The sequence below is a fragment of the Nelumbo lutea genome, chromosome 1, assembly GCF_056320005.1.
Source record: "Nelumbo lutea isolate HS-2025 chromosome 1, American lotus-T2T, whole genome shotgun sequence".
Lineage (NCBI taxonomy): Eukaryota > Viridiplantae > Streptophyta > Magnoliopsida > Proteales > Nelumbonaceae > Nelumbo > Nelumbo lutea.
This window is the reverse complement of record NC_142684.1, coordinates 131461521-131514798: the sequence shown is the minus strand read 5'-3', so window position 1 is coordinate 131514798 and position 53278 is coordinate 131461521. Positions and strand designations below refer to the sequence as shown.

At 39.2% G+C, this 53278-nt stretch overlaps 3 protein-coding genes across 4 annotated transcripts; all 3 read right to left on the bottom strand.

Annotated features, from left to right (window-relative positions):
• Positions 1-247: 247 nt before the first annotated feature.
• LOC148877603 (D-Tyr-tRNA(Tyr) deacylase family protein) lies at positions 248-2895 on the bottom strand. The gene is made up of 8 exons (XM_088942210.1): positions 2681-2895; positions 2510-2601; positions 2354-2420; positions 2156-2186; positions 1876-2016; positions 784-809; positions 648-706; positions 248-529 (listed from the first exon to the last, which is right to left on the bottom strand). Exons 1-8 carry the CDS (start codon positions 2720-2722, stop codon positions 499-501), a joined length of 489 nt encoding a protein of 162 aa, XP_088798336.1. The 5' UTR covers positions 2723-2895; the 3' UTR covers positions 248-498.
• Positions 2896-27220: 24325 nt separating this feature from the next.
• LOC148877602 (peroxidase 19-like) lies at positions 27221-29957 on the bottom strand. 2 transcript variants are annotated; one of them, XM_088942208.1, is made up of 3 exons: positions 29479-29957; positions 28922-29125; positions 27221-28025 (listed from the first exon to the last, which is right to left on the bottom strand). In XM_088942208.1, exons 1-3 carry the CDS (start codon positions 29893-29895, stop codon positions 27447-27449), a joined length of 1200 nt encoding a protein of 399 aa, XP_088798334.1. In that variant the 5' UTR covers positions 29896-29957; the 3' UTR covers positions 27221-27446. The 2 variants fall into 2 exon arrangements, with proteins under 2 accessions (XP_088798334.1, XP_088798335.1); XM_088942209.1 differs by lacking the exon at positions 29479-29957 and adding an exon at positions 29236-29432.
• A 14430-nt stretch (positions 29958-44387) lies between these two features.
• On the bottom strand, positions 44388-45919 carry LOC148877601 (Cysteine proteinases superfamily protein). The gene is made up of 2 exons (XM_088948589.1): positions 45380-45919; positions 44388-45125 (listed from the first exon to the last, which is right to left on the bottom strand). Exons 1-2 carry the CDS (start codon positions 45867-45869, stop codon positions 44527-44529), a joined length of 1089 nt encoding a protein of 362 aa, XP_088804715.1. The 5' UTR covers positions 45870-45919; the 3' UTR covers positions 44388-44526.
• Positions 45920-53278: the final 7359 nt, after the last annotated feature.

Sequence of the window (53278 nt, the reverse complement as noted above, 5' to 3'; positions counted from 1 at the left end):
TGTTTCTTTAGGTGCATTGACTGGATTCAATATCGGTCTTGTTCTGTGTCTGTTTCTGTGGTGTCTGTTATGATCTTTTCTATAAAAATAGTACTTAATCCAAACCGCCAATGCCTCTAACATATCCACCAAATACTTCCAAAACTAAATTGTACAGTGACTTTGAGTATCACTTCCGATTATAAATAACAGGAAATAATCAATGCTAGACAAGAAATACAATTACAAGAAAAGGCTCGAAAAAATATGAAGGTAAGAGATCGAAGGAAAATTTTTCATTAATGAACTGATCCAAACTTGGAAATCTGAAATAACTGTCCAATTTGCATCCCAAAATCAAATTGCTAAATGCAATCTGTTTGTCAATTCATATTTAGACATAAGATAGGCAATGCCAATAAAATTTTCATATCTGATTGTGCTGCACAGAATTTGCTCTTCAGACAAGGAATTTTGACTTTAGGTCTGAATCTGGATTTATATCAAGCTGATGACTGATTATGTTTCTCTTTCAGTATCGTTTTTGTTCCTGAACCCATTTAATATTCTCATTGTTAAATAAAGCTAAGGAACCTTAAAATGCTGATCTCTACAAATAAAATTGAGGAATCAACGGATGCAATCTCCTACTTCATTGGTATACTCACTTGGAAGACTGTGAAGAATCAAGTTGCATTGTTACAGGCCCATCATTAATCAAATTTACCTTCAAAAGTTCATAACAATTTCAAGTCAGAATACTTGTTGAAAGTTTCTTTCAGTTTACTGGCAGGGCAGGCTTACCTTCATCATTGCCCCGAATACACCGTCTGCAAGAAAACAGATTAGTGGGATATGGTTAGAAATAACAATTTTTAAGAACAATATAACAATTGATGGCATGGGATATACTAACATGTCCTACAACATAAACCCATTGTATAGCAGATGGAGATAATTTCAGAAAATTTGTGTGGGAAGGCTAATGGAGCAGTAGATACATAAGACACAAGCTCTATTGAAGAACATCGGATATTCAGCTACATTAAGAATAGGCAAATAATTTATCCAAGGGGCAGTGACGTATGCAGTCATATAGTGAGGCTACACATAATTCATAGATTTGTTAAATCCAGAGCTGTATGAACAGAGAAAGGTTTTGTAAAACTTTTTCCATACTCCTTTTTTTTCTTTTGTAGCTGTTTTCTTCCCTGTCCAGTTAAGGTATTAAACTCTGGATGATTTTTTTATCGGCAAATTAAACTCTAAATGGTTCAAGGATATTTAACTTCACAGAAGCCTACTGGATACTGTTTATCCAAGTTATGGAGCACTTGGGGTTTTTTGATGGATGGTCTCTAAAAAGTAATCAAGTGATCATTTGAGCTCTATTTAGTGTATATAGACTTCTGGATCTTCAAAAAAAAACAAGATTCTAAAAAGATGAATTTTTTATATGCATATTGTGAATGAGTACTTTTTTTTGGAGTAAGAAAGTAGCTGGTAAACAAATGGGAAAAGGGTCGATCCAGAAATTCTGAACCTATATACTGAAGATGGTTTAGCAAGAAAACAAAAACACGCAATGCACATTTGCAAGAATCACCATTGGTATGCTTTTGGATTGTTCAGGGAATGGGTAGAAAAAGGAAAAACAAGATTAGAAGGAAGAACAAAGAATTTATCATTGGGAAAATGAATATGGGAACAACTAAGTTTCACACATTTAAAATAAGTAACTATCGTTTAGCTCTCTAGCTTAATAAAACTCTGTAGTGAAAAAAAAATGTTGCCATTCTTTACCATGAAAATAATATCAATAGACTAAGCACCCAAGTAACCAAAGATACACAGAAGAGAACCTTGAAAGGGAAAAAAAGATGATGGTATGCCTACCCTTTACCAGCTCTGGATTGTAGGCTTTTCGGAACCTTTCAACAAGAGAAGCATAGAAAGGTTTTGCTCTTTCAGGCGGCATTGCCACATGGAAATCTGGCTTATTACCCTTCAGAATTCCATACAATGTAAATTGACTCACTGAAAAACAAAAGAAACAATATTAGCAATTTACATAGTCGATACAAAAAAAAAAGAAAACAAGGAAATAACAATAACAGCAACAACCAGCAAATAAGGAAGATTCTTTACAGAAAGATCTGGTGTTAATTTAAAGTACCCAATAGAACTCCGTAATTCCTCTGCATAACCTGTGAATTGCATGAAATTTAGAATTTTAGAGGGCTTAGGCTATTTGCTATAGGGGTTCTCAAATATAAAGGACCGACATAAACTGTAATAACTGTCCAAGATTACTTATCAATACCACCCCATAAATATTCTTAACTGAAAATTAATGGGGTTGAGAAGTGCTTACGTTCTGATTCCAAGCTTTTCCAGTCTTGTCATTTGGAAACAATCTCATGTTCAATACCTTCCGGCATCTGCAGAGTGAAGAGTCAGTTTTTCTTAATCCACTTGATTTAATTCTTTTTAGGAATAAAGCGAATAAGAATTAAAGAAAAACAGTTACATGTAATCAGCATCGGTATCAGCATCGGATTCGTGAACGCCGACGAGAACGAGGAGACCTGGTCCAATCTCTGACACTGTGCTCCCTTCCACCTACAATTAGCTATCTTGCACCACTGAAGAAGGATGGACAGAGAAAAGAAAAAAAGGGGGCTTTGTTAGAAAAGCTAACCTCGACGCTCGCAGAAGCGACTCGCTGAACTATGGTCCTCATTCTTCCTCCCTCTTTCACCCACTCCAACTTGTGTTGTGCAGGGTGCTTAGTGCTGAGTGCTGACTGCGTTCTGCAGAGGAAAAGCCGGAAGGATTACGGCTTTACGGGAGGCGCGTCGAAAAGAGACCGAACGCAACCAAAACCAAAATCGCCCCTTCCCCACACGCTCGCCCACGCACACACGAGAACAGTAATACGGTAATAGGATGCATACGGATCCGATCGGATCAAATTCACCTAGATCCATATTCGATAACATCAATAGTCGGACTTCAATCAAATCTTATCCGTCGGGTTCTGATCGGATCTGGAGCATGGCTCCGAGCGAATGGGACTGCAAATGATATCTATTTATACAAATTCGGACTCGGTTCAGTTAGATCCGAATATGAATCCGCCCCAATCTACTAAATTACAGACCCTTGTGACATCTCTTGTATTATGACCGTGAGATAAAGCCCCCTACAGTTATCTTTTTATTGAAATCCACTGTTGCAATATTTTTTAATTCCCATACTACCCTTGTAATAAAGACAATTGGATGAAAAAACACTGTTCATCTTCTCTGACCTCAGGATACATGAACAGTAGTGGTGATAATCCCTTCTACCTTAGATTCCTTCATATTTTTCTCTCTTTCTCTCTCCCCTAATTTATCTTCTTCCCCTTCCCCTTTCTTCTTCTAGTTTTTCTCTCTTCCTCCCCTTCCCCTTTCTAAATGTATCTGTATTAAACTGTTATTTATTTCAGGGAATAAATCACCAAAATCCATGCATAAAGGGAAAGAACACAAGGAGAGGACGAAATCTTCGGAGAATCTGCTGAATCCAACGATTTTGTCCACCCCCCAATTAATACGGCATCCGTACGTCAGACTTAAAACTGTGAAGCATAAAAAAAAAAGAGTAAAAATAATAAGGGATTTTTGGACTGCAATCCCCTCAAAAATCTGAATTGCACCCCCTTCCCTTTTCTTTAACTAAAGAAAAGCTTAGAAAAATTAGGAGAGAATTCGAGTCTGGTGGCAAAGAGCTTCAGGCATCATCTTTCCCTACTATTTTTGCTATTCGTTTGGTTGCGTTCTTGTTTTTCTATGTTTCTGCAAACACCCTTAGAAGAGCCAAATCTTGGGTTTCGACTAATCCATCTGTAAGCTCTCCCCATATTAAGCTTTCTATCATTTTCTTTGTTTGGTTGCTTGGAGTGTTTACTCTCTCTTCCTCTTCTCGTCTATGCCTTTTTCATGATTCTATTGCATTAAACCATACCGTGAGGGAACCATCTCTCTCTCTAGATTTCATTGTTTTCTCATACAATCTCAATGCTTGTATTGATTTCAAGGATCTTGAGCCAACAACCTTACAGCTGTTGGCTCCACCACAAAGTAATTCTTACTCGTGACGGTTCTAAGCATATGCTCCATGTTACGTATAGAACCGAGAATATAAAGAGATTCTCAGTGTGTTAAGAAGCGCGTCCATGGTAGACAGGACAGTCATATTGATGACCTTGAATGAAACATGGGCGGGTCCTGGCTCTGTCATCGACCTTTTCCTCCAGAGCTTCCGGCTTGGCGAAGGGACAAAATGCCTGTTGACCCATTTGGTGGTCGTCACTGTGGACCGCAACGCTTTTGATCGCTGCAAATCCATACATCCTCACTACCCCAGCCCTAAGCGTCGACTTTGCTGCTGAGAAACGGTTGGTGATAGTAGACCACTACCTCAACTTTAGTTGCAGGAGAATCGCCTTCTTGCTCATGGTCCTGGAATTGGGTTGCTGTCTTGAAAGTAGCCTGGGCATTAATGAAAGAGAAGAGAAAGGGGAGGGGGAAGAAGAGAAATCGGGGGGGGGGGGGAGAGGGAGAGAAAGAAATGTGAAGGAATATGAGGTAGCACTGTTGCTCATGTATGGTGAGGTCGGGGAAGATGAACAGTGTTTTTCTCTCAATTGTCTCACGGTCATAATACGGGGGGGGGGGGTCTTTGTCATAGATCCCATAGTACGGGGTGGTCTTTGTAATTTACCCTAATATATTTTATCAAAATAATTTTTAATCATTTTACAAAGACCCCCATATTATTGGTCAATGATAAAGACCCCTTATACTTTAATTTGCAATAAAAACTCCCTTGAACTTTAGCTATTAGACAAAGACCCCTTTGTTAGCATTTCACCAGTTAACTTAAAAAGGGATTTTCATCCTACTAAATGCTCAAATTACCATTTTCTCTCCCAATGAAACATCGGAGGGTTTTGATCTCATTAACATCAACAAGTCCAAGCTTGAAGAAGAATGCCCGACAACAATGTCTTGCATAGATATTCTCGTTTTGGCTGCAATAGATGGCATTGCTCTAGTCTTTCTCTTTCTCTTTATTGTTTTATCATCTAACTTTTTGGTCCTTTTATCCACTGTGTATGGGAAGGAGAGATAACATATTATCTTTCCGTCAGATGCTTGCCTCCGAACTTCCTTCACCTCATAACAAATTCGCCCAAATCTTTACGACCTTCACAACAAGGGGATTTGACGAAAGAGAGACAATCACTCTTTTAGGTAATCGTTGAAGAAATTTTTGCTGCCGATATATTTCAATGTTCTTGAGTTCTCATTGGAACAAGAAGATCGAGTTACATACTTAGATCTTGATGAGGTCAAAAGTTGGTGATGACCTTGGAGTAGCTTGGAGTTTTCTTGCAAGGGAAAGCAAGGTCAGAGGGCCTGGGGTGATATCTCAGGCTTTGGTCTCCGATGGTTAAGCTAGTAAGTCGAGCTATTCGGAGTTTGTTAGGTGAAAATTTAATGAAGCATAAAGTGTGAAATGAATACTAATCTACCCTTTATATAGGTTTTGGATACATGCCATATGAACACATGTCAGAGTGATGTGAGACACCTTTAGGTTCTGCAAGACACCTAGAGCCTAGTCCGAACACCTGGAATTCGGTTAGGCCACCCGGGATTTTAGCCAAGACACCTGGAGCTAGGGTGGAACACATTAAGGTGACTTGCCTGCCACGTTGTTGATGTGTAGAGAAGGCCCAGGGTCCATTGAATGATGGGACAACCACATGTGTTGATGACAATGTCAGACCTAGATAGTCACATCATGTATAAGTGGTGAATCTTGGGAGTGTCTCTTTAGGCACAACTCATCTCAGCAAGGAGTGCTCCCTCATGCCTATAAGTGGAGTGAGGTGACCTATAACCATTTGAGGTGGACCCCATTGCCCTAAGGTCGTTTAAACCCTTCGAGGTAAAGGTCATAGGTCAAGATATGGATGTCCTAGTAGTCGCCGTGTGTCCAATTACCTCGGGGGTCGGTTCTACCCCCATTAGATCTAAATGGTTACTACCTATAATATCATTGAATTTAAACGGTCCTTCAATTTTGTTCTTGCTCAGCTCTTGGCTCTAATTCTTTTCCACAACAAGTCGGTGCTCTAGCATTGGTATTGATCTCAAAGGCATTAAAGGGTTTGTAAAGTAGGTAAGCTTTATGAAGTTGGAGAACTGATAAGGTGTTTGGACTATATGAGTGCCTCGAGGTGAGAACTGAAGTCTTGGTCGGCCTTTGCTGGACTATCTTCAATTCTGCTTGAGGTCTTTTGAAAAGAACGAATCCGTCCTATTGGCGAGTGAATCCCGACTTGTTGTTCCTTTAGGTCCTGAGGTAGCCAAAGTGGCATTAGATATCCACTTGGCATTTGATGACTGGTGTGCCAATTTTTCCCATCATTAATTGCCCCCCACTCCTGAGTTCGAGGTGGAGAGCTCAGGCGAAGGGAGCAGGTCGAGGTAGTGTATTTCCATATATTCACGTATTGTCTTCTTCGGGTCGTTGACTGAGCTTGGATAGGATTTTTCGAACAGGTATTTCTGATCAATCGTGTGTGGACATGTGCGAACACAACTTCACATTATATTATAGTGAACACCAAAAAGACATTTAGTTGCATTCGATTTCTTGGAATTTGAAACAATGCATCGATCTAAATCGTTAGATCAAGTTGATCATAGCCGTTGACAGGTCAGACCCTCTGACAATAAATAGTCAACCTTGGGAGTCCGTTTCCTTTGTCTTTGAGTGAGAGCTGTGTAGCGAGAAGCTCAGTCATCTCAGTTTGGTCGATAAAACCTTGCGAGGTTGGTTGTTCTTAAGAGTTCTCGATAAGTTTCCATTTTTTTCATTTCAATGTCTGGTAGTGAGTTTAAGGCCTTGTTCGTTTGTAACAATGCAACTTACCTGGGTAAGTGCATTTACCCATGTTCTTTTGTACCCCCTCTTAAACCCCAAAAACTTAGAAACACAACCAGATTAACTTGACAGTCTCTAAAACCTGAAATACCTCACTTTTGATGCAATCCACAAGACAAATAACAACATCGATGTCAACATTAATGTCCAATCAGATACCATCCCTAGACTTGGAAAACTATAACTTAGTTGTACATCAGTTTTCATGACTAAACTCTAAAGATCCATTGTTCATCATGTCAACCCCTTTCTAACAGCCCCGATCTATACAACATTCAAACTCCAACTTCTCAAAATCAAATCTAACACACCCATCACCTCAAGATCACTAGGAAGCAATCAAATAGTGAATCCTACCACAAATCTATGATGATTAACTGCAAAAATGTTAATATCCCATTTTGATGGCTCTGAATGATTACCAAGATCAACCATATCTTTCTCATATCAGAACTATCCACTTGACTCCATGCCCTAATCCATACCTACTTACAAAATGGTAGTTCAAAATCTCCTCATTTGACTCATCATTAAGCCTAGATCCTATTTTAGCAAATCTCATTAATTAGAGCATACCATCTGTCATCCCAACCTTATATGACCAATCAAACCTTACCATTGTATTCGGAGACCCAAAAAACCCTAACACATCAAATTTCATGACCAAACACCTCCGTTTTAATGTTGAAAATGTAAGATTCTATTTTGGACCCTTTCGTTGAGTAGAAAACCATAAGCTAAGACCATGATCTGAACTAAAACAATCAATCTACACCTCTGATCAAAGATCCATAAATTCCATTAGATTCAAGACGTGCAAAAGTGCCAACCCACCAAATTGCATCCCAAAATTTTCATGTTTCATCCTTCGTCAAACAAAGATTTCATTTCAGCAAATATCATTGAGCCAAACTTGTCAGCCATAGATCTCAATCATCCCGACCCTATTTGACCAATCGGGTATCACCACTATGCTCAGGGACCCAAAAAAACCCCAATATGCCAAATTTCACATCTTAATTCATTCGTTTGACCATTAAAATAGAAAGATACCATTTTGATACACCATATTAAATTACCACGTCATCTGGCCCAACCTGAAGCCTTAAAAGGGTGATGGCTGATGTCAGACCCATTCTTAACCCATTAGAACACATGGACCAATGAAATAGAGCCTAATAGGATTAAAAACCTCAAAATACCAAATAAACCCTACTTGAGACCAAGAAAGACAAAATAACATTTAAAAGCTCATCAAATTTATATTTTTCTGTCACTGATAGCCCCAAATACGAGACTGTCATGACAAACATGCCCTTAGCTCCCATTGGCCACACAAAACCTATGAAAGCCACCCCCAAATAAAAGAAAACATTTCAACAAATAGGAAAGCTTGACTAGGCACCTATTTCTTTAAAGAATCTTTACTTATTTGTGGGAAAAATCTCTATTGAATCCCAGGCACTGTAGTTGAGCGAATTCAGACTTGACCCCCTCCCATTCTTTATAAATACTAATCTAATTCGAGCTCAAGGAGGGGGGACTAAAGGGAGGAAACCTGAGAGAGGTCCCTAGAGAAAGAAAGAGAGAGGGGGAGAGTAGTTTTTCCAACTTCTGTAATACACCAATCTTGCTTGAAATCTTGAAATCTTTGAAACCAAGCTCAAGCCTCATCCCCTGTTTTCCAACTTAACACCAGGAAGGTTCATCCCAGCTACCGCCTTTCTCAAGTTTCATTTCAAGTCCTTTTAGTTGCTGGAAAAGTTTCTTTCATGGTCGTACACGAGAGGTAGGACTCTCATTCCACTCTTTCTGCTTTCAGTTTAATTTCAGATTGCTTAAAGTCCTAAAATCCTAGGAAACTTGCATCCCCAACTTACTCCAGATTGAGAAAAAGAGGAAGAGAGGTGAGAGTCTTAGGGAAACCAGCTAAGACCTGATAATATCACCTCAAATCAATTATGGGCGAAGTTGGAAACATTTTTCCCGGATTTCAAGAGCTTTGAGCAATCCTGTTAATTTGTGTTTTTCCGGAATTTGAGCCTGAACTTCTCCCATTTTGGGTTGCTACAACAGCTTGGAGAGAGGGGTGCCTAACACCTTCTTCCAATCCTTCGAACCCAAAATCTCTTAGTTAACCACTTTCCTTGGTTAAGGACGAAGTCACTATCAAAGACTTAAATCGAGTTTTCAAATATGAAATTGAGGGCCCATTTCCTCTAAAAAATGGGTGGCAACTCTAACTCTTTGATTTGGCCATGAGCTTCCCGGAGCTTACATCGGTATAGGATCCCAGACAAGTATGATTTTATGCTTCCCGTCGGTGGCCAAATGCCATGGTAGCACGACAAAAACAAGGTTTGTATTTTTTAATAGACATGGCAAAAAGTTAACCCAATCCATGAATCCGACCCAATGGGTTGGGTCATGGGTCAACCTGGTGACCCGATTGTTAGGTCTAATTGAGATTATTTATGCATTGTTAGAAGTTTCCACTCTTTAATTTTTACTATTCACTCTTTACTCTTTATTGTTTACTTTTTGAATTGTTAAATGTTTAACCCAATTGCCATGTCTAGATCCTGGGGAGGCCACCTTGAGTGAGGCCCTACAAGAATGAGTGAAGGGCCTGATTGAGAGGAAAGCACAGGTCGGGGACTACTTCGTCGAGGAAGCACTAATCCGAGCTGGGTTGAGTCCTCAGGGTAGGTTGTCCATCGACACTTAAGTATTTTCTTTGGTTGTGCTTATTATTTGATCTTATGAGCTATTTGTGTGTGTACAAGAGAAATGGAAGGCGTCAACACCTTGGGGGCCTTGAATCGAGCCAAGAAGAGATCGAGAAAGAGGAAGGCCATAGACTCATCTTAGATTGTCTCAATTGTGCCTGAGGATTAGCAATCCACACCCGTGGTCAACCTCGATGAGCAAGAGGTGACCGAGCTAATGTAGACTGATCCCCCTAGCACCAAAGAGGTTGGACCGAGCTCTAGTGCAATGTGGTCGAGGAGATCCCGCATGCTACCGGTGCGCTGCTACCTTGATTGGCTCCAGAGTGGTCAAGGACTATTGTACACTGAAGCATTGGCCCCCATGTGGTGCTCAAGATGAGTAAGGGCATCCTCCTTCCTGAGGATGTTAAGGACTACAATGAACAAGCTACTCTGTTGCTCAGTGGTAAACTCTAACAAGCTATTCTAATGGTAATTTTTTTTAACAATCTTCTTTCCTTTGCTTGCTATGTGTTGATCCAAACTTTTTTACAAGCGAACGCTCTAGCTCAAGTCATCATGGGGAGATGTGAGACATCTCAATGTCGATTTTGGTTACAAGAGAAAGAGGTGGAGGATCTTCGAACTTAGCTTGCTAGATGCCATTGCAATGTTGAGCGATTGATGGAGCATGTGGCAGTGGTGGAATATGAGAAGATAGAGTTGTCAAAATGATTAATGGAGTGCGAGAAGAATGTGGACTCATTGATGATCAAGTTGAACGAGTGGTCCTCTGAACTGAAGGAACAACAAACCAAGTACGCCAAGGACATTCGTGCTATGAAAGAGAAAGTCATCACCGTGTTCTGAGCCTCGCGCTTATTCAAGAAGGAGAAGGACAAGTATGTCGCTTTTTCCATGAGAGAAGGTTTCAAATTATGTCGCAAGCTCGTCAAATCACTCACACTAGATTATGACGTTAGTCCTTTGGTGATTGATGTCATTACCGCCAGGATGGCAGTGGAGGTTCACAATGAACCAGACTCTGGGGGAGAGGAAGTTAGTGTAAAGGGTGACGACAAGGAGGGTGAAGACGAGGGTGATGATGATGTGGAAGGCAACAAAGACGATGAGAATGGTGAAGGTGGCAGGATGGTGAAGGTGCGAGGAACAAATATGCCCCTCGGCCAACAGTGGCATTTTGCCTCTTTTCTTGGACCCCCAGTATATATAGTGTAGCCTAAGCCTCCAAGCTTAGTTTTCTTTCCAAAGTACCCCCCTGCCCCCCCCTTGCCCCCCTTTAGCATCAATGTACTGAATTATCATTAAAACAGTTCCGACATGACAACAAATTGTTAGCCAAGGTGTTTTGATATAAAAAATTCATCTAAGTGTTGAAATGGTTTTAGAATGTTTCTGAGGTTCTAAAATTGTTAAGTATTAAAGACGTTTATGAGGTGTTAAACAATTAAGTATTAAAACTTTTCCAAGGTGTTAAAACGATTAAGTCTTAAAATGTTTCTGAGGTGTTAAAATGGTTAAGTATTAAAATGTTCTAAGGTGTTTTTATAATGTACCGGGGTGCATATTCACATAAATAGAGCTTAGTTTTGGTGTCGAGTTGTTTCTCAATGAAGTTAGTCATTATGACATGAATCGAAGAGGGTGATTAAACCGATGACTTAAATCCAAGTGAATTGAATCAAAGTGTTTACATTGATGATCACTTGAAGTGACGAGTTCGACATTCCATGTCTGGGGTATCGATCTCCTCTCCAAATTTCAAGCTCATATGTACTTGGCCCAATGACCTTGATCACTCTGAACGGCCCCTTCCTAGTTTGGGCCGACCTTTCCTGAGTCCGATTTGGGTACCATGACCTTGCGTAATACTAAGTCACCAACTCAAAACATTCATCTTTTTACCTGAGCATTGTGGTAACGAGATACTCTTTGTTGTAAGTGGTGTATCCGAAAGCGTGTCATTAAACACTTCGAAACACTAGTTCAAACATTTATAATTTTATTCCGATTCTCAAACAACTACTAACGCAATAAATGGGTGAGAACGGGTCGTATCCATAGGGAAGCAAGTGAAAAATTAATATATACTTAGATCTGGACAAGAGAATGCAATCCAGAATGGCAGAAAATACGAAAATAAAATCTATTATTGTTGAAATTAAATGTTTCAAATTTAAACAAGACAATAAATAAAAATAAGAATTTAATAAAGTATGGGAATGAACAAAGGAAATAAAAAGAAATAAATAAAAAAATGATCCAGAATCTGGATCCGATGGTGGTAGCTACAAATAGGTAAGACAGCTTGTAGAAACCCCTATTAACAAGAATTGGGCATCCATCCTTTCTATAACCCTCGAACCCCTCGAAACACGTTAGCCTTGAACCGGACGAATTTAGATCTGCAAAACAAAGAAACAAATAAGAATTAAATCTAAAAGATTGCAGAAATAAAAATAACAGAAAAGAAAATAAAGAAAAGAAAAGAATGGTTATTCAGATCCAATGGCGGTAGTTGCAGATTAGTTGGGCAGCTTGTAGAAACCCCTCCTGACAAGAACTGGGCATCCCCCCCTTCTACAACCCTTGAACTCCTCAAGAAACCTTAGCCTTGTGAACTAGGTGAATTGACCAACCCTTCTACAAGGCCCCTAAGACCTTTTTTTATAGAGAATGGTGGACACAACTGAAAATAGGGAGAAAGAGGGGGCAACAATTGGGTTTTAGCAAAAATATGGGTGCCTTAGGGTTTGGAATGAAGGGTTAGGATGGTTCTAGGGTGATCCTAAGGCTGAGAAGAAAAGGAAAAGGCACCCAATATTATGTAAGGCTGAGATTTAATGACTAAAGGCTGAATGGTGAAGATTAGAAGTTAGGTAGCTCTTAGGGTTAGAAGGCTGAAAAGAGAGTGCCCTAGAATGAATGGCGGAGATTAGAAGGGATGGAAGGTGGGGATTTAGCTGTTAGGGGTGGCTAGGGTTTGTTAAGAGTGAAAAGAATGGGTTAAAAGGCGCCCTAAGGTTTGCTAAGGCGTGGTGAGCATACTAATACAGTAGGAGGGGCGCCAAACTAGGTTTAACAGCTAGGAGGCGCCTTCGTGCTTTCAGTTTTTCACAAAAACACTCCCTTTCTCAGCTGGACTTCATACCAACTTCCCAAAAACTGTATTTCAGCCATAAAAACTTCCCAGTTTTCTACATAATTTGCATAGAGACCCTCAAAGGTCACATAATTGATTTTAACTGGGAAAATGGTGCACTTTGACTATTCTAATGCCAAAAATACCCCTGAATTGATGCCCTTAAGGCATCAAAATGTAGGGTTATCAATAAGCCATCATCTTGACTTGGGCTTCATCTCGTATTTCTTCTACGAGGTCAAGGTTTGTATGTAGCTCGTCATCATTATCATTCTCATTGTATGCTTCCATCCTCAACATTAGTGCTTCAATCTTGATTGGTGTTACAATTGTGGTTCCAAAGATGAGGTTGAAGGGTGTTTCTCTAGTGGTTGATTTGCATGTAGTGTGGTATGTCCAAAGGATGTTGGGTAGCTCGTCAACCCATAACCCCTTAGCTTGAGTGAGTTAAGCTTTCAAACCTCTTAGGATGGCTCAATTTGTCACATCAGTTTGCCTATACACTTGGGGGTGGATAGCGAACGTCAAGTGTTGCTTGGTCCTCTGCTCGCTGCACCAATTTAGGATCCCTATGTCTTCGAACTGTTTGCCATTGTCTGAGATTAGTGTACGAGGTAGTTCGTACTGATAGACAATATTTTTCCGGAAGAAACTTTGTATATTCCGTGTTGTGATGGTTGCTAATGGCTCGACTTCAACCCATTTGGTAAATAATCTACGACCATGACCAAGAACCTCCTTCACCCAATTGATGGAGGGAAAGGGCCAATGATGTCTATCCCCCACTGAGCAAAGGGCTATTGGCGAGTGAGTTGCTGTAGGTTGACAGTAGGTTACCAAGGTAGGTTGGCGTGAGGCTGGCATCTATCACATTGTTGCATAAGTTTGATCAAAGTATCGGTATCGGGTATCGTATCAGACACTTTGGATACAGATACAGATAGGGATACATTTAGGAAATGCATGGATATGGACGAAAAATATAGGAGCTCTTGGATACGCTAGGAAAATGCACAAAAATTCCATAAAGATATTAATAATATTAATTTTAATGTCAAAATAATTATAAATAATATATAAGTACATAGGAGCTTTATATTTTAATGGTATATATGAAAAAATATATTACAACTAATATAGAGAGATGCATAGATATTATACAATTTTATTGATAGTGCATCAATCAAGAATCTAAGACATATTATATATATGCTTAAAAATTAATACATGCACAAAGTCATTATTATTTTATTTTCTATTAAAGTCCAATGCACAAAACATATGCAACTATTCTATTTGAATTGCTATATCAATATATCTATTTTACTAATTTTATTTTTTAATATTAACAAAAAATAGTTCTCAAATAAATATGTTATTATAAAAAGTAAATATTTTATTTTCATTTTTTTTAAAATAAATATGTTATTATAAAATGTAAAGTAAAGTATTAATTAGTAATTTATAAAAATATATAATATTAACTTAAAATATACCAAATCTATTAAACTTTTAAAGATATATACCATATTAAAATTCATAAATTTTAATTACTAATATAATTATTCCATTATTAATATTTTATTTTATAAAATTTCTAAAATACAAAATTATTTTATTTTTATATAAATGTAGATTAGTGGAATTGAGCAATTCAATTTATGTTATATTCTCAAATATTTTGTAAATAATGTTTTTATTTTTTAAATAGTAAAGATATTATTATTTAATACAAATTAAAATATTAGTTAATAATTTATAAAAATTGAATATATATATATATATATATATATATATATATATATATATAATGTGCAAATTTTTAAATTTTAAGTATTAAAATAATTATTCTACTAATAATAATTTTATTTGTATATATTATTTATTTGGGTTGTATGTAGACTAATTTTAAAAACTATTCTTTTTAATTTATAGTTGGAATTGTTGATATATATTATTTATTTGGGTTGTATGTAGACTATTAGACATGTAATAAATATTAATATGTTTTTATCAAAAGGTTGTAAGTGGTTTGGTGGTTGAAGAGACATTCTCCTGGTTCATTTCGTAAGGTTAGTTCTATGTTCAGATCATGCGGGCCTCAACCTTTTTAACTGAGATGTTGTTTATATGATGGCATGGACGCGGACGCGCGATACGCTATTATATTGGTGCATATCGGATTGTATCACTCGATACTATACGATACGCACGATTGGCAAAGTATGCATCCAGTCGTGACATATCCTGTGCTAGTTAGGTCCGATACTGACACGATACACCTTGCATCGGGCATATCGTATCGATATTTTAATCACCGCCTGAGGGATTTTTGAGCTAGGGACTCCCCAAGTGTTCACTTTCTGTATAGTGAGCTAACTTACGATTCTCTGAGTTGCATTTCTATATGAGGATTCCACTCCATGCTATAGGAATTCGAAGATCGGATTTATCCAGTTCATATTGACAACTTGAATGAGGGTGACTTCTTCTGCTAATACCTCTATACTCGGGCGTATCAAATCTTTAACATACTCTATCCTACTCGTATTAGCTACAACATCGGCTAGCTTGAAAAGTGCGTCGGCCTATTCGTTCTCGGATCTCGGTAGGTGGTGAATGGAGAGAGGGTCAAATTGACAAATGAGTTTGCAAACGTTGGTTAGGTATTTGATCATGGCTAGTTCTCGAGCTTCGTAATGTCCATTCACTTTGTTGATGACAAGCTATGAGTCGCTACATACTTGTAAACCTTTTATGCCGACCTCCTTAGCAAGGGATAGGCCAATTATCAGTGCTTCATATTCAACTTCCTTATTAGATGCTTGGAATTCAAATCTTAAGGCATACTCAAGTTTCACTTCATCTAGTCCAAGCAGGATGATTCCGACCCTACTACCTCTTTGGTTTGATGGCTTGTGTAGGTGGAGTATCCAAGGTTCAACTTCCAACCGAGGAGGTGTCACATTGGTCAATGCCTCCAAAGTCGATAGCAGGCCATAGAGGTGCTGAATGTATACTCCGAGATGAAATCTACCAAGACTTGGGCTTTAATTGTTAGACGTAGTTCAAAAAACAGGTTGTATTCACTCATTTCAATAGCCCACTTGGTTAGCCTTCCTAACACTTTGGGCTTTTGTAAAACTCGATGTAGAGGTTGGTTAGTGAGCATAACTATGGTATGAACCTGAAAATATGGCCATAATTTTCGAGTTGAGGTAAAGAGCGCAAAATCAAGCTTCTCGATATTGGTGTACCTGGTCTCGGTTGCATGTAGGACCTTTCTCACATAGTAAACTGGTCATTGCACTTTGTCAATTGTCCAAACCAACATCAAGCTAACAACTTTGTCATCGACTAACAAATACGAGATGAGTTTGGCACCTAGCTCTAGCCTTGCCAATAACGGGGGTGAGCTCAGGTAATGCTTAAGTTCTTAGAACACAGACTATTACTCCTTGATCCATTGGAAGTCCTGGGCCTTTTTAATTGACTAGAAGAAGGGGAGACACCACTGTACCTAGACATAAAGTGACTGAAGGCAGCAATCTGGCCAATAAGCATCTGAACCTACTTAATGGGTCAAGGTGGTGATATGTCTAAAATTGTTTGGATCTTTTTGGGGTTAGCTTCAATGCCACGTCGGTGGTGACTCCGAAGATGTATTTATTTGGATTAAGTTTTAATTGGTATTTTCTTAGTACGTTAAAAACCTCGGTGAGGTCGAGAATAAGAGAGAAAAGTGACTTTTTGCTACCATGTCATCAACATACACCTCAACTTTATTTCTTACTAACTCAGAAAAAAGATCTTATTTACAAGTCTTTGATAGGTCAGTCCAGCATTTTTAAGACCAAAAGGCATGACTTTGTAACAATGTAGTCCTGTCTTACTTATAAATGTTATATTTTTTTAGTCGGTAGGGTCCATCTGAATCTGATTATAGCCCAAGTAGGTGTCCATGAAACTCAATAGTTTGAACCCCGAGGTGGCATCTACGAGTCAGTCTATCCGATGAAGTGGAAAGCTATCTTTGGGGCAAGATCTATTGAGGTTGGTGTAGGCTACGCACATACGCCATTTCCCATTCGCCTTTTTCACTAGTACCACATTGGCAATCCCGTCCGAGTACTTAACTTCTCTAATGAAGTTGGCGCCAAGGAGATTCCCAACCTCCTCATCAATGCTTCTCCACTGTTTTGCGATAAAGTTCCGTTTCCTCTATTTCACAGGTCTGACCAAAGGGTTCACATTTAGTTTATGGTTTATCACAAAGGGGTCTATGCCGAGAATGTCAGCGGCCGACCAAGCAAAAACATCAAAATTTAAAGTTAGAAATCTTATTAGTTCAATGCGTTGGGGCTCTTCAAGAACCGACCTAATCTACACTTTCTTCTCTAGCTCAATCTCAAAGAGAGGAATCAAGATTGCTTCCTCGGTAGGCTTGTTGTGCTCTTCACTAGGCTCTTCAAGCAGGTCGAGATCAACATCTACAACTAGTGATTGTTTAACCTTGTCCTTGAGGGTCGTCACATAACATTTATGGGACTCAAACTGGTCCCCTCTGACTATACCAACCCCATGCTCGATTGGAAATTTATCACGAGGTGGTATGTGGATATCACATCTCAAAGGGCATGGAGTAGTGGACGACCTACAATGGCATTGTAGTGTGATAGTGAGTCAACTATCAATAAATCGTGTGTCAACCTTTGCCTATTTGGCACAGTCCCTAATGAAACCAATAGGTTTGTTTTGCCCATAGGGTGCACAACGTCCCCACTAAAACCGACCAGAGGCAAGTCGGTTGGGGTAAGATTCTTCTGATCCAACTTCATCTTCTGAAAGGCATCCAAGAACAGGATGTTATCCAAACTCCCGCTATCTACGAGTATGTGTTTCACCTCGTATTTTGTGATGTTGAGTTTTACAACTAGTGCATCGTGATGCAGAAAGTGGACTCCTCGAAGATCATCTTTGGTGAAGGAAATGATCTTCTTGGATTTCGGTCTCTTGGGAGGATTCTCCTCTTCATGCTACAATTCTTTCACTGAATTTTTGTTGGCCAAAGTGCTACAATCGACAACAATTAATCCTCATGTAATTGTTGCTATCACTCCCGCAATTTGTTCATCATCCAACTCATTACGCTGGTTTCATTGCTAGTTGAGTGCATGGTCCTCCTTCTTAATGAACTACTTTAGGTACCCTCTTGTGATTAACTCCTCAATCTCATTTTAGGTTGCGACAGTATTTAGTGTCATGGCCTTTAGCTCGATGAAAATGGTAGTACCTGTCTTGTTTCTTGTTTTTTGGGTTTCCCTTCATGTGTGGTGTTCATTTCAAGTATTCCCCCTTCTTAATCTACATAAGGATCTGAAGGGATGAGAGATCCATCATATGAATAGCCGAACCCTACAGGTAGGTAGGGCAAAATTTCAAAAATTTCTCTCTCATATGGGAATCACATTCCCTGTTTTAGAAAACTGCATTTTCAATGATCAATCTTGAACCTAAACCGGACCAAATCTGAAACCAAAAGGTAGGAGATGGATGTACCTAATACGGAGTAACAGTAACTCCCAACGAAGGTATTCATGCCTAAGGAAAACGCCAAAGATTGCTCCCACTGAAGATGACACAGCGCAGGGTGGAGCAGAATCAGCAGGTGGTTCTTCAACAAGAACCAAACTCTTCAGCAAGAATTTGATGGAGGGTGTGAGAGCACGACGTCAGATAAGTTTTTCACCAAAAACTGATATCAATAACACTTCTTGATCACTCCTACTTGGTGGAGAACAAACTGGCAATGGTGGCAGCAATAGAGGGAGGCAAGAGCAGAAGCTAGCGCCAGTCTTACTGGAGCTGTCTTCTCTCTTGAATCTGTAATCAGCTTGGGTGAATTGGGGTTTGCCCTCCTCCTCTATTTATAACCGTAAAGAGAGTTCTTCTTAATCCTATTAGGAGTTTCTTAATCCAAATCTTATTTGGATCTGGCCTCTCCTTAAGAGATAAGGATATGCCCTTATTTTATCTGCAGATAAAGATCAACCCTCCTAATCTTATTAGGAGTTTCATAATCCAAATCTTTATTTGGATCTAGACTCTTTGAGTATCCCAGAACCACCCCTCTTTAATTAATCAAATTAAACCAGTTTGATTTGGGCTTTAGGCCCATTAAGTCCATGTGCTCACTTATCATCCAAACTGCTCCCCAGTTGGGTATCCTTGTATGACGTGGGACCCAAACATTGATGAACCACCCCTCTTTAATTAATCAAATTAAATCAGTTTGATTTGGGCTTTAGGCCCATTAAGTCCATGTGCTCACTTATCCTCCAAACTGCTCCCCAGTTGGGTATCCTTGTATGGCGTGGGACCCAAACATTGATCTACACATCAACCACATGGGTTTAGCCCAACCTCTATTACAAGGCCTTGCTGAATTTACTGTAGGAGACAGTGAACCCCTGAGTCCATCACCATGGGCTCTTAATGGACCCAACATTTACATTAAATGGTCACTGGGTCAAGCCACCTTATAAAAACCCAAGGACTGTGGGCAGATGCAAGATTTGCCCATCAGGTATTACCCTCAATCGTCTTACACTTAACCTCTCAGCCCATAATGATCAAACACTGCCCGACAAGAGAGGACCTCTCCCTTGGCAGCAAGGAACAGTGTTGCACTCTCTACTCACATGGATCCCGGGAATTAAAATCTTTTACAAACATTTTGAAACCGTAATATATATGTATATTTCTATATAAATAGATTTTGTAAAACAAATTTCAATGTTTGAAATCGGCTACCAGCAGCTTTGGTTTCCATCAGAGAGAGTGCATCCCCGATCATTCACTTTGTCCGACAAAGGGCCTGATCCTGTCACTATGATCACCCACTCAGATGAATTCTCGGACTGTCCCAACATACCTAGTCTTTGACTCCCTCTAAGGATCTCACTGATTGACATATCAAATACAATCCAATCTGACACCTAGTGCAATATCATAATCGAGTCTAGGGGTCAGGTGTAACATTCTAGTTTTGCCCATCAATCTCCAAGGTCCAGGGCAATATTGGAATTCTGGTCCAGTTAATGGTTTCAAGAAAACCCACATTGCATGTACCTCAGGTCTCACCCTAGCAGCTGAGACAATCCATTCCAACCAACTTGGCGGCACATCAATGTCAGCCTTGGCAGGATAAATCTCCCTAGATTTATCCAACGACTGTGAAGATTCTAAACTAACACGAGTCTCATATATGTCCAGTTTAAGGGTATTACACATAAACACACCATAATAACATGAATCAAATATGTACTTTATTCATTTACAATAAATGTCATAATGTACATCATTCTGATTGGAGCTAAGGGCATACACTGTCTAACAAAATCTCCCTTCTCTTTGCATTGAGTGGTGTAAAACTACGGTACTTAGCTGGGGGAGTCTGGGAGTGTTTGGCCGATGACTTAGATCTTCTAGACAACCTGTGATCTCGTCATCATCGTTTACTATTTTCCCATCAATCTTCATCACAATCTTTCCTCTTCTTATCTCCCTGATCACCTCGGTCTGCTATCAATTCTTCCGCGTTCATGTATTTTTTAGTGCGATCAAGGAAGCTCTTCATGTTTTACAAGTGGTTCTTGGCTAGGGAAACTCAGAGAAAATGGCCCCACACTTTGCAAGTAGCAGCGACGACCTGCATTGTTGGGTCCAAGTCTTTTACCTGCATGCACTCTAGGTTAAACTTTCAGACATACTCTCAAATGCTCTCCCCAAAACGTTGGCAGATGGGCATCAGGCTAGCCGTGGTCTTGGTGTGTCTTTGGTTGGTGGCATACTGAGTGATGAAGAGTTCAGGAAATTGTTTCTAGCTGGTGATGGAGCCTGGTGCGAGCCTCAAGTACCACATCCAAGTTGTTTGACGGAAGGTGGTGGGGAAAGCCACACATATTGGCCTCCGATACCCCTTGGAGAAGCATAAGGGCTTGGAAGCTCTCCAAGTGGTCCAACAAGTCAGCAGTACCGTCATAGTTTTCTAGGTTTGGTGTCTTGAAATCCTTTGGATGTGGTTTGACGAGGATCTCGATGGACAATGGGGAAGGGCGGGCAAGCTTAGGGATGCCAAACGTTTCACCGCGGCTAGCCGCGTAGTCTTCGACCGAGCTGGCCTACTGTTCAACCCTTGGTCCGAGGTACACACCTCTTGCACCTATCTTGACGTGAATTGGTCGCGGAGGGTGATGTCTCAATTCCATGCGAAGTGTTGAATGTCTCTCCGAGGTGATTGTTCGTGCAAGGTTCCCTAGGGAGCGAGCTTGTGAAGGTTGTCGGTCTTTATTGGTGGCGACCTGCTTGCCATGGTCACTTGCAGTAGCAACCTGTTTGTCACAATTCTGAGGCTGGTCCTTGCCGTGAAGCGGTGGACGGTTGGTGTCCTATGAAGGATCTTGCATGGGTGCTTGGGTGGAGGGTTGTCCCATGGCAGCCATTCGTTGCTCCCATGTCTGCATCCGAAGATCAATTCCCTGGATGTAGGTCATTAATTTTTAAAACTATTGGGCATCAACTCCAACAGGGATGATCAACATATTGACATTTTGCAGTTGTTGGTGTGTGGTGTCGCTCCCACGACGTTGGATTGAGTTTCCTTTCCATTGTATGAAGTCATATTGATAATGGTGTGGAGAATAGAGTGGATATGACTTTTCAATCGTTTCTCATAAAAGACACCAATTGATGTCACTCAATCTGCCTAGGTCCTTGTTGGAGAGGCGAATTGGGTGAAAACGTTATACCTAACCTTGCAAAGGAATCAACGTCATATTGCCTGGGTTATGAACCCAAGCGAGGAAGCTATGACGATCAAGTTAATTCCAAGGAGCTGAAAGTGGACTTAGAGCGGAGAAAGCTTGATGAGAAGTTTTGTCCTAGAAAAAGCTAAAGTTATGCGCCTCCCAAATTCTCGGAGGTAACATGCCTCGACCACCGGGTTCTTATGATCCTTGGGAGTGTTTATCGAATAGGCTGCTCGCCGTTTCCCCAAGAGACGGGAGAGGCCTCCGCCATTACCGCTAAGTGGTCTATAAAGAATCCCGACGGTCGAGTGAAGCAGGTCAGCTTTATGAAGTCGGACAACTGATCTGGTGCCTGGAATGAATGAGTGCCCCGACGTGAGGACTGAAGTCTTGATCGGCCTTTCCCGGACTGTTCAATTCTGTTTGATATCTTTTGAAAAGACGCGAATCCATCCTGTTGGCGAGTGAATCTCGACCTTATGTTACTTCAGATCCCAAGGTAGTTGAGGTGGCATTAAATATTCATGTGGCATTAAATGACTGGTGTGCCAGTTTTGCCCATCATCAGATCCATCATCTGTTCAACTACAAAGGCAATGACAGCCCTGACCCAACTCTGGAACCGGAATTCCTCAACTTCATGAGGTGGAATTGCAACAACTCCGGCAGCTCATAACTGCCTTCTTCCACGACGCCATCAGAAGAGGACTGGTGCAGAGGAGGGGGGTTCTTCATGCTGATCAGCAACTGATGACCGGTGATGGAACCAGATGGTGGATTCATGCCTATGCGGCCAATAGCACCTTGTTCCGCCAGGACTTTGCCATGGCAATGGTCTGCAGTCTTCAGGTTCTAATAGGCCGATTTGGGTAAGTTTGACTCAACTGTTCGAAGATCGTATGAGAAAAGGGGGAAGACAAACTGCCGAACTTTGTTTTTTACATGTATTTCTCAGTTTTGTTTATTGTCTAATAATCCTTTAAATGCACCAGTGAGACGATAGAATGAACTGTTGAACTCTGTTAGAAGATCGTGTGAGAGAAGGGGGAAAACGAATTGTCAAACTCTGTTTTTTTATATGTATATCTCAGTTTTATTTATTATCTAATAATCCTTTAAATGCACAAATGAGATGATACAAATATTTTTCAGTGAGAAGCAATAAAGATATTTTTTTCAGTTAGGTTTTAATAGAGAATGAAAAAAAAAAAAAGAAAATACAGAAGGTTAATGGAATATTTTGATAATTTAATGTTTTCCGTCATCTGATTTAATGGTTAAAGGGGTCTTTGTCTAAAGTTCAGGGGCCTTTGTCACTGATCCCATAATACTGAGGGGGTGTTCTTTGTAATTTACCCTATTTAAATTTAATTTGGATCTTACCTTATATCCAATTTAAAAATACCCGTTGGCAGCCCTAGAAGTGAATCCCACTCCCACCTGAACAGCTTATAGCAATGTTTGGTAAAAAAAATGAAAATTCCAAATTTACTTTCAACTAAAATGATGATTTCTTTTGAAGCTTTCTTCAGTGACTTTTTCAAAGTAAAGCAGCGCAGTGAAAGCAATTCAACAATCTTGAGCCATATCAAATGGGCCCAAAGCCATTTTAAGAAAATCATTCTTGAGAAACACCTTCCATTTTTTTTTTTCAAGTTAAGAAAGCTTTCAGTAAAAGTAAAAACTAAAAAGAGGTCTTCTTCAATACGGATAGTCAGATACTGACCTGACAATGAATTTTAAGTTGGAAAAAAATCAACTTAAAATATAATTCCAATTATATTATAGGATTTTATTGGAAAAAAATAAACAATGGAGAAAAGTTGCATTAGAACCTTGGAGAGCTTTTTGAAATAATAAATGAAGCTGTATAGTTCAATGTCAGTGGTCTTTTTAATTTCTTGTTTAGTCTTTGGTAAACCTATGCAATTGTGGGTCATGTTCCCCTAAATGAATCCAGAAATTAGTCCCATAATCTAATAATAAAATTATAAAAATTTAATATTATATATTCATCATATTAAATAGAAATGAATGTAAAAAATAGAAATAGATTGTCATCATCATCATCATCATCCAAGCTTTATCTCTAATTATATGAATTGGCTATATAAATCCTGTTTCACCATTTCCTTTTGTTCAATCTCATATCCATTATCAAATTATTAGCACTTGAATCATTTCTTACTAATTTACCCATGTCTTTGTCTTTTTTAATCTAACTCCTACCCTACTAGCCCCTTCAGCTTGCTATTATGTTCTAATTCATAATCCACTAATCAGATCAAACGGTTTAGTTGTTCAAGTAACTGAGGTATCAGATTGTTGACCGAATCAACATTATTTTGCAAATAATTATTTTTAGGGGGCATTCTTTTTTTGGATTTGGAGAGGGGGGAACTTGGTCAATGGGATTTTGGTTTCCATTGACCAAGAATTCCATGTTCATTTTTTAGATTAACATGGAGACCAGGGAAAGTTTAATTTACTGGGTAAGTGATACCCATCTCTCACCTAGGAAGAAAGTTGCTAACACTTGAATGGAACAAAAATGTCATTTTTATTAATGGATTTTTATGACTAAAATGGTCATTACCTTATTTACTTGAGAAATAAAAGAATATAGGTAAATGCACTTACCCGGGTATAAGTGTTTCCCAAGAAAAACTTATCCAAGTAATTTCATTTACTTGGGTAAATAACTTAACGAAAAGCAAACGAGGCCTTAAGGTTAAATGAACCTAAAACCTAACTAGCTAATAAGTTTACCTATTTGACTGGCTAGTTCACTGTAGGTTAAAAACATTGGCCATAAGAGCCCTTAAATGGCAGCTATCAGTTGTGTGACCACAAACACAAGAAAACCCAATTCTCATTCCCTTATTTTTCAGGTTAGCACCTATTTTGATTATTCTTAGAATAAGCTTCAGAATTTGTACTTTTAGGTAAGGGTGTCAATGGACCGGTTTTGGATTGGACCCCATTCAGTCCATAATCAATTTGGACGGACCAACAAGATATATTGGATTGGCCTTGGTCCATTTGTAACAAATTTATATTGGACTGGGTTGGATTAAGCCAATATCTGATCCATTGATATAACATAAGAGTATATGTGTCAATGGACTGGGTTTGGGTTGAAACCAATCTAAATCAAAATGAATTTTAACAGATTGGGTGGTCCAGACATTGAATTGGACCGTTCCAAATTGGTTCAAAAACATTCACTGAATTGGATTGGACTTGGTCCATTTATAATGGATTCACATCGGACTGGAACAAATTGGACGTTTTGCGCTCTACAATACAAATACATACAAAATACAAATTGGTCCAAATATGTACAATACAAATACATACAAAATAATACAAAATACAAGGTTTTGCACTCTACAAATTTGTATTTGTAATCCTTCCAAGCTGAGCTTTAGGAAATATTTATCCGGGTAAGTGCATTTATCCATGTTCTTTTATGTTCTAGGTAAATAAGACAATGACTGTTTTTGCGATAAAAATCTATTGTTGAAAAGGACATTTTTGTCCCCTCATTCACATGTACCCCCCACAGAGTGCCCCCGACAAACGCCCCACAGCAGATCCCAACTGTGCATGTGGGAGCGGATTAGAACTCTCGAGTGTTGGCAACTTTTTCCTGGTCCCCACATAAATCTGAAAAAAGAACATGAGTTTCTTTGTCAGTGGGAACCAAAATCCCATTGACCGACTTTCCCCCTCAAAACAAACGTTCCCTTAAAGGGGTGCAACTTGGGCACCCTAGCCTGAACTGACCCAGCCCACAATTTTACAAGCGTTGGGCTTGGATTTTAGGGCCTAGGCTGGGTCTGGGCCTAGAAGTTTGGATTTTTTTATTATTTTATCAGGCCAGGCCTGATGCCTAGCCCTTAGATAGCCCTAACATGGCCCAAGCCTAACACTGTCTTATCCTAATCCAAGCCAGACCCGCCTATAAACATACATATCTACACATACAAAAACATATATGCACTTATTCTTGATGAACTATAATACATATATACATTTATATTAAATTTTAGTGTGGACTAATTGACCGATTCAAGCCCAACCACGCCTGAACCCAACCCAAGTGCATCAAATTTCAGATGGGGTCAGCCCTAGTTGAACATTTCATGGTTGACCATGGGCTCAGGCGTTAGGCCCACTTCCTAAGGTTGGGTGTAGGTTGAGCTTAAAACCATCCCAGCTGGCCCAGCTCGCACCCCTCCCAATAATACAATGTCCCGATTTCTTTGGGACATGAAGTTTTGGCTTCAGACTAAAATGCTTTTAAAAGCAATTCTTAACACACTAAAAAGTAAAAACATTTTTTTGGCTCAATCTTTGTTTTACACAGTCCAAATCTCAAAAGAAGAATCTTATCCAAAACAGAGGCTAATACTTCTTATTTCATCCATCTCTGCAGAGATTACTTTTTATGCATTTCTTTTTTTATCCGATACTGAGTACACTGTACACAAACAGAATTAGATGGGAGAAGAAAATTACAAGAGAGTACCTCGAATACGTACTAAGTATTAAGCTTGAAATAAAGGACAGATTGCAGTTTGGAGACCTCACAATCTGAAACCTGTAACATGTTTCACAGTTCAAATCATAAGTACCAATTATTTAGGAGGTGTTCTGTTGGTGGGGTCATTTTAATGGTGTACTTTTCAGAAAACTGGACCCAATACTCATTCTTTAAAAAGAAGGAATTTTTAAAAGAGAGAGACTCATCCAGAGGATCATCTTGGCATTTGGGGTTTGCACAATTATCCAGTAGCATAGATAAAAAAACCATTTTATGGGTATTCATTATACGGTCCATATTAAATCAAACTGAAACTGGAAATTATTCTAAATTCCAGTTTATGGTTTGGGTTCGGTTTCCTAAATTTTAGAAGTCAAACCAAATCAAATTAACAAAGCCTGGAAATAACTATATTTGATGATTAATGTAAATGACTTTAGGTCTTAAAAATACATCCTTCTAACCAAATGTGTTGATTACATGGCGATTATCATGAGTCAATGATTTTATGATGATTAAAAGACTATATTTATGTAGGCATATATATTTTGTTTGGACTGTCTAATTGCATTAATCTCAATAGAATGGGGTTTCTTATTGGGTTAAAATCAATAGAATGGTCCAAATTTTACTAAAAGCTACATTAAACCGTAATAACACAATTTGATTTGGTTTGATTTTTTTAAAAAACTTTTAAATCATAATTTACTGATTTGGTCTGACATCTCCAAACCGCAGCATAAATATCCTTATTTCTGTTTTAAAGTTACATTTTCGGGACATGAAAACTATATTTCTGTTTTTAAAAGTTACATTTTCGTTTTCAGAATAAAGGGTGTTTTTTAAACTTCTTAACGAGGAGAGGACAATTTAAAAAAAAAAAAAAAACACCCCTTGACAATGTAACTATCCCCATCCCAATTATAGAACTGGTGAAGTGCTTTTTTCAGTATGCCATATTTTTCTTAAATCTATTTTTGTACAAATCTTCGAAATACTTGGATTTATATTGGGAAAATTTGAAATTCCTTTTTTTTTATGAAAATTTCAGTATACTTCAAAGTTTTGGGAACAGATTAGCACAAATAATCAAAAAAGCGAAAAAGCAGAAAACATTTTTCACTTCAGCCACTCAGCAAACATGCACAAAAGCCTCATCTATCAGAGAGAGAGAGAGAGGGAACAAACAACACCCAAGCAGTCAACAGAGAAAGACCGTGGCATGGCCATCACGAATGCACACTGCACTCCTTTCTGATCTCCCCATGTTTCCTTCCCCTCTTCACTCCTATTGACCCCATCTTTTCCATTGCTGCCGAGAACGCCTGAAAGAACCGTTGCTTATCCTTCCCAAGCTCCACCACTATGGGCCTTGTCCTTGGATCCAAGAACAAAGCCTGGTCCGTCGCCAGCAGGCCCATCTTAGCCTGCAAGTTCCCATAATACGCGTGGTCGAATGAAAACGGGGTCGTCACATCGAACGGCGCCACCACATCCACGTTGCCACCAAATGGAGGGCACGACATCTGGAGGGCCTTCAGAAACCTCGGCTCTATATATGGGTCGGGCTTCTTGGTGCCCCGATAGTCGTAGAGCCGACTTACGAAGTGCTCGCAATGGGCGAACCCTATAGTGTGGGCACCCGAAAGTGCAACTAGGTCTTCTAGGTTTAGCCCCTTCGACCCGAAGAGTTTAAGAAGCTCGTCCACCGAGGAATTCGCACGTGGGAGATTGAAGCTCACCCTTGACGCCATTGAAATTCGGCCATCCCACCTACCCTTCCCCACCTGATAGTATGGGCCCCCTGCCTGCGCCACAGTGTACATTGGAACATCAGAAAATACACGTAACGTAACATTGATCAGATGGCCTGGTCAACGCATCAAACGGTTGTCAATGACCAACGGCCATTTGAAATTGTAGGAAAACAAACCGGATTTCTTCAAATGTGCAAGGTTGTGTTTCGATAAGTTTCAAGCTTCGACATTTGCGCTTTCAAAGCCAAAAAGCGCTTTGTGAATTGTGATTTGGGGGTTAAAGCAGATATTACCAAATGCTTGAAACACTTTTTTAGTATTTTTTTTTACTCAATTTTGTTTTCCACAGCCATAAACCCAAAAAGGAAAAAGGTTAACCAAACAGATCCTTAGATAAATTGGTTATCCTATTCATAATACTGGACTAATCACAATACAACACGTCAGCCCTGTACATGTGGGCCTACTATCAAGATGACCTGGCATACATGATTGTCCCAGTAGGCCAGTACATCCTGTTACTTGGCTCAAATGACATAACTACCCTTCCACGTTTCTCGATGACCATCTTTTCCTGCTTCTTTCCTTGACATATCCATTTCCCCAGAACAATCGACGCAACAACCCTCTAGGCCTCTACAGTCTACAGACTACAATGGAAACATCTAGAAAACATGGACGAAAATTGCATGGCAGCCCATAAATTGTTCAAAATGACTAGAATCCTTTGATTGATATGATGTAAATATGCCCAACCACCGAGGGTTATTTTTTACCGCATCCTGCCCGTGGATTTGGCATCGACCACGGTCAGGGTTCACCCCATCTATTTTTTATCGATTTTTTGATAAATATTTATTTTACATAAAATAAAAAAAATCTCCCTAGGCACACAAGTGCAAAGTTGTAAACATCAAGCGCATATTTGAAGAATCAGCCATATTTACCAAGTGGACGAAATCTCGGGCTGCAATTGCAAGAATATCTGCACAAGACACAAGACCTGGACACTTGCTTTCAACCAGGGCCTTGGCTTTCTTTATGCTATCGAACGCCTCCACCGGTAGGTTCTTGTTATCGTGCGCATCCTTCTCTGCTAAACCTGACGTGTTTCCCGGCTTCGACGCTATCAGGATCGATGCATCGCAACCCTGTTCCACAGAAAAAAAGAAAAAAACACAAGAGTTCAGTAAACCAATAATTCGTTTAAAATAGGGGAAATGCTAATTATTAATTAATAATGGTCATTGCTAAGATGCACCAGGGTGACAATAATTTGCAGTCCCACCGGAGAGACAGTGACAGACGTGAAGACGAATTGCGTAATACGTACTACTACGCCGCACAAAATGTCCGTCTGTCTGTCTCGGTCTGTCTTTAGTTGGTTGGACGGAATGCCGGTGCATGTTAGCAGAGGGTGATATGATTTTTCTAAGATGCGCCTCCTTTTCATTTGCTTTCTCTTCTGTTTTTACCGAATTTGGTGCTGTGGGTCGGAGGTTACTTCGACAAAGCAGTCGTGGAAGAAGAGGCGAATGGTGGCGGGTCCAGAAATGGGTGCTTCGCGGTACTGTTGAGAGGTGACGGACGCGACGAGCTGCTCGAGCTGAGGGCAGGTCTTGCCGTGGTAATCGTAGGAGAGTTGGCGATAATGGCGAGTGGTGTTGGTGAGCTTGGATTTGGTTATTGTTTCAGATTCTGATATTCGTAGCAGAAGTAGGAGGAGGAACAAGCAAACGTAAAGAGAAAAGGGAGGAAGAAGAGAAGAAGAAGAAGAAGAAGAAGAAGACATTACCATAAGTCTGTAAATTAACTTCAGCAACTTGGGAAGAAGAAGAGCGGAGAAAGGAGGGAGAAGAGAAGATATAAACGTGAGGGCCTCAGAATGGAAGCTGCTGCTCTCATGGCGAACAGGTGGCATGCAAAGCTTATACGAGAGAATCAAGACCCGTGAGACAGAGAGAGGAGATGGCAGTTGACGCTGAGTGTACTGTGCAGGGAAGAGAAAATATGAATATCGACAATGACATGTACTAATTAAACAAGAGTACCCATGAAACTGAGGAAAATTACATGCAAGTCCCACGAGGTTTAACGATTTTAAGTGGATTAATGTGGTAATGGTTGAGGCATTTTCGTCAATCAAGTTTGTTAAACCGCACCCACCAACTACATTACCGGGTCAGTGATTCGTCCACATCCCGAACCGGAGAGACATGGGCTTGGTTTTATCAAAAATAGGACGTGCCCAACCCCAAATCATGACTTTAAAAAGAGTTTGATGTGGCCAGTGGCAGTGCCATCTGATGCATATATGGGTAGTGTGGATCCGACGCGTTTAAACCAAATTAAAACACTAATAGAATAAGAAGTAAGAACAACTGTGTAAGACAGTGGCGACTCGTCTCGTACAAATATAAACTGCTGATGTGAAGTGACAGTGGGGAGTCCCACTTGCCATACTTGGCTGCACAATGAAATCCCTTGAAAGCACAGCACGTGCAGTCACAAGATCACGAACGTCCTCTATTTGCAGATTTACACAGTAGTGGTCCACGATCACAATCAACGGCCAAGATTACAGGGTTATCTTGGGAGGAAAAGTAGTGTCTGTGGGTCTGTTCCGTTTCTGTCAATTTCTGATCCAATAAGACCTTTTAATTTGTTCTTGTGAGTTGTGAGTTGTGAAATGAGTAAAGGCTGTGGGCCATCTTTATATTCCCTGGCTTTGAATTGGATCTGAAGAAAATATAATGATCAGATCCAATCTATCCAACCAAGAAATGTGAGACAATATTAATGAAACTTACTACAAATGCTAGCCGCTTATCTCAAGCAACCATATTATGTTATATTGTGATTTCTCAGGGTTCTTTGCCTTGCCACTTGGTTGCATGGGAATTCATGTATTTTATTGTTGACTATAATTATTATATCCATTGACAAAGGAAAAGTGTAGCACGAGATTGAGTAGTGGGGGAGGGCATGAGGGGGTGGCGCTATTAGCTTTTGATGTTGGGTTTAGTAGCTTTGTGTCTGTGATGATGAGAAAGGTTGAAGCTTGAAGCAGGTACCGAAAGTTGAGGGTATAGGACGGTGGGGCTTTAAAGCTTTTTTATCGTCCCCCATATTCTTTCTTTTTTCTGGCTGGGTAGAGAGATCATATCATAGTTTATTCTGTCTTGGCTTCTTTATCTTTTGGGCCTTTGTGGAAAACGAACCCCAAGGAAAGTAAGGGCCAAGTAATGAAGATGGCTGCTGTTTTCTGAGTTTCTGTCTTGCCTTGAAACAAGGTAAAGAGATAGAAAAATGAAAGTTCTGGGATCCTAAGATTGGCTACCAACTAACGACTGTATATGCATCAGGATGAAGATCTAACACAGTGATATGACGGATTATGAAATTCATTACACCAACCTTTTCCTCTAATAAATAAGATGACTGTGTGAGAGAGAGAGAGAGGAGCAAACTTACTTTGATGATCAGTATATTATTTTATGGTTCAATTGAGTTGGATAAACTGTTATCCACCTCAGTAAGCATCGAGATGAATGAAAAGAGAAACTAAGAAAGAAGAATCTTTTGGTTTCTCCAGTGGGGTGGGAGCTGGGAACCTATGTTCTTTAATGCTGTTGCTTCCTTGCCTTTTGGATAAGAAAATTAATGAACTTAAGAGAGAAAAGTAATGGTGGCATTTATATATGATGTTTATCAATTAATTTTTTTAGTGAACTTGATAAATAGAAATTTTCTTTCGATGGGTAAATCGAGCGTGGAAATGGAAAGCCCATAGTTTTAGTTTTGGTTTTGCTTTGTTTCATGCAAACAGGTGGGAAATGGATATCAACAAGGGAAAAGTCAAACAATGGAAGAAAACTGTCTGTCTTAAGTCTTAACGTGAAAAGGGAGATATTAGATCTGAGTGACGAGGAGCCTGAAAATTGCAGTCACCAACTAAAACCTATTTGTACTCGTTGATGAAGACAACGATAGGTTTGTGGATATCTTGTAGACCTTACTGTTTCTTTCACGTTCTTTTTATATTCAAGTAACATGAGAAGCAGGGTAACTGTAAAATCCAGCAGAGAGAGAGAGAGAGAGAGAGGGAGAGATGCTCTGATGACTGATGAGCATTTTATCATTATATAGTAAACCTGAGGTGGACAGATTGTTCTTTCCCTTCCTAGAGAAACTAGGACAGAAGATTCTTCAGTTTCACGGGTCTGGGTCTGATGGAAATCTATACAGAACTCTACTCTGATGCTCCTCCCATTACCAGTACCTTAAAAAAACCGGATTTGATCCTTGTGATAGCCGCTAGAAGCATCAAGAGTCCAAACTGGGTTGATGATTTCATGGTTGTGCCATCTGTGTCACCAATTAAACAGTCTGAACCACCAAACAAGCTGATTAATTACTGGGTTTTAAAACTCTCGCTTCTCTGAGGAGGGAACCACATGGGAATTATAAAATGAAGAGTTGAAGATATAAACACAAAACAAAAGTTCAGAAATTAAATTTGATACATCAAACTCATCAATCACTCTCATGAGAAAATCATGATGCTAGTAGAAGTTCCAGTGGTAGCAGAATCATAAAAATGAAGAGCAATGAGTTGGTTTCTTCAGGGCACGTCCTACATTAGAATGTTATCCCTGTAATCCTTCCGGCTGTGTAAACCTCATTTTTTAATGCCAAAACAAACAGAAAACCAAAGTTATTTTTCTAAGGAGGTTGGAGAGGTAGTGATAATCAATCAGAGGCCGTTCGGAGATCACCAAGAACAAATAAGTTTTTCACCCTCCCCATTCTTCCTGAAATGATTTCCTTGATTGTAACTCTAGTTGCTTTGGTTACATCCCCCCCCCCCCCCCCCCCCGGGCGGTCTTAAAATGATTTCCTTGATTGTAACTCTAGTTGTCTGAAAAAGCAGACTTTTGTGGCAACATATAAAAATAGTGGAAAAGAAAAAGTGAACATAGTGAAAAGTTATACAGGATGAAACTGAACCACACACAGAATGTGTCTTACAACAGATTCTGTTCAAAATCATCAAGAGTTCACGATCTGATGACTCAAGCTGCCTATTCAAACTTGCTAAGCACTTTTATGGGGATCAAATCTCCATCCTGTTGACATGTAGCTATTTCTGGCTTTCTTTTTCATTTAAAAGAAAAAAAGAAGGGACATTTACTAAGATATTCCAGTGGGTATGCCGAGGTCTATTTCAAGAATATCTTCAATGATCTTAATCTGAAAAATGCAATCATTCCATCAGCTACCCAGAAAAAGTTATTGCATCAAGTGCATCGGTGTGTGTGTTCAATAGAGATGGTAGGGTTAGGAAAAGTGAAACTATTTGGAATTTTGGATCACTCAATGAGATCAAATATGTTGAATGAATGTTTTAAAAACGGACCCGGAACTAGAGCTGCTTTGGCCATTGGTTTTCAAGTCAGCGGTTCGACTGTATAATTCAAATGGATCAGCCTCTAATGGCCCAAAACTGTTGTCTTGATCGAATGAGTCAATATTTAGACCACCCAGGTCAGCGGGTCACTGAATAATTCAACAGTTTTGGGTGAATAGCGGTTTGGGGTCAAAATGGAATCAGTATCCTGACCGGTTCCCAGGCCAAATGGTCCAACCATCCAGGTCAATAGCGGTGCAAAAACTATGTGTTGAAGTACAAGAGGTGCGATGGAAAATGATTTAACTAACAAAGAACCCAAAAACCATGTGTTGGGTAACTCTCCCAACTGAAATAGAAATAATCTCCTAAATAGCTAGATTGAACATTCTGTGTTTCAATCATGCTATGGATTCTAGGCTGAAAAAATGAATTAATGAGAAACCCAGGAAACCCAAGTAGATGATTTGGTCAAAGCTTTCTAAGCTTACCCAAATCTAGAAAATACATTATTTCAATAAAAACCTACAACCTCAAAACAAAAGCTTAAAACTTAAAAGCAGTGTTAAGAGAACCATACTGTTTACTTAAACCGTAAAAAGAACTGTTCACAGATCATAGTTCATCCTTGTCCTACTTAATGGCCTTTCCACTTGGGGGACAACAATAACAACTGAAGGGATAGGAAATCCATCAAATGGACGCCCAAAATTGCAGAATAAAGGGGGGCGAATTTCAAAAAATTTTCTTTCCCTTCAACTGGGAATCGAATTCCCTATTTAGAAAAATATATTTTCAAGGATCATTCTTGAACCATAAACTGAACCAGATCTGAACCAAAAGGAGGAGAGAGAGATAATACCTGATACAGAGAAACAATATCTTTCAATGGAGGTGTTCACGCCCAAGGTAGAAACCAAAATTTGCTCTCACTGAAAATGGCGCAGTGCAAGGTGGAGCAGAATCAGCAGTGTCCTTCCTAAGAACTTGATTCTTCCCAAGAATCACCTGGATGGCTTGTGAATACAACTCCTACCAATCTTTTCTCCAAAAGATTGGAATCAAGGTCTGATCTTGATTTCTCCCAAGCAATGGAGATCGAACTGCTATAGGCGGCGGCTAGAGAGAATTTGCAAGGTGCAGAATTCTTTCCTCTGTATCTCAGCTCTGAAGACAAGACTGTTGCTGGTGATTGTGTGTCTAAAGGCTGCCGCCCCCTCTTCCTTTTATAGACTTAATGGGATCAGCTCCTAATCCCATTAGGAGTTGCTAACCCAAATCATATCCGGATTAGAAGTCCCTTTAAGATAAGGGATAAACCTTATCTTATCTGCAGATTAGATCAGCCAGTTCCTAATCTAATTAGGAACTGAAGGGATAAGAAATCCATCAAATGGACGCCCAAGATTGCAGAATAAAGGGGGGCGAATTTCAAAAATTTTTCTTTCCCTTCAACTGGGAATCGAATTCCCTATTTAGAAAAACATATTTTCAAGGATCATTCTTGAATCATAAACTGAACCAGATCTGAACCAAAAGGAGGAGAGAGAGATAATACCTGATACAGAGAAACAATATCTCTCAATGGAGGTGTTCACGCCCAAGGTAGAAACCAAAATTTGCTCCCACTGAAAATGGCGCAGTGCAAGGTGGAGCAGAATCAACAGTGTCCTTCCTAAGAACTTGATTCTTCCCAAGAATCACCTGGATGGCTTGTGAATACAACTCCTACCAATTTTTTCTCCAAAAGATTGGAATCAAGATTTGATCTTGATTTCTCCCAAGCAATGGAGATCGAACTGCTATAGGCGGCGGCTGCAAGAAGGAGGCGGCTAGAGAGAATTTGCAGGGTGCAGAATTCTCTCCTCTGTGATCTCAGCTCTAAAGACAAGACTGTTGCTGGTGATTGTGTGTCTAAAGGCTGCCGCCCCCTCTTCCTTTTATAGACTTAAAGGGATTAGCTCCTAATCCCATTAGGAGTTGCTAACCCAAATCATATATGGATTAGAAGTCCCTTTAAGATAAGGGATAAACCTTATCTTATCTGCAGATTAGATCAGCCTGTTCCTAATCTAATTAGGAAGTTTCCAAATCTAAATCTCATTTAGATCTTGGACTCTCTGAGTGGATAGGGTGTGGGCCCAATCCTATCAGCTGATCTTATCTCAGAATTCACCCCTTAAAGACTAATCAAATTAGCCCAGTTCGAAATGGGCTTAAGGCCCATTTAGGGTTATGTATTCATTAAACCTTCCAAACTGCTGCCTAGTTGGGCTTCCTTGTATGGCGTGGGACCCAAACATTGATCTACACATCAGCCACATCAGTTTAGCCCAGCCTTTGTTACAAGGCCTGGCCGAATACACTGTTATTGACAGTGCACCCCCTAAAACCCATCATATGGGCTCTATGGGCCCAACACTTACCCTAAGTGGTCCCTGGGCCAAGCCACCTTGTAACACCCAGAGACTGTGGGCAGATGCAAGATTAACCCATCATGTATTATTCTCAATGGCCTTACACTTAACCTCTCAGCCCATAATGATCATACACTACCCGACAAGAGAGGACCTCTCACTCGGCTACAAGGAACAGTGTTGCACTCTCTCAAATATGGATCCCGGGAATTAAAACATTTTGCAAATATTTCGAAAGCATAATATATATACTCTTATATCTCATATAAAATATATTTTGCAAAAACAAATCTCAACGATTGAAATCGGCCGCCGGCAGTCTTGGTTTCCATCAGTGAGAGTGCATCCCCGATCATTACCTTTGTCCGACAAAGGGGCTGATCCTGTCACTATGATCACCCACTCAGATGAATTCTCAGACTGTCCCAACATACCCAGGTTTTGACCCCCGCTAAGGATCTCATTGATTGGTACATCAAAGACATCCCAATCCGACACCTAGTGTAGTATCATAATCGAGTCTAGGGGTCGGGTGTAACTTTTTAGTTTTGCCCATCAATCTCCAAGGTCTAGGGCAATACTGGAAATCTGGCCCAGTTCAAAGATTCAATTAATCCCACACTGTATGTGCCTAGGGTCTCACCCCGGTAGCTAAGACAAGCCACCCCAATCGACTTGGTGGCACTACAGTGTCAGCCTTGTCAGGATAGGTCTCCCCAGACCGACCCACTGGCTGTGAACATTCTAAACTAACACGAGTCTCATTAAGTGTCCAGTTTAAGGGTATTACACAGAAACATAACAAGGGAACATGAATCAAATATGCACTTTTATTCATTTACAATAAACTAATAAAGTACATCAATTTGATTGAAGCTAAGGGAATACAAAACTGTCTAACAGCTCCCACTTGCACTTAGGTCCAATCAGGTACTAGCCAGAGTCCCAGACTTTCCATGTGTTTCATAAATACTTTCTATGTCAGTGGCTTAGCCAATGGGTCTACCACATTCTCCGCTGATGCTACCTCTTAATATCATCCTCCCGTAGGTCCAGTGTTGTCATACAACAATGGAATGGGTGATGTGCTGAATTCCAAATTCAGGAATGAACACCTTCATTCATAAGGCAGCCTCACTTACGGCAATGCGCTCAACTTGGGTTGTGGACTATTAATTTGCAACTTAGGACCCCTGTTTGCTGACACTCAGGAAACAACACACGATCCTATCGTGAAAACATATCTAGATGTAGACTTTCTATCATCTGGATCCGACTGGAAATCGGCATCTGTATACCCTTGGATCTGTAGTGAGCTACCATCGAATACTAGACAAAACTCTTTTGTTCTTCGAAGGCACTTAAGTATGTTTTTCATAGCAGTCCAATGCCCCTGCCCTAGGTTGGCCTGAAATCTTCTTACTACACTCATTGCCTGAGCAATGTCAGGGCGAGGGCACAGCATGGCATACATGATGCTCCCTACGACAGAGGCATAGGGAACGTCCTTCATGCCTGAAAGGAACATTTCTTTTCTTGGAGTTTTCCATGCTGTATCTTTTGACTATTTTGTCAATGTAGGTAGATTGGGATAATCCTATTATCTGCTTCGATCTATCTCTATAGAGTTGAAGACCTAGTATATAGGAGGCCTCTCCAAGATCTTTCATGAAGAATTGCTGTGAAAGCCATATTTTTACTGTAGTCAACATTCCTACATCATTCCCAATGAGTAGAATGTCATCTACATACAGAACCAAGAAGGTAACCTTATCTCCACTGTACTTCCTGTAAACACAGGGTTCATCCGGATTCTGCTTGAAGTCAAACGATTTGACGGCAAAGTCAAAACGGATGTTCCAACTTCTAGAAGCTTGCTTAAGTCCATAAATGGATCTATTAAGTTTACACATCATGTTTTCCTGACCCGCAACTAAGAAGCCTTGCGGCTGCTGCATATAAATATCTTCAGTAAGATCTCCATTCAGGAATGCAGTTTTGACATCCATTTGCCAAATCTCATAATCATGGTATACTTCTACAACTAGCAGGATCTTAATGGATTTAAGCATGGCCACAGGCGAAAATGTTTCCTCATAATCGATGCCCTCTTTCTAAGTGTACCCTTTTGCCACCAGACTCCATTGGTCTCCATTGAGTCCATCTCTGCTCTCATGGCCTCCACCCACTTCTGGGAATCTATGTCCAACATAGCTTTCGCGTAAGTCACGGGATCCTCCTCACTAGTCAAGGTTTCCACCAGGTAACTATCCTGGTCATAACCATAACGGACTGGTGGCCTGGATACCCGAGTGGATCTTCTAGGTTGGTCACTACCTAGAACTTGTGAGACATCTCCCACTACTCCTGAGCTCTCATCATCAAGAACAATTTCCTGATGATAGGTGTCAAGGATATAATCGGTCTCCAAGAACTGGGCATTTCGATTGCAGAACACTTTTTGCTCACTTGGGTCATAGAAAAGGTAACCTACAGAGCCTTTTGGGTAGCCTACAAACAGGCAACGACTGGTCTTGGATTCCAACTTGTCTGCACTCGTTCTTTTAATGTGTGCTGGACAACCCCAAATCTTCAAGTGTCTGACACTTGGTTTCTTTCTGGTCCAAAGTTCATATGGAGTGTTCGGAACCGATTTGGTTGGAACCCGATTCAGTACGTAGATCGCAGTCTCTAATGCATAACCCCAAAAGAATGTGGGTAACTCTGAGTGTATGAGAAATGACCAGACCATATCCAATAAGGTCCTATTCTTCCTCTCTAAAACACCGTTAAGTTGTGGCGTAGCAGGAGGAGCTAATTGTGATACTATCACATTGTCTTTTAAGTAGTCCCTGAACTCGTTAGAGAGATATTCGCCACCTCGATCTGATCAAAGGGCTTTAATTTCTCTCCCCAGCTGTTTCTCGACCTCTTGTCTAAACTCTTTGAACTTTTCAAAGGATTCAGACTTGTGTCTCATTAGGTACACGTAACCATATCGTGAGAAATCATCTGTGAAGGTGATGAAATACACGTGTTGATTTCGTGTCCTAACACTTAGGGGACCACATACATCAGTATGTATTAAGTCAAGTGTGCATGTACATCTTTCAGGCTTACCGTTAAATGGCTGCTTCGTCATCTTGCCTTGCAGGCAAGGCTCACAAGTGGGAAGATCTTCTACAGTTTAGAAAATCCAAAGGACCATCCTTTACCAACCTTGTGATTCGGTCAACACCGATGTGGCCAAGTCGGTAGTGCCACAGACACGTGGGATTAACTGTATCACGGGCTCTTTTCTTGGGGATTTCAGCCGACGTAGTTTCGGTTATCTTAGTTTCTAGAGAAGGATGTAGAACATAGAGACCGTTCTCCAGTTCCCCGTATGCGATGAATCTGTTATTTCTTTTAATAGTAATCATATTACTAAAGAAGACAGAATAACCATCTGCACACAGTTTTGAAACAGAAATCAAATTTCTTCTTAAGTTTTGTACATAAAGACAATCTTTGCGTACAATTTTTCCTTCTCTAAAAATTAACTCCAGGGTTCCTATTGCCGCGGTTGCAACAGTTGCAGTAGTCCCCAAGTAGAGAGTGACTTCTCCTTCACTCAGCCTTCTGCTTACCTTGAACCCCTGCAGTGAGTTGCACGCATGAGTTGAAGCCCCAGAGTCAATACACCAAGACGCAGAAGCTACCAATAAATTGGTTTCTATAACACAAGTTTCGAAATTACCTTTCTTGGATTCCAGGTAGGCAGGACAATTCCGTTTCCAGTGGCTGGTCTTCTTGTAGAAGTGACATGCATCTGATGCTTTGTCTTTCTTCTGCCTTTTTCCCTTGGTGCCTTTCTTCTGAGGCTTCTTTGCCTTCCTCTTTCTTTTGCCCGTTTTGCTAGTTTCAACAAGCATAGCTACAGGCTCATCATTTTTAATCAGTTCTTCAGCTCTTTGCAATATATTGTTGAGCTCTTGCAAGCTGACATTTAGCTTGTTCATGTTATAGTTCATGATGAACGGATTAAAGGAAAGAGGCAAAGAATTAAGGATAGCGTTTATCTGGGTTGCGAGGTTTAGCCCGGATCCAAGAGCCTCCAGTTCATTGATGTAACCCATCATCCGAAGACAATGGTCGTGAACTTGTTGGCCTTTGGACATTTGAGTGGTCATGAACTGCTTCAAGACCTTTTGCCGAGTAGAACGATTCTGCTCTTCATACATCGTCCTCAGGCTGTCCAATATGTCATTGGCAAGTTCGATCTGATTGAACTACCTCTGTATTGGGTTGTCCAAGGAAGCGATGATGTAACACCGGGCTAGGGATTTTTCTCCTCCCATTCCTGATAGTCTCTCCTTCGGGCCTCAAAAGCCCATTCTCCCGGACGCTCTGGGGCAGGATTCTTTGCCACTTTGTCTAGCTTTTCTGAAGCTAGGACCAACATAAGGTTCCTGTAGCAGTCGGCGTAGTTTGGGCCCTTAAAGCTTGTTGTCATCAAGAAGCTTTGCAAAAGATCCGTTTGCCCTTTTCTGATAAAAGAGCAAACATCAGTCCACAACCTAATTTGGTTCATGTTCATTTCATAGATATGGATTTTAATCTACGATCCATTTTCATTTATTCATCTCTAAGATTTCCCTCATTCTTCAGTGACGGAGACTACGATTTGTCTCTGGAAATGTGGAAAACCACATAGGGTGCATGGAGCCAACTGTTTTAGCTGCATAACCCCACCACCTTTTTGTGAATGATCATATCCACTCATCATATGAGTTTTCCCTTTGGCTTTTGTCAGACAAGGTTCAGAGCCATTTTTAGGTAAACCTTTCTGTCCAGTGAGTGCTTACCCATCGTATTCGTGAACGCCAAGGTACCGTGAGAGAGTTCCCATTTTCTGGTGAAGCCCCTCCCACAACGGTCTATGACGCCCCTATCATCTTATGAAACATTCAGACAAGCCCAACAGCAAATGGATAGCCCATTTTCTGGTGCGTTTCCTCATTACTGAAGGACCCATCCTCATGCTAATGATGGAAGGCCTTTAGAGAGTTCATCATATGAATCTACCTATCACATGCACTCATATTAGCTGGAGGGAACAAAATTACGCCCTAGTTTGATTTAGGTCAAACCAAAGTGGCTCCCACTGACTTTCATAAAGCCAGATTTCGGTGGGCCTTAAATCGGCTAGGGTTTTGCACGTAACCTCTTGATGTGGTGTGGGGCCCACCACTGAGGGAAGTCATCCAATGACCTAAAAGGGGCACCATGGCAATGATGTGCATTCAACCCTGATGTGTGCAAGAGCCACTGTCGAATGAGCATGGGCCAAGTACTTATGGCCCATGTACGCAGCACATCACACATCCATACATCTCATGCAGGGATAAATTGATCCAATCAATTAATTATCTGTAAGGCCCGTTGGAAGCCCGTTAAAATTATATAATATTAACAATTAATATTAGCTAGGTATATGGGCTGAATTAGGGTTACCCAGTTTGGCCCATATAGCTTTATCCTTTAAAAAGGGCTTTTGCAGTTTTAACTATTTAAAATTGGGCCTTTACAAGCTGGGCCGAATTAACCATTTAATTAAATATCAATCCTTAGGCCCATTAGTGGGAAAATTAGGGCTGACTTTCAGCCTTGATGAAACCCTAGAATTGGTCCAAACAGTTTGAACCAATCTTGGTTCGAATGGGTCTAGGGTTTGATTTTAATTAAATCCTTAATTCAAGTAAATAATCTGAAATTAAATAACTGATAAAAGAAAAATAGAAATCAGTTAATCAGGGCTGTTCGCACACTCCATCCTGCAAAATAGAGGTTAGATCACAGATTGCAGTTTCTTAAACTGTAAATCGCAGATAGCGAATCTCCCATCTGTGAAATCTCCTTCTCTACGTCGCCATCTTCGATCCAAAATTAAAATAAATAGAAATCCTATTTCTATTAATTATTGCATCAGATTGAATGCCTATACATTGAGTCTAAAATAAAAAAAAAATTATTTACAGACCAAATGTAATAAATAAATTCAATAAACTGCAAATCTTGCAGTTCTCCCTGTGCAAACCAAGATTTCGATCTCCTCTTGTACGAACAACCCATAAATCAAGAAAATTATAAAGAACTATTTTAAATGATAATCAGATTTATTTAAAATTAATTTCAGATTATTTGCCCATCTGTTTTGGGAACAAATTTCCCAAAACCCATATCTGCGCAAATTGGGTAGAACGCCTTCTCCCTATTTGCGCAGGTTCAGATCTGAAACAGAATGGTTCAAGATTTGAACCATGGGCTCTGATACCACTGAAGGGATAGGAAATCCATCAAATGGATGCCCAAGATTGCGGAATAAAGGGGGGCGAATTTCAAAAATTTTTCTTTCCCTTCAATTGGGAATCGAATTCCCTATTTAGAAAAACATATTTTCAAGGATCATTCTTGAATCATAAACTGAACCAGATCTGAACCAAAAGGAGGAGAGAGAGATAATACCTGATACAGAGAAACAATATCTCTCAATGGAGGTGTTCACGCCCAAGGTAGAAACCAAAATTTGCTCCCACTGAAAATGGCGCAGTGCAAGGTGGAGCAGAATCAACAGTGTCCTTCCTAAGAACTTGATTCTTCCCAAGAATCACCTGGATGGCTTGTGAATACAACTCCTACCAATCTTTTCTCCAAAAGATTGGAATCAAGATTTGATCTTGATTTCTCCCAAGCAATGGAGATCGAACTGCTATAGGCAGCGGCTGTAGGAAGGAGGCGGCTAGAGAGAATTTGCAGGGTGCAGAATTCTCTCCTCTGTGATCTCAGCTCTAAAGACAAGACTGTTGCTGGTGATTGTGTGTCTAAAGGCTGCCGCTCCCTCTTCCTTTTATAGACTTAAAGGGATCAGCTCCTAATCCCATTAGGAGTTGCTAACCCAAATCATATATGGATTAGAAGTCCCTTTAAGATAAGGGATAAACCTTATCTTATCTGCAGATTAGATCAGCCAGTTCCTAATCTAATTAGGAAGTTTCCAAATCTAAATCTCATTTAGATCTTGGACTCTCTGAGTGGATAGGGTGTGGGCCCAATCCTATCAGCTGATCTTATCTCAGAATTTGCCCCTTAAAGACTAATCAAATTAGCGCAGTTTGAAATGAGCTTAAGGCCCATTTAGGGTTATATATTCATTAAACCTTCCAAACTGCTGCCTAGTTGGGCTTCCTTGTATGGCGTGGGACCCAAACATTGATCTACACATCGGCCACATGGGTTCAGCCCAGCCTTTGTTACAAGGCCTGGCCGAATACACTGTTATGGACAGTGCACCCCCTGAAACCCATCATATGGGCTCTATGGGCCCAACACTTACCCTAAGTGGTCCCTGGGCCAAGCCACCTTGTAACACCCAGGGACTGTGGGAAGATGCAAGATTAGCCCATCAGGTATTATCCTCAATGGCCTTACACTTAACCTCTCAGCCCATAATGATCATACACTGCCCGACAAGAGAGGACCTCTCTCTCGGCTGCAAGGAACAGTGTTGCACTCTCTCAAATATGGATCCTGGGAATTAAAACCTTTTGCAAACATTTCGAAAGCATAATATATATACTCTTATATCTCATATAAAATATATTTTGCAAAAACAAATATCAACGATTGAAATCAGTTGCCGGCAGTCTTGGTTTCCATCAGTGAGAGTGCATCCCCGATCATTACCTTTGTCCGACAAAGGGGCTGATCCTGTCACTATGATCACCCACTCAGATGAATTCTCAGACTGTCCCAACATACCCAGGTTTTGACCCCCGCTAAGGATCTCATTGATTGGTACATCAAAGACATCCCAATCTGACACCTAGTGTAGTATCATAATCGAGTCTAGGGGTCAGGTGTAACTTTTTAGTTTTGCCCATCAATCTCCAAGGTCCAGGGCAATATTGGAATTCTGGTCCAGTTCAAAGATTCAATTAATCCCACACTGTATGTGCCTAGGGTCTCACCCCGGTAGCTGAGACAAGCCACCCCAACCGACTTGGTGGCATTACAATGTCAGCCTTGTTAGGATAGGTCTCTCCAGACCGACCCACTGGCTGTGAATATTCTAAACTAACACGAGTCTCATTAAGTGTCCAGTTTAAGGGTATTACACAGAAACATAACAAGGGAACATGAATCAAATATGCACTTTTATTCATTTACAATAAACTAATAAAGTACATCAATTTGATTGAAGCTAAGGGCATACAAAACTGTCTAACAGCAACAAGGGTTGAAAGAAATTGGCCCAATTTTTTCAATGGGATGAACTGCTAGGCTCAGGACAGCCAACTCAATGGGCTCTTACATGCAGCAAAATGCTTCATCCAGTCCAGCCCAACTTGATCACCTGAATTTTGGCAAACTAGCAATTAATTGAGTCAAGGATGATTGCACAAATTTTAGTACTTTTTTTTTTTTCTCTTTCTTGGATGGTGGAGGGATGAGAATGATCGAGAACTACTTTGTATAACCAAACCAAGTTTCACATTATTTTTCTTTAACATGATGTAGTCAATTTTTATCTTTACAAATTTAGAATGACATTTATCAGTTCATATCCATATTTTTAATTGCATTAGTTTTCACTGCAATTAAATTGTACATATATGATAATAAAGCAAAGAGCTAGAGCATCAACCACTTAGATCAATACAAAGTAAGACATTACTATGAGCCTTCAAGGAGAGTCCTTAACAGGGTAACTAGCTAGCATGGAAATACCACAAAGGCCTTCTATATCATCTACATCACGCTTCATCCTTATATAACCTTCTTCACCCCAGTCAGTACCCCAAGAGTTCTTCACTATCCAATATTTCTGGGAATCCTCTTCTCCATACCCAACTGCTGTCATTGCATGGTTGAGGTTGATCCCACAATGGCCAGAAAAGACCCCTCCTGAATAGAACTGAAATGCAAATCCACCAGCATCAACTGCAACTGCTACAGGTTGCTTAGCAACAGCAGCTTGTAAACTATCCTCACTAGCTGTAACATTTTCATAGCCCCTGATTGCTGCCACACGGTTTGCAGAACCAGTACTCGTATTACAGGTACCATCAGCTCCCTTATAAGGATATTCATCTTCAGTGGAAAGCCCACCATTCTTTTTGATATATTCAAAAGCACCACTCATGTATCCCCCATTGCAACCCTGGTTTCCATTGTTAACATCACAATCAATGAGCTCCTGTTCTGATAGAGATACCAACTCCCCAGTCTGAATCATGTTAATGCCTTCCACAGCTGCTACTGCAGAGAAGGCCCAACAACTTCCTGCATAAGAAAAAACAGACACCATTACTTCTTACTTGTATATTTGTTGGTGCTATTGGTGTCACACATCTCCCTCTGAAGCATCTCTCTGTTGTCATCACATAGAACAATTGGAACTTGGGTGACAAAATATTAAAGAATTACAACTACTGGACACCTTCCATAACCTAATTAATTCTTTGAAATCAACTATATAAAATACCAAATATTTGAGCTACTTAGTATATTAAGATTCTGAGTGAAGATCAGCATACCACATCTGCCCTGATCTTTGACTGGGGTGACAGCACCTTCTTTTCTCCAGTCCACACTGCTGGGTAAATTTGCAGGGTTCTTATTTCTGGAACTTTCCTTGTTTTCTTGCTGATGGCAAGTTTTCAGTCGCAAGTAGATAGCTTTGAACTCCTCATTGGTCAGGTCAGTGAATTTGTTATCAATGAGCTTGAAGGAATAGTTCTGTGAATTGATGTAGTTGATAAATTGAAGATTAGATTGATAAATCCCAAAGCGTACCTCCCACTCATTGTGGTCATGGTAACTACGGTTGTGCCGCATCAACCATTGCTCATACCTATGAAGCATTGGGTTGTCATCATACTTCCCTCCCATGCCGCCGGACTCCCGAGATTTGCAGTTGTGAGCATCAGAAGGCATCCATTTCACCCACATGACAAGAACAGTCAAGCATGCGTTCCTCATGAAATGGAGGAGAGCCATGACTAGCTTGCAAAAAGAATAGAGCATCTCTATCTTATATAGGCATTTTGAATTAGATTAGAGTGGTTGGTAAATTTTGAAACCAGAAGCCAAGCTATTAGCTCACCTCACAATAAATGAAGTTCGAATGTATGGCACGCATCATAACCATGATATCTGTGCTTGCTGAATTTTGGTTATTCAGTTAATAAAGATAATGGATCCCTTGCATTTCAATGCTCTGCAATGAAAAGCCAGCAGAAGTGGAATGATTTTAGGAACTGTGGAAGATTTCAGTTGCAGAAAGAGGTGTACAATATTACTAGTTCATTATCATGTTGGTTGTTGGTATAGACACTCTTAATTAAGTGGAGCCCTTGTTACAGTCAGTTTTGAACCTCTTTTTTATGTAAAACATATCAAAATTTTTAAGTTTTAACCCTATATAGAAAGGGTTTCAGCCAATTAGCTAAATAAGTTTCAAATGTTTAATTAGGTGGTTTTATATGTAAACGTGGGAAGCTAGCTTGTAGCTAAAGCTCAACTTCTGCTTTTGCAACTTATAGCCACGGATACAATATAACCGTGGTTATAAATATCTTTTAGCAATGGACAGAATATCTTTTAACCATGGAAAAATTATCCGTAGCTAAAACTCAACTTTTTGCCACCGACATTAAATCGTCCGTAGCTATATCCCATATTTTAGCTACGGTTTCTGTGACCGTAGCTATAGCCCTATTTTCCTTTGGTGAAGGGCTCAAGTTTGAGATCAGTGGTCATTTTGTGTTGAAAATCCATATGGACAATGGTTTTTAAAACCAACCCGGTGACCGAACCGGGGTCCGGTTATTGGTTTGAATGATTTGAACGGTCGACCTATTCTGACAAAAAAATAAAAAAAATGAAAAATTGTTTCGAACAATTAACTGACCGATTCAGCGGTTTGCTGACTAAAATCAACGGTTTTGAAAAAAAAAAAACAGAAACAATCAGATGATCAATTCCCGGTTTTTCCGGTTCGACCGTCCGATCCAGTCCAGTTTTGAAAACCATGATATGGACCATATCCAATCCAGCGCTCCCAACATATATATATATATAGCACATACAAGGACTTGCGGCATTTGGTAGTAGCCTTTTGTCTTTAGGACCAGTAGGTGAGGTTTTGTTTTTTGGGAAAGAATTAACAAGTCATCTTAAATTGCTATTTCCATTCCTGAATCTGCCTTAGTTACCCTTGATCCCAAACCTCTTAAACATGTCATGATCCATCGTCTCACATGATTCATTAAACTCACCATAATTGATTCTATTTAACATTCCAAAGTAACCCTAGTTAAGGTACCACTTATAACATCAATTAGTTCTATTAAATATCTCTTACCTCATAGTTAACTAAATTAACTCCATATAAAATAGTACTCCTATATAGAATTACTATATTGTTAAACTAGCATTGATAATCAACCATATATCCATGTGTGTATTAAAATATAGAAAATTCATTTGTAAATACCCATGTATCAAGCCATAATCAAACCAGAAATACCCATGTATCAAGCCATAATCAAACCATAAATACCCATGTATCAAGTCATAATCAAACCAGCTCTGAACGTTTTTGCTTTTATAATCTCAATTATCCATTTTTCTACTATGGCATATTACCATTGATTATTAGTTTAGTCTATTTTAAATTTTATAACCTTTTATATGATGATTAATGAGATTTATAATATTAATTTGTTAACATATATAACAACATTTTCTTGGGATATTCCCATAGTTTACACATTCCACTTTTAATTTATTGTGAAATTACACTCAACATAAGGGCACAAACTAATATGATACATGTTTCTTATGTAAAGAGTTACTAGAAATGTAAATTATATATAATCTATATCTATAATGTATAAGTGGATACTTTCCTTTGTTTTAGTTCAAGTCATAAAAGCTAAATAAATGCATCATATCTTCTAAGTTTTACCTTATTTTTTCTTGAACATGTACCTAGCGCGTGCCCTTACACTAAGCATTTTTAATATATATTTGAATTTCCATGGCATATCCACGTGTATATCCAAATACATTTCTATGAATTGCCTCTTCATCGGCCTTTGCATTTTGTAATACATTGAACCTTGCACCGGATTTTACATCACATAGTAAAATGTGTTGCCCCTCTTAAGTAGGAGTGTCAATTGACCAGTTTTGGTTTGGATCCAATCCAATCCAAACCTTATAAAATCGGATTTGGACAGTCCATTATAATTATTGGATTGGGCCAATCCAAAATAAATTGGTCCATATTCTTATTGGTTTGAATTAGACCTAAACCAAATTTCCAATAATCCGATCATGAGGCCAAACCCTTGTCCAATTTAAAATCAATCAAAACTGAAAACAACATAAAATCACTTTTACGAAAGCACTTTTATGAAAACATTTTTATAAAAGCACATTTATAAAAGTAATTTTATGAAAAGTATTTTTACAAAAGCACTTTTTTGAAAATACTTTTATGAAAGCATTTTTACAAAAGTACTTTTATGAAAGCACTTTTACAGTAGTTTTATAAAAGCACTTTTACAAAATCACTTTAATACTTTGACACGAAAGCACTTTTATGAAATCACTTTTACAAAAAAAATCTTTTACGGAAGTACTTTTATAAAGCACTTTTACGAAAGCAATTTTGTAAAAGCACTTTTATGGAAGCACTTTTAAAAATCACTTTTATGAAAGAACTTTTACGAAAGCACCTTTACAAAAGTAATTTTATGAAATCACTTTTACAAAAACACTTCTACAAAAGTACTTTTACAAAAGCACTTTTACGAAAGTACTTTTATAAAAGTACTATAAAATACTTTTATAAAAGTCTATGGAAGTACTTTTCGAAAAAGAACTTTTTCGAAGTACTTTCAATAAAGTGCTTTTGTAAAGCACTTTTATGAAACTATTTTTATCAAAGTACTTTTACAAAAGTGTTTTTTCAATGCTAAAAGTGCTTTTATATAATTTTTTATATTTCATTCAGTTTGGGTTGGATCCAATCCAATTCATTTATATTTTAATGGATTGGATTGGATTTGATTTGTATTGGATTTGGATTGGATTGGGTCTAGTCCATTTATAAGTGGACTCACATTGGACTGGATCGGGTTGGACCAAATCCATCCAATTGACACCTCTACTCTTAAGTAGAAATGGTGTGGTAGGCCAATGTTAAAGATGCTTATAATGGGATACAAGGGCAAGGGTTTGAGTCCTCTCTCAACCCTCTTTATTATATATGTTATTTCTCATAAAATATAATATATATTTAATAATATTTATAACGTTTATAATCAGTTATGGGGAATTGATACCACATTAAATATAATTGGGTTTGGATACTAGGTGCCCTAAGGACAAAACCCAAACCCTATGGGTTTTTTATAAACAGGTCACATTAGGGTCAAGACGGGTTAGGTACTCAAAAATTCCAATGAAATTTCCATCCCCATTTTGACGAACAATACCATCGATTCCACAACTCAGTGCAGGTTCTCAAAGCCAATTTGGTGAAAATCCATGGATCACTTATTGTAAATCTATCCATATTTGTGTAGATCTTATCAAGAGAGGATCAGTTTTCATGGTTCTTTTTTTTCTATATATTTGTGGGCAGACCAACAATTTTCATTATAACTGTCAATGGGTCGAGTTTACTTGATAGAATTGAACTGAACCAAACATCAGTTCAGGTTATGAGTTGCATGTCCCACTGATTGATTTTTTCTATTCAATTAATACCCAAACCAATTATGTAATTAATAATATATAAATGTCTCAAGGTTTTTTATAATTTTGTTATATTTTATGTCTAAAAGAGTAAGTTTTATACGATATATAAGATAGTTTTAAATAAAAAAAAAGTCCTTTTATCAACATACAAATAGTTTACTATTTATATATTATCATCTTTATTAACATTATATTATCATAAATAAAGTTCCAAGCTATCATATTAGAGGTTGTTATGGTAAAAGAAACCCAAGATCAAAAATTACAAAGAAAAAAAGAAAAAAAAAACGCAATACAAAGGAACTCAAGAAAAATATATAAACTTATGTGGTTCGGATTATAGCCTATATCCACGAACAAAGAAATAGAAATTCACTATGAAAACAACAATGAAAAATACGAAGTTGTGCAATTTCACTCTCACAAAAAAAATAAATAAATAAATAAAGAAAATCTTAAACCCCAAATACACCCACTCTCTCTCTGACTTGCTTGGTTTATAAAAGAGAAAACGGACTGAGTTCATATCACCTCTTTTCTTCCACTACAAACCACCGCTTTACAAAATAATAAATAATAATAGAAGTCTGGTCAAGGACCGATTCTAGCTACCTTGTCCCATACTAGATCCAACCCATTGACAACTATTGTTTTATCGTTTTTTTTTTTCTTTGTTAACTATAGGAAATTCATAGTAGGGGTGATCATGGGTCTTGCCAAGCTTTGCACTTAGGGCTATATCTTAGGCCCAGGCCTAGTCTAGCCCAAGATTTTGGGCCTAAAACATAAGACTATGCCTAGGTCAATATGGGGTAAGCGGAAATTATTAATGGTGCATGGCACCAAATACCAAAAAGAATATTACATATATATAATATTTTATATTAAATGACATATAACATGCATATAAATTTATTTTGTACATTATATAATATAAAATATCATATATAATAGAAAATAACATGTACATACATATACATTATACATAACATGTGTATGTTTAAATATATGCAGGTTGGGTTGGGCTTGAAGTATTAGGCCCAGGTCCAGCCCTAAAATTTGTGGACTTGATACAAGCCCAGTCCCGGTCCAGGCCTCAACACAAAGCCAAGCCCAATCCCAAAATTTCTGGGCTGGGATTGTGCGGGCTGGGCTGAGCCAGACGCTAAAATGAAAAATTGTCATTAGTGATTTTCATTTTATAATTTATATCTTTTACCATTTTTTATGTCATGCTCTTGAATTTTCAACAGGAGATCTACCATATTTCATAATAAACTTTAATCATTTGAAACATTTCTTCTTTCACTTTTATTCTAAAAAACAATAAAAACATTGGAAAAGTACGGACATGCTCAATATAGATTTTCGAATTCCACTGCAAAGATATAAACATTCAAAATATCAACAACCCCCATTCTGTACATCAATGCTCACCCATGAATTAGCATCAATTCTGAGATGGCACCCACCCCAACTGTAGTTTGAGCCTAAAAATTCTAACCCTGGGTTGAACCATCATTCTCCCTAAAAACATTAAACAATGGTATGTCAATAAAAATTATGGCCATCATGATATAATTATAAAAGTCCAATCAAGGTATCTTATTCAAAGATTAAGAGAACTTGAGGAATTTTATGAAATTTCAAAAGGCTTGGAGCTAGGTTGGGTTGAGAGATTTAACTTGGATTAAGGTTAGGGTCAACCAGGTTGAGTGGAAAGTTGGATTGAGCTATGGTTAGGGTTGGAGTTTAGAACCTCGGGTTGGGCTAGGTTGAACTCGACCCAACCTAAACATAAATGGGATCCAATTTGGATAATGATGTTGTCTTGTGCGACATACTGATCAGTAAAAAATCTTCCACTCCTTTTAAAGGGAGGAAATTGTCCTTCTCATGGTGGATAAGAAGGCCACACGGTCCACACCTCCTATGTTTAGAATGATGGTGTGAGGTGGATTTAACAACCGTTGTGAATAGGGATGAAAATGGGTAGGGTACCTTTGCTACTAAAATTGCCTTTCCCAGTACCTTAATTAATGTCAATAGCCTTATTTAACTCACTACTTATACATTAATTAATTCCATTAATTATCTCCATATCATAATTAGTTCAACTAATTTCCATTATGTCTATTTAAAACCACTCCTATATAAAATTAATATGTTATTTGAAGGACTAAACTAAGCTATCTGCACGAAACATAATTATTCTAACCACCAAACCACTCCACAATATTTATACGTCACATGTGAACCAGCTATCTACTTAGGACGTTGCACAATACAACATTATTATCCAAATTGGATCCCATTTATGTTTAGGTTGGGTCAAGTTTAACCCTATCCCTACCGCTCCACAATATTTAAAAATATATATACATCACGTGGTGCCACATATACATAGTTTATGATGAAACATTAATGGACGTTAACAATAGGGGTATAACTAGTCAATTTTTAGAAAAATTAAGAATACTTTCACATAATATGTAAATAATAAGGGAGATGCTAATCAATTTCCTAAATCATAGGGGTACTTTAAGAAATTTGCCCTAATAATAATTAACCACCAATACGAGAAATTAAAAAAAAAAAAAGGATAATCAAGTCAAAGGAGGTGGTGACGTCTAACCACTACCACCATCATCTATGTCGCATGTTAGCTCCAACATTAATAAACTACCAGGTACAGTTGACGCCTCCTTACCTAGCAGCATCACCACAACCTACTCCATTGTCAACCAATGTTGAGGTTCCGAATGGCAACAGGCCAGCCCAACCTTCAGCATCCTCTCCATGTCCTTTGCCTTGTACTCTCCAGCAATCCTCAAATCCCCCGCTTCATGAAGTTTTCCTTCCGCATAGAGTTCCCTTACCGAACCAATCAATAGTGGGTCATCCTCCGACCATGTCTCTATCGTCCTTCATCCACACACCACCACTCCAAAACTGCAAATTTCACTTGCCGTTGTCGGTGCTACCTCGTTCATCAACTCCAACGCAAGGCACCCCAATAAGGCTGCAACTTAGGTTGGGTTGGCCCGAACCTAACTCGAAAAAAGTTGGGTAGGTTGGGTTGAAAGTCAGGTTGGATTAGGGTTAGGGTTGGGGTTTAGAACTTAGGTTTGGGCAAGGGTTGGCCTCAACCAGACCTAACCTGGCCCAACTTGCAGCCCTATACCCCAGCATAACTACCATTATAGTTGTCTTTGTCGCTTGCTTGTGCTGGTACAACTTCACCAGTCCAAAGTCACATATTCGGCCTCTCATTTCTATTTCTGAATCCAATAACACGTAGCTCGACTTGATGTCCCTATGGAGCATTATGAGTTCAAATCAACCCCCACAAGATAGTTTCTCGCAACATCCAACATCACATAACCATCGTGCATTGGGAACATCTCCCGATAATAATATCAAAAATGATGAGGCATCATCGGGAAATGTTTTCAATACACGGTGGGGATGTACTGTGGGACGTTGTGGGAAACTATCTTTGTGGGGGGCTGATTTCAACTTGAGCATCACCTGATCTCATCCATGGTGCTGATGGTTCAAGCCCTCTGCTACGTCCATCAGCACCCTACGTCGTCCCTCCTGTTAGACAATTTTGTATGCCCTTAGCTTCAATCCATTTTGATGTACTTTTGACATTTAGT

Excerpts from the sequence above, each read along its gene's own strand:
- LOC148877603 (XM_088942210.1), bottom strand. The coding sequence starts at position 2,722 with ATGAGGACCATAGTTCAGCGAGTCGCTTCTGCGAGCGTCGAG. Across the intron at positions 2,602-2,680 it reads TCGCTTCTGCGAGCGTCGAG|GTGGAAGGGAGCACAGTGTC; the intron begins GTTAGCTTTTCT and ends AGCTAATTGTAG. Across the intron at positions 707-783 it reads TATTCGGGGCAATGATGAAG|GTAAATTTGATTAATGATGG; the intron begins GTAAGCCTGCCC and ends GAACTTTTGAAG.
- LOC148877602 (XM_088942208.1), bottom strand. The coding sequence starts at position 29,895 with ATGCCACCTGTTCGCCATGAGAGCAGCAGCTTCCATTCTGAGGCCCTC. Across the intron at positions 29,126-29,478 it reads TCCACGACTGCTTTGTCGAA|GGTTGCGATGCATCGATCCT; the intron begins GTAACCTCCGAC and ends TCTGTGGAACAG. Across the intron at positions 28,026-28,921 it reads CCCGAGATTTCGTCCACTTG|GCAGGGGGCCCATACTATCA; the intron begins GTAAATATGGCT and ends ACTGTGGCGCAG.
- LOC148877601 (XM_088948589.1), bottom strand. The coding sequence starts at position 45,869 with ATGCTCTATTCTTTTTGCAAGCTAGTCATGGCTCTCCTCCATTTCATG. Across the intron at positions 45,126-45,379 it reads CAAAGATCAGGGCAGATGTG|GAAGTTGTTGGGCCTTCTCT; the intron begins GTATGCTGATCT and ends TTTCTTATGCAG.